This window comes from Mytilus californianus, unplaced genomic scaffold (assembly GCF_021869535.1).
Source record: "Mytilus californianus isolate M0D057914Y unplaced genomic scaffold, xbMytCali1.0.p SCAF_9, whole genome shotgun sequence".
Classification (NCBI taxonomy): Eukaryota; Metazoa; Mollusca; class Bivalvia; order Mytilida; family Mytilidae; genus Mytilus; species Mytilus californianus.
Window position 1 is genome coordinate 48,126,923 of NW_026262745.1, and position 56,440 is coordinate 48,183,362.

A 56,440-nucleotide genomic window follows, 5' to 3' on the forward strand; every position below is an offset into this window, starting at 1 on the left:
CCAAGATAGAGATTGCAAACAATATTCTAAATGCATGAATAATAATTCAGGTCAAAATCATTCTAATCATGTTTGCTTCTGTCTAAGTTATGAACAATTTATACTGCATTTTATCTCAAAGATCTTTTTTACCAGGACAGCAATCGTTGCTGATAAGCCAAAATAAAATTTCATACTTGAATCTAAATACATTTAGGAATATTCCGGTTAGGTTAATTAAAGTTATTTCAGTAGTAATAAAGACATATAGATTTTTAGATAGAAAATTGGCAAACTATTGATGTGTTAGGTAATATAATAGAAAAACAAAGGATATGGGTTATCCATCCATGACACTAAATCAATACATGCACAGCAAAAACACACAAAAAGTAAAGGAACAGCGCTTTTATTGCTAATAATTCATATAAAGACTTTTTGATCGATTTTGTCCTTGAAGTCCGCAATTAGCGATGATGACACTGGCACAGTAGTTGAAATGTTTACCTTCATGTATCATATTGATTATAATAATCACGACACGTGAAAACAAAAAAATAAGCATGATTCGTCTTTCATATAGTGCTAATGAACTGACAATTTTTATACGACCATACATTTTGATATTTATTTTTCTTATTTTTAGCTATTTCTTTAAAAATAATAATATACTGCTTCCGTTTTTTAATTTTTTTTAACACGATAATGCATAATAACTTGTTGGTTATAACTTCCTTGATATTCGTAAAATGTGAGCGCATATTGCATCATTTTACTGGACCCTAAAAGGATGAACACGCAGGTATCAAGTATAACAAACTATCTCAGTGTAACTGGATATCTGTGAGGCTCACAAATGTGATCATTGTTGTTTATCTGTTCCATCTTTTCTACATGTAATCATGCTCTGTTTGAAAATGTGCATTTCGTTGGCCTTCCCCTTTGGTTTGTAGCGGATAAAAATAATCATACACATACGGTTGTTGTTGCCTGAAATCACATAAATATTTTTTTTTAAATAAATGGCATGATTGGTAATGAGACAACTATCCAAATGACGCGGATGTACGTAATTAAGGGTCACCTTACGGCCTTTAACAATGAGCCAAATCAATACAGTTTAGTCAGGTACAAAAGGCATGGAATGACAAATTGTGAAACAATGCAATGAGAAGACCTTCGACCTAACTTATGACAAAATAATAAACGTAAAACGATTATGACCGACAACATCCAACAATAACCACTGAATTTCAAGCTCCTAAATTTGAACAAGTTTGTATGCTAGAATTAATATTTAGAATTTTCGAGTCAATTTTATTATTGAACAAGTCCTTAAACTGATTATTTCTGTAAAGCAAATACGGATAATTCATCATAGGCTAACTTTAGAATTTACCAAACTATTTGTAACAATGTTAGGGTAGGTCTCAATGATCGCAGATTCCTCTTATTCACATCCCAATCTTCAAGTCTTGATTTTGCACAAGAAAACGTGCTGTTTTAAAGTTACGCAATAGAAAAATATTTAAAATTAATAATATCAACGGACAATTATTCAACTAAGATATATAAGTATTAGATATTTGTTAACTAGTTACCTTGGTCGTAGTTTCTTCCTCAGACACACAAATACCACTATTAAGAAAACAACTGAAATAGGTACACCAATATAAATTGCTAGATACTTTGATTTTGAATCTTTTGACGATGTAGGCTCTGAAATAACAGTTGAGAAAATCCTATTTAAGCATAAAGGTAAATTTGAATTTCTTCTTATTTCGTAAACTTAACCAATAAATTATTTTCCCTAAAGTATTTGCATTCTTTCTACAAAATATTGATTAATTGATTGTAAATAAATTACAGGTTTATTTATAACAAACATGGGCGAATTGCATTTGCGCTAATTTTAGAAAAATGGAGTAATTCATTTGCACTACAATGTTGTATTTCTTTTGTTGCAAACATGAATACTCATTTGCGCCAATTTTTTTAGATAGCATAAATGAGTATACAAGTGCATTCATGTTCATTTCTCATATACGTTTGAAAGTAACTTAGGTATAAAATAGTATAGATTGAGGCGAAAGTATTTTACCAATGTTAAAATTTCGTAAATCGATAAAGAATAGACAAATCAAGGTAACAGACAAACACTGAGGGAATCGCATAAACTCCAGAATGGAGCGCGACAGGGTGTATTGACAGGATAAGCGTCTCCTGCTCTGCACGCATCACCGGTCATGCAAATCCACACTCAGTAAAAATGTTACAATCGAGAATTTGAAAAAGACTCAATCAGTAAAGTTACAGAACAGACGCCTATACTGGTATCGAAAGATCTGATACCGCAAAATAAAGATAGTGTTCACATGTAGGAGTTGACAAGATAGAGAGAACTTAAACTGGAATAAACAGAGGAAACAAGTGTTAAAACGTTTGAGTTCGAAAAGCACGTGGTGACATTTCTGAAAGACCAAAGCTTTCCTGGAACCACAAATTTGTTTTTGTAAGATGATTTGGCCGGTTCTATCCAAAAAATAAGAAACTATCACAAGGGATTGGGGCAAAGAACAATCATAAACTACAAAATGCGTATACCTCGCGCAAAAATTCGTATTTGTGGATAGAAAAATGGAATTGTAGATACGACAAATTGACACGGATTCAATAATGGGTCAACGTAAAAGGGTATTTTTCACATTGCCTGAATAAATTACTTCCCAAAAGGTTTCATTTTCATATGTATACATTCAAATTGCACAATTTCAAATCCTGCGATTTGTTTTTCAAGTTACGAATAGCCTCGGGTCAATTTGCGTTCTGATTATATCAAATTGTTTTGATGTCAGTGTGAGGAATTAAAATAAAATTTGATAACCAATTATTCAAAAAATTTGTTGTTTGAAAACATAAAATTATAATATTATAGTTTAATATGGTAAAAAATACATCGACATGGTATCAATGCGGACAAAGAGAAAAACCTTAAAGCCATGAGCCTTTCTTTTTGTCAAACGTACTTCCTTCGCTTTTTTTTTCAGATCATAATTGAGCCGGACTTTGTGTATAACATTGTACATACAGTTTATCATTGAGATATATAAAGCACTTTGTGATTACATTACTTGACATTAACAAAAAAAATTCCAATCACCAACATGGGACTCCGACTCCAAAAAAATAGATGCAGAAGAAAGAACAAAAAGAAGATCCCTTTCTTGTACGTTTTGGTCCCACTCAGCCAGACTTTCAACGCGCGTGTTCATAATGTAATAGTCAGCAGGTATACATTTTACTCTGTCCGGACGCAATATTTAAATGTAGTATTTCCTCTTACTTCTCATACTACATACAGGGTGTTAAGCGTAGATGAAAATAGTGGCAAGTCTTTTCTTGAACCCATGCCCTTCTGCACGCAATGAAAATACGCTACAGCATTACGAAAATAATATTGTTTATTTCTTGATATGGTTTTGTATAGGAGAAGCTATCAAATGGAATTTGATATAATGTTTGAATGTGTTCTTCAAATCGTTCTAGATATACGAGACAAATAAAACTAAAATATCGTTTGTGGAGATAAATCATTCGGCACAACCAATCTTAAGAATTGTAGATTTTGCAATTTTGTGAAGCATCATCATTTCGAGGCGATCTGATTAAGGTTTGGTTGTTGTTTTTTTCTTAAAATCTACAGGTTTGTAAAACTTACCTTCTTGTTTTCGTGGACATGTATCCTACAAAACGTTTACTTTATATAGATGATAATTACAAATTTATATGATACTGTACACATATATTGTTTACGTGACTTCATCCAAATAGATTGTATGTTACCACCAATATTGTGTTAGTATTTTGCACTTTTGTTGTAAATTTAATTTGAATATGCATTTTTGAGTTTGTCGTTCTACAAACTGTATACGTGTAGTGAGAAATACTATTGGAGATATAAATTGTTTAACTGTCATGATATCAATACTTATTCTTTCTGATGATTAAACAGGACATCGTGTTTGGTTCAGTAGAAGTTTCTTGATGTATATTGTGGCGTTTGTTTTACAGTAGGTAGTGTCTAATAAACCGGTGCAGTTTCACGCATTAAAATTCCCTTTATTGCGGAATGTGTATTGTAGATCATTACTAAAGAGCATTTAGCAATACTTTAAATGCAGATTTTCCAATTATATTAAAAGAACAATACGTGTACAGTGTTAATGACTATGTTTATTTCCTAACACACTTTACATTTTTCATTATTATAATAGTACGAATATTTTTGATTCAATTCCTTGCACTTGTTGTATTCATGAAATGTCTTGAAAATAAACCCTCGATCTATATATTTTTTTTTTTTTGCAAATCTATAATTTATCTAAAGAAAGATAATTCCAGAAATTTCATGAATTTAACATGTTCCGAAGTTGTGGTACTGAAAAAAAAACACGCAACCTGTGCATGGCATCCTCATTTTCCAAACCTCTACTATGATAAGAGAAAACGTTAGATTATACGTACATATAAAACAGACGATAAGGAAGTGTAATAAAATAGTGTCATCATATTGTCGATTTATTAACTTGTCAAAACCGACACAGGACGAGTCCAGCATATTTTAAGAAAACCAAAGAAGATGGGACAAAAAATGTGTCAATTATGAGGTTTTTTTGTTTAAATCTGATTCTTAAAGATTTAAGCAGTACCGCATTCATTAGATGATCGTTAAATATTACATGTATGTGCTTCTTATTTTTTATTTTATTTATTTACACGTATAACCATTATTTGATCCAAGATCTTTGGTCTCTCGTGGGAAGTTTTCTCATTTGTAGTATACCACATCTTCTTATATTTATAGCCTATAACAAAATTACATCTACTTACCAATTCATTACACAGCAACTCGGTTAAATTGCATTTGAAACATAAGGAATCAAAAATTATAACCGTAAGAGGTTCGGTGAAGACTTGTCCATTGTTTGATATTGAAATATCATATCCTTCTACAACTTTGCTATCATCTGCAGACCGTCTACGTCGAGTTTCTGGCAATTCACAATTCATGAAAAAAGAACTTCGAAATTTTCCAGGATATACAAATATGTCTTCCAACACAACTGTGCTTGATGAACTATTCGTCATTATCTGATAACATTATATATATATATATATATATTCATGAATTATAAAGTAACAAAATTTTCATATGCAGGTCTCTCATTTAGAAACGTATCAGTAAATTTAACTGAGACTACAAATTAAAGATCTCTCGTCAACACAAAATTCGTTAGGGACAAACATATCACAGATATTAACACGACAAGCCACAAACTAGTTTCCGGATTTTTACCAAACGGGGTACCATACAGATCATGTTTCCCTTTCAAATATGAATTGGACATGCAGAATAAATTTTATGAATGATATTTTGTATGTAAAAAACATAATTATCAAACCCCACCATCTACGTATTTGAATTAAAAAATTAAAAAGAATTTAAACAAAGCAAGCACTGGTGAAAAGTGTACCCGCTAGCGAAAGGTATCACATACAGATAAAGCATGAACCTACATATATGACATAAATTGTTCCGGAAAACGTATTTCTGAAATAACTAGGTAGACTATGTACCAAATGTTTTGAAATTTAAATGCATAAATAATTTAAAATCATTAGTCTTAAAAAGTAATTATCAATTGTATACCAAACAAAATACAAAAAATAATCCTAATAACTTGTCATTCCAATTAGGACAAACAAATAGTTACGTTTTGGAATCAGTGTACGATAATAATTATAATATGCAACAGACTTACTCTAAAAACCGAAAATTGACATGTCAGGTTACTGTCATCAATGAAATTACTGCCAGGAATTATAAATTTCTTGCATGGTTTTTTAGTGGTATCACATACTCCTTGAAATGCGTTTCTTATTATAAGAGGTGGTTGTGAAGCATCAAACGAACAAGACGATCCAAAATACCCAGCGGAACAATTACATACACCTAGAAATATATACAAACGTGTTTTATTTTTCTTATTGCAAATCTTCAAAAACGCATTAAAACATAAAAGTTTGTATATGATTGTTGTATGTACATTATATGAGAAAACAATTAATCATAGCCGTGTTATTTGTTGTAAGCATGAGAAGATACACACAAGTTTTTACGGTATGTGTAATGGATTACGTTTATATTGTGTTATAGAAAAACAAAGGATATGTAGCAGATATATATATATATATATATATTTAGTTTTAGTTTTCTATTTGATTACATCTGGTGATCAATTTATTTGGCAATCGCCAATGGCAGTCAGCAGGGTTTAAGAACATCAGTTGTTCGACCTGTTAGTCAAATGCGTTTTGTTAAAATATACTTTTCACTTTTTGGTCTTTTGGAAAATGTTGTTTGTGCTGTATTTTGACCCCTCTACCATGAAGTTTGTTTTACATGCACACGTATAAAAATTACGGTTTTTATCCAACGCAATCATAGGTTTGAACGTTGTTTTCAATTTAGACTTGTTTATATATATATATATATATATATATATATATATAAATAAATATTTACAAAAGCCAAAATAAATTTTTGAACCTGTGATTCATAGGATATAACAAATATTGATTTAGATATTGCCTTCGCTTAGAAAAATATATTACATACGCATAACATTTGTTCCGGTCTTAATATCTTAAATTGGTCAAATTTTTATCCTCTATTAATTTTTTGGGCTAGTTGTATGTGGATGTCTTACAACAAACAATACACTGTTACAACTTATTTGTCGTCCAATCAGTCGATGTTTGACCACACGTTAGCATTTTTTGAAATGCTATCTTTTAAGCTCTGAACACAGTAGAATAATAATATTTTCCAATAATATCCTTTTCCATGATGTTATCATTTATTAAAGTCATAACAAATGTTAGGTATTTACAAAATGAAAGTTTTGATATCAAATTTCATTACTAAATTTGACATTATTAGACACAATTTGAACGTCTTACCGTCCACACATTGTCCATGCCCGGAACAGTTGTCTGCACATGTTGATTCCGATATTAGAGCTAAAATAGATTTCCCTTCCCCAGAAGATGTTGTATCATTTGTTTTTGTCAAATTTTCTAATTTCTGTGCTTTTTCTAAACAAACATCGGCAAAACCTTCCAATGTCGACTTGATCCAAGTTGAGTTTCCTTCATACTGTAAAAGATATATTGTGATTATTGAATTCAAATCTAGAAAACATGCATTATGTTTGGTAAACCTTTTGCATCAGAAAATGCCTTTTATTTAATTTCGTCCTCTTTTTTGACGAAATGTGCTTAAACACAGTAGTATATACCATACTTATGCAGACAAAGGGTTAATTTCACGAAGGGTCAATCTTGGTCCAATAATTCTTCGGAATTTAATTCAGAAATTTATATTAACATTAAAAGTAGTTTATATCATGGAGATTACATTTGACATCACGTATATAATATGAAGTTTTCATCAGTAATGTAGTACTAGCATCACGTACAGCAATATTCACATCATATAATAAAGAATTCGCATTATGTCCATGTTTCATGTTCACATCATGTAATGAAATGTTCTCATCAGGTAATGAAACAACTACATCGCATCGTAGGTCTACATATAAAGGGCATTCCATCAGAATCCATCTGTCTCTACAGAACTATAACATTTTATACGATTAGAAAAACGTGTCTACCAAAACTAAATGAAACGCATCTAGCTCGGAAAAAAAATCGTCATGATTTGTGACAAGATATTCCTAGACAACGATAAATAATGGAAACAGTATCAGTGGATGAATTAAAAGCCTCAATGAACTGAATTGATATTTATGATTTAAGCAATTGTCGTAATTCTCTAATTCAAAACACTAAATAAGGGTTGAAAATGAAGATTTTACAGGGGTGAAATTCACTTTAAGCAAATGTGGTCTGCTGAGAGGCTCAATAAATGATACATTAGAGAATAAAACATAGAAACGACAAAAGAAACGACTATTTGATAGTAGAAAAATTTCTAATCATGAGAATTTAAAGCACAGTTGTTTATAATTTTTCAATTTACATTTTACAGTGTAAATACTCTGCATATGAGTTATTATGTATTATGCATTATGCAGAAATATTGACGATAAACATTGATAAACAGTGAACTGGGTTTTTTTCGATTAAAAATGTTTAAAAAAGTATGTGTATCACATGAACCTGCTACAACATGCATGAAATATCAACTCTAAAGTTCATCCTTACCAATTTCCATGCTAACATACTTTTGTGGAATAGTTTAAATGATTTACTAACAAAAATCATCAGTAACAAAGTTTAAAAAATGCAATTAATTGAATTCTAATTTTGAAGTTATAATGTTATTATTCTGAATTTAGTATTTACATGGGCTGACCTAACTTTTTCAACAAGATGTAGGCAATCGCTTGTGAAGTGAGTGTATATTCTATATAATTAATTAATTCTGGGCTAACTGACAACGAGAAAATAGTGTTTATTAGTATAAATAAAGGCAACAGTAGTATTCCGGTGTTCAAAAGTTATAAAACGATTGAGAGGGAACAAAGCCGGGCTACAAACTAAAACCGAGGGAAACACATCAACTATAAGAGGAAAGCAAAGTAACAACAGGAACACTGAAGTGCAACAAAAAAAACGCCAACATACATAGAAACGAACTATTTGATAACAACTGCATATTCCTGACTTGGTACAGGACATTTTAAGAAAAAATGGTGGGTAGAACCTGGTTTAATGGCTAGCCAAACCTCCCGCTTTATGACAATGTTAAAAATATCTCTAAAATGACAAAACTACGCGACAGAAATATAGCACAAACACATAATATAGTAATCGACACGACATGCAAACCGCAGAACAACCAGAGTCCAAATAACGTGTATTTAAGCAACTTTTTGTCCTTCAACAATTAGCAAAACGTAAAGTGTATATAAAAGGCCCCGATATAATAAAATGTGAAACAATTCCAACGAAAAAACCATCAACAAGTTTATAAAAAAAATTATCTTATAAAATTACACCCTGTTATGATGAGTATTGTTTAATACATTGGGTGTGCAGGTTTGAATGAATGTACTATATGTATGAATTTAGTAGTTTCTCAAATTTTAACAAATATATAGTGTTACATGGACGACATGAAACTGTCATCTATTAGTAAATGTGATCACAACACAGGCTTAATGCGAAACGTTAATCGAAAAGAAAAAAGTGCAAACTCTATCTCTCAGTCATCATTAAACACCTGAGATCACCACCCCCCCCCCCCCCAACCACCCCCCCCCCCCCCCCCAGTTTTTGGTGGGGTTCGTGTTGCTTAGTCTTTAGTTTTCTATGTTGTGTCTCGTGTACTATTATTTGTTTGTTTGTCTTTTTATTTTTTAGCCATAGCGTTATCAGTTTATTTTCGATCTATGAGTATGACTGTCCCTCGGGTATCTTTCGCCCCACTTTTTTAAACACTGATGTACCAAAATTCAGCTCCAGGTATGAAAACATTACCAATTGGAGTCTGGACAAGTTGTAATGATGTTTGTATTATTCCGAGGACTATAATTCTGCAAAATGACAGCTAATCGGAGCCGAAAAGGCAAAGTTAACTCGATATTTTCATTATAACACACTAAGTTGCAAGCATCAGATCAATATCAGAAGGCATACAAAAAGTTCAGGTAACTGTTTGAGTCCATATAGACGGCAAATGGAAGCGGATAACCTATTTTGCCCACACCAGTAAGTCCTTGGAGGAGGGGAAGTAAATAATAGAAAACCATAGCATGGTGAAAAATGTTTGGATATTTCCTTAGAAGTCAAAATGTACCAAAAAAAAACCTCACAGTGCATCTATCTCAATCACCCAATTCATGTATTTACAAGCAAAAGAAAGTGACAGCATTTTTATTTAAAACAGAAAATAGAATAAACACAAGTGCATGCCTAGCCATGACTGGAAAACAAACTTAAAACTATGTTTAAACTTCATATACAGCATTTTAATAAAAATAGTAAAAGCGTACCACCATAAGCAAACTGAATTCTCTAGGAAGAAATGTTAAAGAATAAATAACATTAAGGGATGCGCATTTTGACAATAAATGTTTCATCAGTGATGCTCGAAACCCAAAAAATCGAAAACTTATTCAAAATTGAAAAGCTGATAAAACCTAAAAGGTCAAAATGTATACTCAAAGCCGGTCAAGGGTTCAGAACTTTGAATGAGGGAGATAATTTATATCCCTTAATTCAACATCATAAATGCAGATATCAATAACACTATATCGGTATTTTCATGCCAGTACCTATGTTCTGGCTACTGGGCTGATGATACCCAAGGGGACTAACAGTCCACCAGCGACAAAATAGACGAACGAATCAATCAAGTTGATCAGCAATACGTTTGTTTGTGTGTGTACATATACAAATGTTTTTTTTTTCATTCTTATTGTAAAAAATGTACAATGATATTAAATGTATTACAGTCAGTTCTATATTAAATCAAGTATTTATTTTGCTATTTGATTTGATATAGAACTGACCGTATTACATTTAATATCAAGAACCACACAGATGTGATACCTATCGAATACACACATAATTAGAACTTTAAACTAGAGGCTCTCAAGAGCCTGTGTTGCTCACGTGATTCTACTTTGGTTTTGGAAATCATATAAAAATAGATTAAAATCATAACAGATACCCTAATAATAAGTGAGGCCAAATTTGGTTTAATATTGGCCCTGTAATCTAATAAAAAAATCCTGGTGGCCATCTTGAACAGAATATCAGCAACAAAGTAGTAACACTTCATCAGCACCTCACAAGAAACATTCATGCCATGTTTGGTTTCATTCCATTAAGTGCACCTCTAGAAGAAGCATTTGTATGTATTTCCCATAGGGTCTTATGTTAAAGGAAGTCCCCCCGCTGGGGTCCATCGTGGATAAAGGATCAGCTTCAAAGTAACAACACACTAAGTCAGCACCTCACAAGGAACTTTCATGCCATGTTTGGTTTCAATCCATTCAGTGGTTCTCTAAAAGAAGACATTTGTATGTATTGTCCATAGGGTCCTTTGTTTAACATTGTCCCCCACTGGCGGCCATCTTAGATGATGGATCGGCTTCAAAGTAACAACACCTGGTTAGCACTTCATAAGGAGCATTCATGCAATGTTTGGTTTCATTCCATTTAGTGGTTCTCTATAAGAAGACATTTGTATGTACTTCCCATAGGGTCCTTTGCTAAACTAAGTCCCCCACTGGCGGCCATCTTGGATTATGGATCGGCTTCAAAGTAACAACACTTTGTCAGCACCTCATAAGGAACATTCATCCATGTTTTGTTTCAATCCATTCAGTGGTTCTCTAAAAGAAGACATTTGTATGTATTGTCTATAGGGTCCTTTGTTAAACATTGTCTCCCGCTGGCAGCCATCTTGGATGATGGATCGGCTTCAAAGTAGCAACAGTTGGTCGGCACTTCATAAGGAACATTCATGCCATGTTTGGTTTCATTCCATTCAGTGGTTCTCTAAAAGAAGACATTTGTATGTATTTCCCATAGGGTCCTATGTTAAACTAAGTCCCCAGCAGGCGGCCATCTTGGATTATGGATCGGCTTCAAAGTAACAACACTTGGTCAGCACCTCATAAGGAACATTCATGCCATGTTTGGTTTCATTCCATTCAGTGGTTCTCTAAAAGAAGACATTTGTATGTATTTCCCATAGGGTCCTATGTTAAACGAAGTCCCCCCCTGGCGGCCATCTTGGATGATGGATCGGCTAAAAAGTAACAACACTTGGTCAGCACCTCATAAGGAACATTCATGTCATGTTTGGTTTCATTCCATTCAGTGGTTCTCTAGAAGAAGTTCAAAATGTAAAAAGTTAACGACGACGACGACGGACGACGACGGACGACGGACGCCAAGTGATGAGAAAAGCTCAATTGGCCCTTTGGGCCAGGTGAGCTAAAAAGGAAAACCTGTTGGTGATGTATAATGTTGTTACTTAAATAGTATAAACTAAATATAAAGTACTAATTTAATAAAACAAACAAAAAGAAAGAACCCCAACTCCAAAAAGACTGTATTTTATTTTAAAGGTAGAAAGTTCGCTTAAAAAAGTTAGTGTCTACCTTAACAGGATTTTCTCAAAGTCTCGTCCTTCAATTCAAAAAGTTCATCGGAAAGTATCAAGACCTAGTAGATAAATATCCAGTGTCTACTTCACAAATGATACATGATGGTTTTCAGTTATTGATTCTAGGTGCTGATGTTGAGTATCATTTTATTTACTTTACAGTTTTCACTTTATTTGTCTCTGTACTATCCTGTCTCTTTTGGTCGTATGAATCTTGACGTTGCTAGTTATTTGTACATCCCGCTTTCGGGTTTTTGGCTTAGGGCGTTCCTGGTGCAGGATTGTCATGACGTGCGATTCCGACATATGACGTTTTAATAGTGTTATTTTCATTTTATTTACCCTTGTATTTATATTTTACTTGATTTGTACTTTATCGTGAAATTATGTTTTAATTTACGATATGTACTATCATCTACCAAAATATTTTTGTTTTTGTATGTACTATCAACTACAATAAATACTTTTTTACCATCTTTGTCAAATATATTTCTATGTTTGTTTGAACTTTTTAGTCAGTTGTGATGTATGTCTGTGATTTATGATTACATAGTTTTGGCTGATGAATCCCAATCATTATAATATTAACCAATTATGTCTTTTTGGGTTGCTCACCAAATTTTATCAGCATAACGGAACTATAAACAAATGTCATACAAGTGGAAGGTTCAGATAGCTATAAAACCAGTTTAACTCACCATTCTCTTCGGAAAATGACTGTTTCAAAGTCAGGAATATCACAGTTGTTTTTCATTTGTTCCGTTGGTTGATATAGTCTAACGTTTGATTTTGTCAGATTTTATGGACTTGCCCCTTTTTGAATTTACCTTGGAATTCGGTATTTTTTAAGACAAACCTTGATATCTAATATGCAGTTTTCTATGTACGCTTCTGGGTTCATAAATGGGACATATTGGGAACAAGGACCAAATGCAGGTGCGTTATAAATACTGGCAGTACATGATTCTCGTGCAGTATCGTGAGTCCAACCATTCGACCACTCAGCTACAAGCTTCAATTAAAAATAGTAATAACAAATATGGTTGATGTTTTATTGACAACACATTTGATACGTTTGAGGCCGTTTGTTCAACAAACAATGAACATCTGTATGCAATTGTGACATCACCGAAAAGTTTTTTTTCTATGAGCAACACAACGAGTGCCACTAGCTGTAGTAAAAGATCTCCTTACCCTTCCGTAGTACCTGACATCATCCCCAGTTTTTATTGGGTTTTGTTTCTCATTCTTTCTAGTGGTGTTTTGTTAACTTGTTTTTCTTTTCGTCGTCTTTTGATTTTTGACTTGGTGTTGTCAGTTTCTCTCGAGTATATGGACGCAATCACGAGTTTGTTGTCTGTTTTCTGAGACACAGATGACCACGGAAATGTTCTTATTGTGGTAACAATAACCCGTTCTCTTTTCCTCAATTATGACATCACAAAACGACATTCATCCCCGAACTTGCACTTACAATGAGCAGCACAACGGGTGCCACTTGTGGAATATGATCTGCTTAACCTTTTCGAAGCACCTAATATCAGCCCACGTTTGGTGTGGGGTTTGTGTTGGTCAGTCTTTCGTTTTCGATGTAGTGTTTTGTGAACTTGTTTTTATTTTCATAGACCTTTCTTTTTGGCCATGGCGTTGTCAGTTACTCTCGACTATTGCGTGTTGCATATCCCCTTTGTATCTTCCGCCTCTTTTTGCACTTTTCTGTAATTTTTTAGGTGTTCATTGTAATACTGTATAATGAATTGTTAATTTCACTTGAAATTAATGTTTAATTCATACGGTGAATTGTCCTAATTATCTTTTTTGTTTAGGTGTTCAAAATTAAACACAGAATAATATGTTCGGTATGTTTTATCTTTCCGTGTACGTTCATAAAAATCCGACCAAAATTGTGGCATAAAAACTGAACAAAATATTTTCCTGTCCATGTAGACCTTTCTTTGTATTTTCTGACTTGCCATTTATATTTTGTGAACAAGAGTTCAAATGAAGCATACCTGATTGTGATTTTCAAACTTACACTTTCATCTACACTTGATTCGGACGTCATTGGATAAACTGTTGGTTTGTCATCATCTTCCTCGGATTCTTTTGTTGTTTCTACGATGGCCCGTTTAACTGATCTCTCAGAAAAGAATACTCTGTTTTTACAGGATGCTGTGTATACACTTGTAGTTGTTTTCAGACTTCTACATGTCTTCATTGCAGCGGATAAATTACAGCTGAAGTCAGAACTTGTATGCGGGTATTGATGATCAGGTAGTTTACATGTACAATACTCTGGTACAGAATATTCAGTTTGCTTTAATTTTCCTTCTGAGTCAAATAACAAGTCCTGAATTTCTTTTTCGACCCTAAGAAGAAATTTTGAAAAAACGCCTTATATCATTGTATCACTCCAGCCTCCCAAAAATTAGAAAAAGGATAGAACATGAGACGTCAAGATTGCAATATCGAGTACTGATATTTTTGAATAAAATTTTTAAAAAAGGGGCAATATATCCTGTAAAGAGTCGATTGACGATCTTCGTATTGACTTATTTGTAAATCTTATCTTGCTCGACATTTTTACTATTAATAATAGTTTCTCTCTATCAACTATTATTCCACAGACCAAAAAATGGGTACAAATTGTTATTCAAGGGTGACTCTTATAAAAGAGAGGCGAAAGATACCAAAGGGACTCATGAGTCAAAGAAAAATAAATTAACAACGCCATAACTAAAAGAGAGAAAGAAAAACTGACAAACAATAGTACACGAAACACGTCATAAAAAACTAAAGGCTGAGCAACACGAACCACACCAAAAACTAGAGGTGATCTCAGGTGCTCCGAACATGCACGTTGTACTCCGAACGTTATAAGATGTCAAACGACAAAGTTTGCCGTGTTAACTTATGTTGAGATATAATTGTTTTCTTGTAATTTTGCAATGTACATGTTCTCTCTATCTACTGTAGTTCTGCCAAAAATAAAACACAAAAAATTGATAAAATTATTATTTTTCAAGTCCAATAACTTACTTGTATATCTTAGGTGGGCGATCACTTTCACCATTTTTTCATATTCTCCCTGGCCCTGAGCGTCATGAAACGTCAACTTAGGAAATATTTCAGAGCTGTCTGAAGAGCGTTTGTCTTCTCAAATTAGCTTAATGTTTGCTTTAGGGAAGGTGCGTGACAAAGGTTCTTTACCCCATGTCGCGAATTATTATGAACATTAACGAGACAAACAGTTCTAGTACAAACAAAAATGAACGTAATGGAGGAAAATTGGAAACGCAATTTATTTTTATTTATTTATTACTTCTACTTCAAAAAACTATGACAGGCGGTCAAAAGATTAAAAAAATTTAATCCTATTTCAAAAACAGAAATGAAGGATAAAAAGTGCTTTTTAAAGGTAATATTTCATATTAGCAGTCAGCTGATGATTTTGGCAATTCAAACTAATATGTAAACTAAGGCTACAGTAGTGTATCATTCAAATCTCGTAAATCAATTAAAATAAGACAAATCAAGGTAACAAACAAAAACTGAGGGAATCGAATGAATTCGAAAAGAAGCGAGGCCGGTTGAGTGGACAGGATAATCGTCTCCTTCTTTGCAAACATAAACCGCCACGATAATTTATATTCAGTCAAAATACCACAAACGGGAATAGAATTAAATAACAGAACAGATAACTATCTGGTACCTTAAAATTTAAGACCGTGGAAACATGTCGCTAGTATCGGTCAAACAATTCGTGATGATGACAGTAAAACTTATGTAGTGTCGATTTCAGTTATTCTTCCTCATAATTCTATTGAATCAGTTTATTTTTGTGTAAGGAGCACACATTTGTAAATTTGTAAACGAAGTCAGTATAGTGTGGACATGCCCGAGGGTAACGTATTGACTTTGCTTTATATTGACAGTATCTCAGTACATATATATGTATACATATTGTTATTGTTAAGACTTACTTCCAGGATTTTGCAAATGTGACTTCATCAGTAGGCAAAAATGCATCCCTTGGAATTAAACTATCATCAGTCTTGCCAGTATAAACATCACACAAACCAGAGGTCATTTCAAGATCTAAAGACGATGGAAATATGGATATTTGTTGAATAGTATGTTTACCATCATTCGACGTTGTATGGGAAAAGATTATTTTTGTACCAGATGGAAGAATTATCTATAACAAAAAGAATAATTGAACTAAACAAATAGGTATATTAACAGTATGATGATCAGAAATAACATTAATTAGTTTGAAAGTTACTTCATGACTTGTTAGAATCAGGGTATTCCGGTAATAAATGCATATTTTCATATACTCACTTTTACTCCGGAGTATATAATTTTTCGACAGGTTACCTACCCTGTGATAAGACAATTTAGTACTTGATCCAGTAAGAGCAACTAAAAGAAGTAAACCCGAGTCTACAAACGGTGCAATTTGGGGCGGAAATCAACTGTTTTATGTTTACTTTACACGAAAAACAGTTGCCTTTCCCCAAATTGTGCACCAATTGTAAGCTTGAATTTAATTCTTTTAGTACGAGAATGTCCCAAGACAGAGGTTGGTCGAAAAATTTATACTTCGCAGTCAAAAGTCGATTATATGAAAAAAGTTTATTGTTGAAAGCCGTACAATGCTCGATGGTTGCATACGTCTGCGTTCTTTTGAATATGGTGGATATTTGTCACAATGGCAATCATATCCCATCTCCTCAGTTTTAAACAAATAGAACAGTAAAGCGTGATGAAAAGTTTTTCATAACATTACAATGGAACATCACATATATGATCATTTGATATTCTCTAAGATTTAAAGTAACAATTTTGCACACAAATTAAGTCTTTTTTTATATTGTTACATATACAGTTAAGTCTATAAAAGAATCAACAAAACAATGCGCCATATATAGTTATAAAAAACATAATTTTTAGTTGAATGGAATGTAGATTTGATTTCATAATTTTTTTTTGACCGTTATTTCATAATAACAACCTTAAATTTATCGCCAGTTTCTTCTATAATTAGGTTCTGGTCGTCACATAACCTCTGTATTATATAATTGTTAGTTCTTCTTTCACCATTCTTTAATTCTGTTTTGCAAAAGTTGGTTACAAATAAGCTGTCACCACTTCTGGCTGCTACTCCACAATTACACAATGCAGTGCTTCTACTGTTGCATCGTTTAAAGAATGCGTTTACCTGCATAACAAATTTAAATTTTGCAATCTACTTAGTTTTGAATAAACTCTTTTAATTTGTATCCATTGTCAGTCGTGAAATAAACCCCGAAAAAAAATTAAGGAATCAAACGGTCTTGTTGAATAAATTGTTTATAATGGTATTTCTAATATATGCACAAATAAAATCAGAAACAAGAGGTTTAAAAGAACCAGAATCGATTGCCTGTAAAAAAATGGAAATAAAAGGCAAAAGCTAAAACAATAGTAAAAAAATCATCTTTCAAGGGCAATAACTACGATAAGAGGTCAGCCAATAGTTCTGTTGATATGGTATTCATATAGATCTTGTATACCGATCTTTTTTTATATTCACAGTTTCTACCTATGCTATATATTATATTTTTTCAAAGTTAAGGGCAAATACTCGAAAATTAGTAAAGCATCGTCTATTTATGTCAATAACTAATGTAAGGAGTCATCAGATAGCTACGGTCTAATGCAGTTCATGAGTCGATAGACAAAAACATGACAAATAGCCAAAAAACGTCATTCAAGGACAATAACTCCTTCAGGAGTCATCTAATAATTTTGAGGCAGACATGACATTCGTAGATCTTTATCATTTATGTCCCGTCAGATTTTCTCTATCTTTTATTGTTTTTGATGTGAGACAATCAATGCATTTAACCCTTATGTTCTATGTTTAGCAATGAAGGCTATGTTTGTTGACTGTCGGAAAACAAAAACACACAACCTTTACAAGATATCCTGAGGATTATTTACCCAAAGATTGGGTGAAATTGTTTAGTAGTTTCAGGGAAGAAGATCTTGTAAAAAGTTAACGACGACGACGCACGCCAGGTGATGGCAATAGCTCACCTGGCGCTTTTAGTCGGGTTGGAAACAATGGAAAACAATCTACCGCGAAAGGTGCTGAGCCTTTTTACATGTGGAAACTTTCTGTGAAGGTTCAAGGGTTTGTTTTGAAAACTCTTTAAAGAGATAAATAATCAAAAGTGGTAATGCATTTTCAGATAAAGCTGAAATAGAATAATTCAAAAAATGGACGAAAACTTTGCATGTCATTTGGTAATAAGTACACAGCTTCAGTGTTTAGCACTATTACTAAAAAGATTGAAGGATTTTAGAAGGAGTTAACTATACAATATTGATATTATAAAATACAACTTTATTTGATGACAAGATCTCGAAATGAGGCTATTGGCAGTTTTGAAAATCTAAAACCCAAAAGGCAAATCAGTTAGCCAAACTCAAATATACAAAAAAGTAAAATCCCAAAAATACTGAACTCCGAGGAAAATTCAAAAAGGAAAGTCCCTAATCAAATGGCAAAATCAAAAGCTCAAACACATCAAACGAATGGATAACAACTGTCATATTCTTGACTTGGTACAGGCATTTTCTTATGTAGAAAATGGTGGATTAAACCTGGTTTTAAAGTTAGCTAAACCTCTTACTTGTATGACAGCCGCCTCAAATTCCATTATATTGACAACGATGTGTGAACAAAACATACAGACCCAATAGGTAAACATGTCACAAATAGGGGTACAACAGCAACACGAACCCCACTAAAAACTGGGAGTGATCTCAAGTGCTGCGGAAGGGTAAGCAGATCCTGCTCCACATGTGGCATCCGTCGTGTTACAAATGGTAATTTCTGACAAAAGAATATTTTTTGGAATATGTAGAGGATGGTTTTTTTTTATGAATTTTTAATACTTTTTTTATTTTCAAGTTCAAACTGACAAAGGAGCTTTATCATACCTTCTTTTTTCATAACCAAGATTGGCTTGTTTGACTTTAAAATGTGACTTTGTGTTTGAATCAATAATTTTTGCACATCATTTAAGTCGGCAGACGTCATTTTGTACGTGTTTAATTATCAATATTTATTTCCATTGAAAAGAAATATTATGGATATTTTTTAAACACTTTTTCAAAACAATATTCCGACTATTACTGAATGTCCATGAACATGATAAAGGGAAGCGATGTTTAGCAGGAATCAAACCGAAGCCGTGTCACAGCAGTTTTACATATTTCTATACACATCTGTTATATATTTTTATCAACTTCCGAGGCGTGGATGTCGGCTATTCGTACTTTTTTTAAGTTCTGCGTTTTATTGCTCAATTTCACGAGCACTGATCATTGATTGGAAGTTGATATGAAATTGCTGAGTGTCAAGGTTAATTCAATTTTGAAATGAATTCATCATCCACCAGGATATTTGTATCATGTATAACGACCGGTTAGTCCCCAAATATTTACGATCACAAATATTCGGTAAACAAGATGTGGATAGGTGTTTATTGAATGCCTAGACACAAAAATGATCTGGATCGGGGTTGCAGCCAAAATTATCGATATTGAACTATGTTATAAATTTTGAAATGTGTTATTTAGGAGCCACAATTTCATAATCTATAATGTAATATGCCAAAAAAGATTATTTAGTATTAATTGTTTTATTTAATAAGATATATGTCTATTACATTTAGAGTATTTTGACCGATAATACAAACAATCAATATCTTTGGGCTTTCTTAAGGTTTTTTTTTTCGTTATCTCGATTAATTTATCCGTTTTCTTGATTAAGTACTCCATTTTCTCTATTTTGTTCGTTATTTCGGTTTGTCTGTACCTTTATTCGATTTGTTTGTCTGTAATATCGATTTGGTTGTATGTTATCAATTGAATGCATCCATGGCTGATTCAACAATAACAAAAAGGGACAAAATGATAATAACTAAAATATTCAGTTTAATATACACGGAAATGATTACAAAAAATGGTCCAGGGTGTCAGGAGGAAAACGTTTTATTTCTCCTGTTTTAAAGCTTTCACCATTTGTGCAAGGACGGACTTATATTGATCATGTATCGATACTGATGTTAAATGGTTCAACGCTGTCAAAATAGGAGTGTGTTTCGATATACATGTAGGATGATATTCGGGGTACAATATAGGCGCATGGATATTTTCTGTTCGTTGATATTGGCAACGCTCGTTAAAAGCTTTGCCGTAGGAGCTTTATCGTGGGTGACAAATTCCAATGAACCAACATGTTAGAGGATTTTGATCCCACGATGTGAGAAAACTACGAATTTACCCAGCTGAATAACTGATCATGAATTGCTCTGGTCTCCTTAGTCAATATCACTTATACTTTTTAAAAGTTTTGTCAAAAGAACTCTTCAATAGGGTGGTGCGTTTTTGGTCGTTTAATTTTTTGATAGTTTGATTCCCCTCATTTTATTTCAGTGGTTGTTGTTGGTTGCTGTCTATCATATTTATTTTTGGTTAAACTTTTGAAATTTTCCTAGTATAATGTTTAAAAGTTAACCATATCCTTGTTTGGCCCTTGACTATATCCTTTAAAAGCAAAACTCTGTTTGCACACATGTAACAAATTGTAAAACTTCAAGAACATTGGACTAGTAATTAATATGTTTTGTTTTCAAAATTTGTTTTGGCGACTAAACTACCGTTAACTTGGGAAACTGAATTTTCAATTACATATGTATTATAGTGACGCATAATTCGACGCTCACTTGTGACCTGTCTTTATCCTGCTGATGTAAGATGTGATAACTTTTGCTTATTTGAAACCATTCAGGCGTCTGCCAAGATGAAGAACAAAAATAAATGCGCTTTAAGTTGGAAAAACCGTTAATTTCAAGTTTCCCAATACTTTTTGTATCTTGTATACCCTTAAGTTTTTTGAATCCTTCTTATAGCAATTTTGTCTTGAATGGATTATGCACGGATTTAATTATGAGCAAATCTTTGCTAAGAAACGTCTGCTTCTCTAGTGAGTAATATCATTTATCATAATCAAAATTAGAAATGCCTATCAATTAATAAAGGGAAAGAGGGTTTCGCATTAATAAGAAAACAGCCAAGCAACACAACAAAACATGAAGACATCGCATTTTATATACATCTACTCACAGAGGTATTTTTCATATAGAAAATTAATGTCCACGCTTTGTATGAGTACGAGAAGTGGGGATTGCCTATTTAATTTATCATCTATGCAAATTGCTTGTCTCTCCGGAAATAAGTCGAATTAAGTCACCCTCAACTATATAAAGGTATATACAAAGAGATATTAAGACGTGTCGCTGGAATGTGTTGGCTTTTTGCTCGCAAATATATGGATGTGTTTGGTTAGAAATTTTTCCACTCTAGTATATGAAAGCGTGGTCATTACAAGCTATAAATGTCGATGGGTCTACAAATCTAGGTTCTCAACAGCAAAGGTATATTCCAAACTATTTGCTGAATATTATATACATGTATATGAATAGGTTACCAAAAACATCACATAATATGAATGGGTATCGTTATCGTACAATGAATATATGAATGTGTAGGGAAGCTTAAGCGGAATTGACATGCTTCGATTTATGGTTTCTGATTGCACCCCTGACCAATTATATTCTCTTCTGTGTTTATTATAACATAAAAGGTGCACTAAATTTTTAATATATTTTGAATTAAAAGTGATCAACAAACTCGTTAATGTTCAAAGTTGTAGAGATCCAGGATCTGATTATAGCTACATGTACAAAGGACAAAAAAGTTATTTTTCAACCTACCTGTAATGGAAGCCTTGCATGCTTATACATTATGTATTCCCCTGCAGTTAACCCATTCAAATTCTGGAGCTCATATCTTCTAAAAATTAGATACATCATACCATTGAAAATTAATATGCATAGTTCAGACAAAATGTTATACTTTACGTTTTCCAAATACTTTGTGTGTTATAAAACTGCAAAGATCCAAAAGATGGTTTATTCAAAAGAAAATTAAATGATGTGTATTGATTTTTCATGCAATGAATTTCTCTCTTGCTACTATAAATACAATTATACCAATCGTGCAATCTATTCACATACCTTTGACCAAATGTCCTCATATGAGGATCATTTAGCGCATAACATTCTTTTCCTAATGTGGCTTCATCTGTGTCACGAGTTATTACCTGTAAAAAGTACAATAACTTTTCCACGTGGAAACTAATTTGACAATATTATACCAATATTGTTCCGAATCAGGAATATGACAGTTGTTATCCATTCGTTTGATGTGTTTGAGCTTTTGTTTTTGCCATTTGCTTAGGGACTTTCCGTTTAAAATTTTCCTCCGAGTTCGGTATTTTTGTTATTTTTTCTTTTTTATAATAATTAACTACGCTAAAAAAACCTCTGAAGATTTATTGTAGTACTAAGCCTAATAAAAAAATTGGAATAACAATGGAAAACTTAAAAGACAGTTTGATTAAACAAAATGGATTATGTAGTTCTTTTAATAGGGATATATATACTGCTGAATTTGCATTTAAGGCTAACAATAGAGACGCCCAAGTCCAAATGTGTGTCAATTTGCATTTGTATTCAGGGTGTATATTATAGAGTTCTCAAGCATCTCATTACTAACGATTCAATAAAAAATTTGAAAGACTAAAAACTAGTAAAAATCAATCATTGTTTCAAATTTAGGAACCATGAAAGTAAATATCTTATGTCACATCATAATGTTTTGTTATTTTGAAGGAGTTAGTGTGAAAAGCAATAAACTCGATTGATATTAAAATAAACTCCAACTTAAGACATGTATATGAACATAAGGGAAGGCTAAACGAGGTTCTTAACCTTAGTCAGTATTATATCCAAACTACAATAACAATGCAATACATGTGCACTTACATCTATAATTACGTAACATGGATAACGAAAACACAACAAAAGAATTCATAATTAAACAACTCGCGTCAGGTATCAAAAAATAGCTTGCGGGTTACACATAGCTACCTCAGCTTGTTAAACTGCTGATATGAATAGTCCTATTATGGGTTCAGTACTTTTTAGGGTCTATACAAAAATGTCGAAAACAAAACAAATATACATTTTTTCATAAAAAAGGGTAAATCAGGGCGGCTGGCAACACCAACAGTTTCTTTTTCTTTTATTTACACCATGGAATAAGTTGGGGTATATCTATCTGTCAAAGTCTTTTTGAAAATCACCGTGAAAATATGTTTAGGATATAATGCATAATATTATGACCAGTTTTCGGGCGACAGTAGTTTATCGATGTTCATGTCTCATAAATTGATCAAAAAGAGACAAATCAAGGTAACGGAAAAAACCTGAGGGAACCACATGAACCCAAAAAGGAGCGTGACCGGAAGTGTCGACAGGGTACGCGACTTCTGCTATGAATGCATCAAACCATTCAAAACACTAGTAGGTTTTGAAGATGTTATCGATCGAATTCTGCAACTATTCAAATGTTTTGTAAAAACTTATTTTGAAGGTTAATCTTACAACTTTTTATTATATTATAGCTGGAATATAAATTTATGGAACAAAACTATTTAACATGTCGAAAAACATTTTGGTTTGTTTTAACTATATAATGGAAACAAATAAATGCTTAATAATCTAGTTACTAACATTCACGTACTTTGGTATTCGGAGGATTGTTGTCTCATTGGCAATCGTACCACATCACCTTATTTTTAAATATGTCGAAAATATTTGCTATCACACATTCAATTTTTCAAACACTGCCCTCATTTAATGCTTGATAGAATAGTTCTGGTCTTAACACATACATGCTTAATCAGTATTTCGATAACTGTCCAAATGTTTATGAGACATTAGTCTGACAAAAATCATCATTCATATTTTTGAAAGTTGACTTACATATTTGACAGAAGGCTTCAAACTTCATGAATGATGTGTCAAATTGCAAAAACTGCCAAAATTACCACATATTTAGATTTTGTTATTAATATTTAGATATTAGCAAAGGCTTTACCAAATAGTATCTTTTGCTACATAATGAATTAATATATGTAAAATATCTTTTTGGGTGAAGCCTTGCCTCATATCGTTTTCCTCAAAACTAAATTGCAATTTTTAGTCAATTTTATCCTATTTATGACGTTAAAATGACATCACAAGTAACCTGTTTACACTTTAGTGTCTAGAATATATTTATCTGGTCATTTATTGATAAAATAAACATAATTTTGAAAGTCTTGAATAATTTAACTATAATTTTTACAATTTCAGGTGCCATAAATGGTCCTCTTCCTGGAAATGTCATCTAATCTAGTGCGTACCTTTATATCTATGAGGTGTATGCCAGTCCATACTTTCAGAGAATTTTTCGGTTCTACACGAATTGGGTCATTGAATAAACGCAAGAAAATAATATTGTCCTCGATGTTGATCTGACCATCAGAAGCTCCCGTTACATTGACATACTGGGTTTCTTTCCAATTGGGATAGGTGAATACAATGCCACACTTCTCTGACCGGAATACCAAACCCTCAGCTGATATTCCGTTTTTACAATATGAGCCATCAGTTTGATATGTAGGCACTCCATTTAGTAAATTAAGTATACACAGACTTTCTTTAATATAGTCAATTTTATTTTGGTCACTGAAACAAATTTGAAAAAGAAATTTAGACTATTTATACATGTAAACGATATATAAGATCTACACTAGTTTGTTGTGGTACTAAATTAACAGAAAAAAAATTGTAAAGCAACTTTCAATTCGAAGATCATAAAGCATTATAATTGAAAATGAATCGAAAGCTCACCAAAAACCGGGAGTGATCTCAGGTTCTCCGGAAGTGTGTACAGATCTTGCTCCACATGTGACACCCGTCGTGGTGCTCATATGAACAAAATGCGGTGACAAGTCAAATTCAGTTAAGTCACATGTGAGAAAAGGAAGACAGGATTGTGGTTATAACAATTGCAACATGTTCGTCGTCATCTACTTAGCCGATATTACATAACAATCATGGAGCTCGCGATTGCGTCTGTTAACTTTCAGAAGGAATGACTTCAACTTCACCAATTGAAACACTTGATTTAATAGTCTTCCTGTTAGCAGCAACCCACTGCTGAGAAAATCATAATAGGAAACGCAAGTTCTATAATATCGTATCAGTTTGCAATGGAGATATGTATTCCATATGCATAGTTCATCTTTTATGAGTTGTCCATTAGTCGCCGTTTGTATCACCGCATAAGTAGCTAAGTTGGTACTGGCATGAAAGTGTTGGCATTGGTTTATTAAAGCTCATTGTTTATGAATGCATCTCCTAAATGCATATAGCTCTAGTGATTCTTTGTCCGTATTTGGCTATAATTGAGACCATCAATGTCATTGAAAAATACATTGTAGTATTCAAAATTATTTCCCATTGCTACACGTGAGCGGAAATATGTCGTAACAATTACTTTGATCGAACAACTACTTGAATACATATGAACATTTGCATTCACTTTTTTGGTCTTTTGGTAAATGATGTTTGTGCTGTATTTATACCACTCTACCAAGAAATTTGTTTTGCATGCACACGTATAAAAATTGCGGTTTTTATCCAACGCAATCATAGGTTTGAACGTTGTTTTCAATTTAGACTTGTTTGTATATATATTAGGGATGTCAACAAGTAATCGAGTACTCGAGTATCGCTCGGTAGTACCGAGTATCGATTAACAAAATAATACTCGACTAATCGGTTTCCTGTTAGAATGTTGTTGCTTTCTTGCTTTCCTAAGCTAAAACAACAACAAAAAATTTTTGAGAGCGCCTCCCGGGAAATTAATATTAATCAAAATTAATAAAACTTAAAATTCGATCCGAATGATTGTGTTTAAATGTCATTTAAAATTCCTCCAATGAGAGGTAGGATATATGAACAAGAGCATGTTTCCAAGGCTTACACCTTTGGCTGATCTTAATTATTCCTCCACCTCTGTACCGTCAGAGTATATATTTTCTTCAGCAGGACTGTTAGTTACCTAACAAAGATGAGAAATCGCTACGTTCCAGAAAAAGTATACAAGATGATATTTTTCAATAAGAACAAATTCGTTGCACACTGTGTTGACCCTCAGAAAAGGATTAAGTTCTAATCATCATCTCTTTGGTGATCATTAAATGTGTTTTTTACGGTTACTGTTTGTTTGAATAATCATCTTATACATATTAATTAATTACTTGATTAGATTATTGTCAGCTTACATAATTAGTTCATGTAGTAAATGAACTATTAATTATGATATAAAATTCCTTGGATTATTATCTAGTCCTAAGTAATAATGTTGAGGATTTGACGTTTATAATGCAACGACCCACAATACATAAAATGGATATAATTTTGTGTTTCCATTTGTAAATATAAAATGCTTGACCGAACGAGTACTAGAGTATAGCTTGGTAAATCCTACGAGTACTCGATTAGTTTATCTTCACCGAGTTGACATCCCTAATATATATATATATGTATATATATATATATATATATAGTCTATAAGAATCTACCAACCAGTAATATATATATAATGTATGTTTGCACTGATATACTAAACATTTTGGGTCATAGAAAATACAGTTCATATACTTACGATTTACTTGGCCAGGAACAAGAGAGCGGCATTGTTAATTCTACTGGAATCGATAGCTCTTCATTTTCGTTTATAATATATTCAGTTTGGTTAATCTTTTTAAAAAATGTAAAAAGTTAAATAAAAATCAAATAACACATGTTTTCGAGTTCGGGTGCCGTTATTTTGTTGCCGCAGAGTCAAACCAAATACTTAAAAATTATTAGTTGCTGCTTCTCCGTTCTGTACGAGGAATAAGAGCAAAGATTGCTCGGCTCGGACTTAAGATAATATGGCCTGGTAAGGTGACAGGTCTTCCTGTGGACTGTTATTTTGTGAACTAACAAGGCTCAATCCGGCCCAGTGTGTCGGTTTATTGCTAGTGCAAAGCAAGGTTCATATTCATATTACATTAACATGTTCTCGTCCTGCATATGTATTCAATATGCTGCAGAACGTTGAACAACCATCCATTATAATAATCATTCTAATTTCTATGATTTTTTGATTTTTTTCTGAGCATTTATTGTCCAACAAACACCTGAATCAACCACATATTGATTTTATTTAACATGTTTTCATTCAAAATAGGTACTGGATGTTCGAAGGTATTTGATAAAATAATGTGAACCGAAAATAAGTCAATTATGTTTGTACTTCTTATGTTTTAAGCTGATTACAACGTATTTTACTTTAGACAGATATGCTTGAGTACCTTAATGCCAGCAAAGAAAGGTTGAGAGTGCTGTTCTGGACCAGGAGCTTTATAACCAGTTCCTCGGACTTTAATTGAACACTTCACAATAAAGTTTGGGCTGAATAACAATGTCCATTGTTCTTCCAACATTTTCCCGTATCCATTTTCAACTTCACTTTTAGACAAGTTATTAGATTTGGCTGCGACAATTTCGAATTCGCTAATATACCACCTTATTTCATATGCATAATCGTCAAGTAGGTCATCTGCATGACACTGGAATGTCACCCTGCTAAACGTATAGTCCTTTCCATTCAAGTATCCCTGCGTTTCTTCAAGTTGTGTTGTGACATAAGGAGAGACTTCAAGTTCAGGATAAGCTGAAAAAAAAACAATTATTTAGTTAAGAATAACAAATCGCTTCTTAGAAAAGGTAAAAAAAAAACTATAATCACTTAAATAGCAACCCTTTGACACATGATTAAACTAATACGAATTTATACATTTACGAACTGTCATTAGTCCAGGGTATGATTAAATCCCAATACCCTCAAGATTAATGAACAAGAACTCTATAAAAACAAACGGGGGTAAACTTTCAGTTCCTTAGGAAGAGTATATCTAAAAATAGCTCTTATGCCATCAAATGATTGTTAAACTTGGTCATCAAAGCTTGGCTAATGTTCGCAATTTCTGAGAGACAGACTTTGTAAGTTACAAAACATGCGCTTAGTTAAAGAATCACACAGTATCTAATTATCGAATAATTTACTGAGCAAAATTGTTCCAAAATTCATGTTCACATATGCCATAGTATAAAAGCCGGATGCAGCCAATATCGCTTTTCGCGTTTTGCGTTGTCGCCTTTGTATTCTCAGAGGTGAAATAGCGAAATCGCGAAAACGCAAGATCAGAATTCATTTCGCTTTTTCGCGTTTTCGCTTTCGCGTTTTCGCTTTCTCGTTTTCGCGATTTCTAGATTTCGATTTTTTTGCGTTTTTTGCAATTTTTAATTTCGCGATTTCGCATTTTCGTGATTTTGATTTTGTCAATTAATGCCAAATTCTCTCAATTCTCTCGAATCTTTGATCTGATTGGATAATGATTAATAATTTGAAGATAACCTGACTGGTTAATATTATTTTCATGTATTATTAATTTTCATAACGAGTCTATAAACTAATCGGTAATGATAACGGTTAGCACTTGCCGTTTGCAGGTGGGATTAACGAAATTCCAACGCAAAATGAGTTATACGATAAAGATTTAGTAAAACTAATTTCATTTTCGATTTATAATACCTTTAATAAATTTTACAGGGACGATTAATGATCATGAATTGCTTAAAATGTTTACTATTCTATTAAATTGTTCCTGTGTTTTGTTTTCCATAGACAGTTGAGTAGGGACTTGTGATGCAAATATTATTTACATTGCTTATTCAAAGATTAGTTTATCAAGTTGAATAATAAAAAGAATAAGATAAGTATAAATAATATGTGCACTTTTAGTAACATAGAATCGAGCGCACCTATTGTGTAAACAAACATTCATGTTCAGTCAATTACAAATACACATACTGAAGTATGTTTAGTTAGCGGTACAGGTGTAGGGCATTTAAAAGAAAGGGTAAACTCGTGGAAAGAGATAGGTGCGACAGAGTTCGGGGTATTATTTAATAGAAAACGGGTATAAGATACCATTTTGGACAGTACCACGAGAAACAGAATTAGAAAACAATAAAACTATAACGGGTAAATTTAGAGATGTAAGCAAATACACTGTATTGAATTTGACACATTGGTATATAATACATTACATATGTTTGATATATGTAAAGTTTGTACTGCTGGACATTATTTGGGAAACAATTAAATACAGCGTCTCTATCACGTTCGACGGGCTGTCGGCAATTTTACATTTGTTTTTAAGTTATACTAAGCCATGGAGTATAGGTAAAACTTTTTTTTCTCGTCAACAGTTCTAAAAACGTTAAAGATCAACTAACTTGTAAAATGACATACTGGCACACGAGCATGATGTTTAAAAAATATATGTACCTGTGCTTATAAAATCTTTACGAAACTTGTTCATTGAAATGAGTACTTACGTCCGCAGCCTGGGGTAAACCCAGTTTCTGATGATTCCCCGTTAGGGCATGGAAGCTGGTCTCCTTAAAAATAAACATCGTGTATGAATCCAGTTTATACAAATTTGATTGCTATTTGTAACAATCGTTCGCAACTAAGTTAATAAATATATTTTTCAACTATCAGTAAACTTAGAACACTTAAAAACAACCTTTCTTCCTTTTGAAGCCGAAGTTCAAAATTATAATAGTTTCTCGTCTGATAAAGAGGTTTTAATTCCAGTAGATATTTTGGTAAATCCATAATTCTTCATCAAATGACATTGTCAACCGAATGAACATGTTGAAACAATAATTCCCTATGCAACTGTACATCAATGGTTGGAAAACGATAATTACAAGTTCTTTTTATTTTTTAAAAGTTCCTCAGATAACAAAGCACATATTTAGTTAAGTCTTTGATCTTATAAGCCTTGTATCTTTAGTGAGTTTTTAGATCATATGCCAAATATCATCGATCTGCAATAATTCTGGGCTTTTTTATGTTCCTGACTTTGACATTTTTTATTAGATGTGGCTTCGCAATCGAACGAGGTCGATTACTGCAAAGCAGAAGGTGTAAGCCAATGGACGCAACTACTCATCATACGTCTGGACTTCATGCGATTTTAAAAAACAATTGTTCTGATTATAATACCTGAACTTTCTATAATTTCCCGTTCTTTGGTACACTATTGTTCACTGGTCAACCAAATTAATAAATTAAGTATTTTCTACATACAACAATACCTTAAGATGGTTTACATCAAGTGTACCGCGATAACTTAAAATATACGGTTTATCTCTTTTATAAAATAAACCAATTAAATGAAAGAGACATCTGGATTTTTTCCACTTATATCACGTGATACTTTACTATTGCATTGATCTAGTCACCATTGTAGATTATCTGAAAGTTTCAAAAACCTTTCCGCACCCTGTTAATCTATCAACAATTTACATTTTCTACTGCTGTTTTATTAATCTTTTCGGGCCGACAAGAAAAGAATTATTTTGTTGCTAATTGTAGTGGGTTACATGTACAATTTTTTTTTTTTTTTTTTTTTAAACAAAATGCATTATAAGAGAGATTGAATGTTGTACATACCAAAACAATATGAAGTATAACATCCCCCTGTTGGTACTAAATAATACACGTAATAACCGTCGCAGTTTTTTATCGAGATATTATATTCTGTGACATTGCAACCCTCATAGCTGGCTTTAAATGCTTTTCTTTTTACTGTCTTTCCGATGGCTGGATAAATGTCTTCACCATCAGGTACAATGTCTGTCAATAAAACTAAACATTTTAGATAACAAAACTATTGAAATAAAAAGATTGGTGTAATATGTTCATTGTGTCTGTTACTTCTTTTTATAAAAGGTTGGGAGCGGTTTCTTTGTAAATTTTAAACGATCGCAATTAGGTTTTCATACTGGACATTCATACATACAAAATTCAAGGTCACACAAGCACACACACATATATACACAAACACATACACACATACACACCCACACACATACACTAACACACACACACACACACTCAAATATCTCATGTTCAGCTATGTTAACTTCTTTGCTGATTCTCTCTATCTAAAAAATAGTATCTGCAAAAAAGCAAGAATTAGTGAAAATCGTCTTTCAGGGGCAGTAACTCCCATTATTGTCGATTTTGGACTTAGCATAGATGTATAAACCCATAGATAAAGCTCAACACTGACTTCAAAGGTTCTATGTGCGTTGTAATGGCTTTCACACTTATCTGATAATGACATGAACCAGTTGGTCATTGAGATGCCGATTGACAATCTAGACAAATTCAATAGAAAACTGACAATCAAAAGCTACTTAGCAGTTAAACATGCTAAAAATCAGAAAGAAATAAAATCAAAATATATATTTTAGAATGACTTGGGCATGAAAAAATAATGTTCTTGTAGGTAAAACAATATTACAAATTATTCTCAAAACGAAATTAATAAATGCGGATATCTTTTTTTTTAGCCAGGACTAATGTTTTCATCATATTTACATATTTACATTTTTAGATTTTATATCTTTTATCACAATTTAACTTTATTTAAACAATGTATGTTAACTATTATAAACAAGTCTATTGAAAATATAATTAATAGAAAAACATGGAAAAAGTTGAATATATGCTCCATAATATTTATTTACCATGCTTTACATGGAATGTTTTGGTAATACACTAAAACTCTTTACTTAAACTAATTTAATAAACATCACGAATGAAATTATTATAATTTAGCCATAGGTGTATAAAATACATATACATCTATGATTTAGTAACTAACTTATTCGTAAAAATATAAAAATGATTTAAAAAGACAATTTCTCTTCTAAAAATATAGAAAAAACTGATGAAATAAAGAAAAGTATGTACTTTCTTATTAATTTTTTCCCAAATTCGACGCAGTTCGACACCTTAATGAAGCATATCAAAGAGAAGGTGTATTTTAGAAGTTCAACAACGTGCTATTCCCATTTTCAGGAACTTACAGGAACATAGTTTTTATAAAATATAAAGATACAAGCCTTAAAAAAACATTTTTGAATTTAGTTCAATATTTCCCTTGTAAAATGCGCAATTTCTGACCGATTTCATCCATTTTTTCACCATTTTATGTGTCTGTCCAGTGCGCTAAAAATAGACATACTCTCACAACAGAAGGGACATAACTCAAGAAGACAATTAAGAAAATCTAATCTGCTGTACTGGTCAATATAGATCAACAGATAAGAGATGTAGCTAGAGTTACTTGATTGAGGACAACACACATGAAACATCAAAGACAGTCAATTTGGTCATGGTTCTTTTTATCTAACAAAACAGAACAGTAGGGAACTTTTGACGAGCTTTATCTATGGGTTAATACATCTATGGTCTTAGTGACTTATTTACAGATCTTATTTTTCTTAAGATTTTCTCTTTCTGCATAGAATGGCAAAACATTCTTCAAGGGCAGTAAGTCCTAACTCAGAGGTGAAATGACAGTGTTGACTTTTTGTTGACCTTATTTTTTCTTTCTGCAAGGTCATTTTTACCATTTAAAGTTAATCTGTATCTGCTATAGTTTCCACCACACAATTTTAAAATATGGGTAAAAATCATCTTTCAAGGCCGATAACTCCTATAATGGGTCAATTAAAGATTTCGACAATGTTGACTTATTTGTTGATCTAATTGTTCAGGTTATTTTTACCATTTCATTTTCTTATTCGTGTCAGTTTTAACTGCTTTAGTGTTTGAGATGTAAGCAAATAACTGCTGTTGTATCTCCTATGTTATATTTTTAGTAACAGCGAACATGTTTGTTGATGGATCAAATCCCCAGATATAATTTCTTGAGTTGATTCCCTAAGGAACATTCAAGTAAATTTGAATATGGAGTTTTAGGAGAAAAGATATCTGTTTGAAAGTTTACGACGACAACGAACATCAGGTGATGTCAGTACATGTATCTCGTATGGCCTTTTTAGTCAGATGAGCTAACAATTATCAAATAAATACAAACACGAATGTGTTCTTCTCAGATTGCCTTATCATTAGTTTGCACAACTGTTATAAACTTTCGTTATCAAGGACATCAACAATATTATTGATTTGACTTTCCAGTTGTTTTCTTTTGAGGACAATTGATGATTCTAATAAAAACGAAAGTTAACGCTCTTCGTGTGTACTAAATTATTAGCCTGGATCAATTGATGAGTTATTCGAACTTTTATGAAAGGACTGGTTCAGTTCAAATTTCATGTACATGTGTAAGTACGGCTGAAGGATACTCATGAAATATATGATTTCTAAAACATATATTTTTTTTCAAATTACAATAATCACTAATATTGTTCAAATACTTAAATGCATGCTGCTAATTGGTCAAAGGACAAGTGTTATGATAAAATGATAAAATTCAAGCATCAACTGATTAGTCAGCAACAAATGAAAAGCTTCAAACATTTTCATGATAGATAAAAACTTGCTTCACTGTTAAACACCAGGAAAATAATCAGGAACAGCATTAGTAATTGCTACTTAGGGAAACATGAGCATTGTATCTTGACTAAAACATCTACATACATGTACTATGGTTTGGTCATATATGTGCACAAAATCATTATATGTAATTAAATGAATTAATATGCGTTAAGTTTTTTTTTCGAATGCAGAAGATTCTGTTTAGAAAGTTTTAACTTATACACTAACCATTTGATAACCATATTGGCCCTGAAGTTCCACAGGCAAAAAATGTATCTGGACACACGGTGGGCATTTTTTTCCCAGCACCACTTAAAACTCTATACCAGTCCTCGATCAGTGTGTTATCACAGAGGTTATGGTTATTTGTCTCTGATACAGACCTTCTCCAATCATTCAAAAAGTTCGTGGTATCGCATGGGTCTATAATTATGAATAGTTGAATTAGAAACAAGAATATTTGTTCTTGCAGGCAAAACAAAACAAAAGATGAATGGTCGGTTCTTTAGTAGTCGACAAACACTGTCTACATTTTTACAATTGTTTACATTGTTATGGTATTGTAAGTATTATATTTTTTATCTTGGCCTAATTTGTTTTGTGTGGCCTTATAACATGTATAATATGTTTACATAATACTTATAGTTGTTCACAAAATAATGTTATAACTGTGCAGTTTAAAAATCACTGGAACAATCATAGATACTGATGGAATGATTAGAACTTTATATTTGACTTACATAATAATTCAGGAATTATCATAATCTACGATGTGTAATTTAAACTTCTACCGTTTTCTAGACGTTTCCCTTCTTAGTTTTCTAGGAGCTTCCCTTCTACAGTGTTCTAGAGATTTCCGTGACAACTATATATATAGACACTAAAGTTAGACTACATATTAGACATTAATTATACTTGGATTCTCAGGAGTTTTATGGAGATGTTACATTGACACTTTTATTTACGTTAACTACATCATACTAGATTGTGAACTTATTGGACATATTCGGTTACAGTTAGAGAAGAATTCCGGATAAAGAAAAGAAAAAGGATCGGACTTATATTTTGACAGTTAAGTTGACATTTCAATTTGTATAATATTTCTTGTTAACTTGTGTATAATAGATCTTATTAAATTTTATTATTGATTTTTGTCTTTTGTTGGCTACAATTTAAAGGTGATTTCTGTCCGTAACAACATAAATAAGACGATTTCCCTTCATGTGTTGGTTACACTACAAACCAGTAAAAGTCTGAAATGGCCCATATCTGTACTCGACTGTATTGATTTTTACTCGACCAGTCTGAATTGGTCTGAATTTTACTCGACATTACTCGACCCCAGTCTTAACCATACTCGACTGTACTGATTTGTACTTGACCCTTATCTTTGCCATTGAAAATAGTCTGAACTATTACTCGACCAGTCTGAAACAGTCTTAACCCATTCTCGACCTGTACTCGACCTATTTTTTTCAGTCTAAACCATACTCGACCAAAGGTCTGAAGAATACTCAACCATTCTGAACCATACTTGACCAAATAACCTCTACTTTTTCTAAATTTTAACTGTTAAAATAAATTTTGACATGACAACAGCCACAATAAAATAAAGATATATTATAAAAACAGATTTTTACATTCTTACATGATTCTCAGATTTATCGAATAGAGATAGTTAAATCAAATTATCTTTAATAATTTAATTATATTAATTTTAAAGTTTTAGAGTTTTGTTAAAAAAAGATTTTCTTTTACCTAAAAACCACACCTATACTGAGAGTAATTAAACCTTATTAAGGTGCTTCTTGTTTGGCATGTGTTTTTTTTTTTAATTAATTTTCCTAAATTCCTAAATAAAAACTACATAGGTTTCATGGTTACATACAAAAAATGTACAATAGTTATATAATTATCTTTTTAATGAGGTAACAACAGCCAACAAAATCACTGAAATTGTTAAACCTTATTTTAGAAATATATCTATTATTATAATTTGGGATATATTATATACAATATAAATCAAAAAGGGATAAAAATTAAAGAAATTAATAAAATTGTTCTTCTGATTAGTGGTGAAGTACATGTATAAAGTAATACCTCCTGATTGGGGCAAACTCATGAAAAAGATCACACCTGGTCAGAGAGTATTAAATTCTAAATAACATTCATTCAAAATTGCAACATCCTGTGAAACTTAAATCGCAAGACCTTTTGAATTCACTAGATAAGTAATACACGAGTTTAGGAAAAATAGGGCTTTCTTTTTACCTGTAAAACACACATGTACTGAGGTAATTAAACCTTATTAAAGTGTTTCTTGTATGCCATGTCTTTAATTTTGACAAAAATTATTTAAATTTAATTGAAATAAATTTTTACTGTAACTTTGGAACACATTTCCTTTTTTAAAAGTTTATCACAGGACTACTATGGAAGTTGTATTATCATGATTATATTAAATTCTTGGTTTAACAAAACAAAGGTGTCATTTTTTAAATTTATTAAGTTGCTTTATAAACTATTTTATATATATTTTAATAAAAAAAATGTTCACTGCATTATTAACTAAACTCAAGTGACAAAATAAATCTATACGAGGCTTAAGTTAATGGTGAAAATTGTCCAGTAACCATAAAATATATCTGAAACATTCAAAAAATTTTGTATAACATTAAAAATATTAGTCACAATTCAGTTTTGAGATTATTTGATCAGCTTGTTTAATTTTTATTTTAAAGGTGATATATATGTATGTATATAAGATTAGTGTTGATGAATATGGTGATGAAGTTATATTATGTTTATTGTGAAATTTTGGTTTCAATGCTATATTGAATACATTTTTAATTTCAAATTATTGTTCAAATTTCAAGCCAGGGGAAATAGCTGTTGTTAAAAACAGTTCCTAAATTGATGGAATACAATAGATAGATACAAAAAATAGGTCTAGGTTGGTTAAGACTTGGTCGAGTATGGTTCAGACTAGGTCGAGTATGGTTCAGACTAGGTCGAGTATGGTTCAGACTAGGTCGAGCATGGTTCAGACGCGTATGAAATGGTTAAGTACTAGTCGAGTAAGGGTCGAGTACAAGTTCAGACTGTTAAGTATGGTTCAGACTACAGTGGAGTATTATCAAGTAAATTTCAGACCAATTCAGACTGGTCGAGTAAAAATCAGTACAGTCGAGTACAGATATAGGCCATTTCAGACTTTTACTGGTTTGTAGTGTTAACTTTAATTTTTACAAATCAAAGATTATATAGTTCCAGTGCCATCATATTGGCTACTATGGTAATATCTGCGCTTATTTGACCTGATATAAGTAACACAAATATGAAACAATGTATATCACATGAGTCGCCCAAAATAAATTTCGTATTTAAATAGATAACCAAAAATACACTTCATGAGAGAAAGTCTCTTTGTTGAAAATTGTGCTCTGCATTATTGCTTAACATTTAATAGGCAATAAGTCAAAATTTTATGTAATTTCGCTATGTTATTCAATACACCTGTCATTCTGTAGCTCTATAACCCGTGAAAAAGGTATATTTCAAACAAGACCTGCAATGTTTTATTTATAAAAATTCAAGCATTCACTACATGTATTTGAATTCGCAAATTGGGGATAGTTTTAAATACATTTAATTTTACAATGACAGAGACAATTCAAATATTACATGTAATATATATTTAGTTAACAATTATGTGGACTGATTATCAAGTAAATATAAAATACCAATTTTGGTATAATTATAGATTATCGTTGGTCATCTCAACATAGGTGAATCCAGGGGGCCTGGGGTTTTTTGATTGATTATATAGGGAATCACTGAAGCATGACTGGAGCGGCCCCCCTTAGGTCAGTCAGCGCCCCCCCCCCCCCCCTTTATGAAAAGTTCTGGATCTGCCACTGCTCAACGAGATTGATTTTCTCGCTTGAGCCGGCACGGCGAAAGTGAGAAAAGCAATCGAGTTGAGATGACCAATGATAACCTGTTTATTGCTATTTTACCTATGACGACGTTGTTAATTTTATAGACAACGGGCTCGTGCGTCCTTAGTTTCTAGCGATAATCAAAGGAAAATTTCGTAAAATAGCGATAATCAGACCTATCTGTCGACTGAATAATCTTTATCTAGTCTAAAACCCGCACAGTTATTTTGCCCGGTTGTTGCATATAGAGTTTGTATATCAAGTTTACCTGGCCATGCAAAGCCTAAGAAAATGTATACCTAAAACTAACTTTTTTTAACATAAAAGTTTGTTTTTCTAATCAGGAACAGTGCTTTTAGTGCTATTTTTATCGACATGTTACAAATGAATTCATATCAGATTTAAAGAATCACTCTTCCTTAATAAATTAATTTTTGAGTTTTTTTTTACAAAAGACGAATTTTTGTGTAAATCTTGGGCATACTCACTACGATTTTTTCTTTGCTCTTTTTACAATTTACATATACATGTCAAACTTCAAGAAAAACAATTTAGGAAACGATAAAATAATTCAAAGTTGAACCTTCTAACAGGTAACCTGTACAATAAAATTATACACACATTATTCAATAGTTATAACCTTTCTTTTTAGTAACCTTACAGGGACCTAGAGTTGCTTAAACAAATGTTAAATCTACGTTTTTTTGGTTTTTTTTTTTTTTTTTTTTTTTTTTTATCTCTGATAGATCAAATTTGTCTCATTGGAAATCATTTCACATTTTCTTATTTTTATATTAACAGTAAAAGTTACATTGCCTATAACGAGGTATGATTTGAGAACTTTATTGTATTTGTTAAAACTATGTAAATTGACATTCTTGCTTAGGGTATACGTACCTGTGGATCCCGTAACAAACACACAAAACAATCCTATGATACAAAGTATTATTAATTCCATCTTTTTGCGTAATGATCATGCAAATAAAAATCAAGAAAATAAAGTCCTCTTAAATAAATTAGCATATGTGCTCTATGGTTACGGATAAGTTTATAAAATCAAATCTCTTTTGTCATCTCAATATTTAGTGACAACTCATAAAAGACATATGAACCACGTTAATTTTGGGAACTTTAAATAACGATTTATCCAACCTTTGTTATGATAAACAAATACTTTATACCTAGGACAGCGCAATTCAAAGTTGCATTTTATCAAATCGAATGCCTATAGATCCTATAAAGAATTCAACATCGACGAAGTATAAAATTTAAACTAAGATGTTTGCCAGAGATACTACAAAGTACAAAATGCACATGTATGCATAGGTTTTTAAAGATTTACAACATTTTTGCGTTTTGCTTACATTTCATTTACATTTTTTGGCACTGTATGAAGAAATCCTGGGACAGGTAATTTTTATAAGGCTATTGAGGAATACAATAATGGTTTTTGTTTTAACTTAACTGCAATATACAATATCTACACAGGAAATTCTTTTCTATTCGTTTTTTTTTTTGTGGATGGGTGCAGCTACTGTGGTAAATTCAAAAGATTTGATTGTAACCATCACAAATTTAATGACCGACATAGTACTTGTGTTACAATTAAATTTAACCTTATTCCTTGTTGGTATATGTATCCAATACTGCAAAAAATCACCATCGCTTTCATATAAATTTATTTTTCAGAGTTTCAATATCTCTCAATGGTGTGCTTTCCATTCTTGCTCAATTTCACTCATTGACCATAATAAGTAATATGACAAACATGCAAAGCGAAACAGGATATGCTGACCCTTTCAAAGTACCTGACATCACCATTGATTTCAATGGGGCTTTATAAGATCAGAAGCTCTTATATTTAAATATACGTGAGCATCTTTTGTTGTTTTTCCGTAAATGTATGTAATTTAAGTGTTCTCCTCTGAAGTTTGCTTCTTGGTTATATCCTTATCCTTTTATAAGTTTTTTTTTATTTACAGTAAATTCCATATTTTGTTTCAATTATGTTTTACGGTATTGGTCTTTGATATGGAAAAAAAGAGTGCAAAGTTTAATATTACAAATGTATTTTGCTCAATATGTGTTACTTGGGGAACAGGAACTGCTGACACTTACGGAATTCAAACCCAAGTTGGTTTTTTTGTGATTTTCATTTTTCTCAATTTTTGGTTTTTGGGTATGCTTAGCGGAGTATTGTTTTTTATGCATAATGATTAACATTAATTTGTCACACATTTTGACTATATTTGTTTCTACGTACATGTAGATATAACAAATCATAAAAGATACATCTTCCATTTTAAAGCTAAAATTAAAGGAAATGTTGTCTGGTCATAATTGGAAAATACATGTCTTAATGTTGCAATCGGGTATATTTTTAGTTCTATATAGTATTCTTTTCCGTCTTAGTTGTTCTGTAACTACATACATATAAAAAGGCAGTTTCGAACTTTTCTTTTTTTCGAAAAATTTTACTTCCAACTGCAGTCCATCGGCCATACTTCACTATATAAGGAGGTTAATCATTATATATTATAAAGCAATATCATTTTATGTTTATCACACATAGGATTTCATTTATGTGGTGTTTTTTATTTTATTTGTAGGTATACTTTCATTTGTCATTAGCGTCGGTGAGTTGAAGCTTTATACATGCTTTTTAAACATAAACATAAGAAGATGTGACATGATTGCCAATTAGACAACTCTCCACCAGAGACCAAAATGACATAGAAGTTAACAACTATACATGTAGGTCACCGCACGGCCTTCAACAATCATCAAAATACCATACCGCATAGTAAGCTATAAAAGGCCCCGAAAGGACAAATGTTACGCATAAAAATAGGACAAAGGTTGGGTAACCACTGAATCACTGGCTCCTGACTTGGGACAGGCACATGGAGATTGTGATGGGGTTAATCATGTTTGCTAGCTCCAAACCCTCCCCTAAACCTGGGACAGCGGTGAAACAATACAACGTAAGAACAAACTATAAAAATCAGTTGAAATGGGCCGTTCTTTTAAATGCGAAGCATTCGTCTTCGCCCTGGTGTTGTTTTGTTCTTTTTTCTTCAATAGTCATCTTTATTTAGAAATACAAATTGAAATAATAAAGATAAATTTGAAATTCGTTAAACAATTTTCCATGCAACATTTGATTTGTTTCATTTTAAGTGCTGTTATTCAGTTATGTCAGCTTAAAAAAAAGTTCAAAGAATGAAAATATTCTTTAGAAGGAACGCCATGTTACCTGGCAACAAATATTCAGTAACATCATAAATATTTGCTTCAAAAAAGAATCGTGTAACAAAAATGTAAACAGTATAATATTAAGAATACTTCCTCAATTAGTTAAAGCACACGGTTCTATGTAATCTTTGATTATCTTTTGGCAAAAAGTCCATTTTCAAATACATAAAGCATAACGCCAATATCAAGATCATAATTCATCATATTACAAACAACTTCATACCTGCGAAATCACTGACGATCTAACCTTGCACTCGTGAGTTCAAATTACTTTGTCATAAAAAACTACATATTTATATATCTTTTGGAGATTTAACGACGCTTTGTTTTTTGTCACGATTTGTTTTATCATCACAAGTTTAAATTAACGGCATGTCTGCATAATTTATAAATATTCATTCTAAATAAGAATTAAAAATACCTAAATTGCATTTTTTAAGCCCCTCACTATTGCATAAAGCTCAAATTCAATGGCAGCATGATAAAAGTTCTAAACCCGCTGATCTAGAATTAATGCAATCTAATAATGGTAGCTGTAGTTATTATTTTGATTTCATTTATTCACTTCGTGAACACTGTTAATTATAATCAACCAAATATTAAGTCTTTGATAATATTTTTTGAATATACAAATAGTTTTGGATTACGCGTTTGGTTATTTTTATCTTTTTTCTGTTTGTGTGTAGATTTTGTGGGTTTTTTTTTTTTTTTTTTTTTTTGATTGGCTGAAAGTTTTTTTGTCTATCAGCTCATAGACATAATTTTGTCATATGACCGTGACGTCATCAACGTTTTTTCATGTTTTATTTCTCTTTAAGTTGTTTTTATCCTCGTTCTTTCGACATCCATGTCATTTGGTTTCTGGAGAATCATAGTTGTCTCATTGGAAAAAATACCACATCTTTTTTTATTTTTACAATTTGTTATTCTAGTGCCTTTCAGAGTTGTCCAACTATTGGTTTCGCTCATTGTTGAAGGCCGTATCACAATTTAAAATTATTCACAACGCGCGATATGCTATGGTCTTTAATTGATAGTTGTCTCATAAGCAATCATCACACCCTTTATTATATATATATATGTATATATTCCATCAACTTGGCATGTGATATCAAATTTTGAGAAATATAGAAATCATTGTTATAATAAACCAAATCTTTTGAATTCAGAAAGTTGTATAGTATAAGTATACATAGAAGCTTTTAATTTCTATTTTATAAAAAGATCGGCGAAAGATACCAAAGGGACATTCAAACTCATAAGTCGAAAATATACTGATAACGCCATGGCAGAAAAAGACAAACAAACAAACAAACAAACAATAGTACACAAAACACAACATAGAAAACTAAAGACTGAGCAACACGAACTTGGCCCACCAAAAACTTGGGGTGATCTCAGGTGCTCCGGAAGGGTAAGCAGATCCTGCTCCACATGTGGCATCCGTCGTGTTGCTCATGTTAGTATAAAGAAAATTTAGGCACATATGATGATAAATGGGCTACATTGGAGATTGTTTGTTCGACAAGAAAGCGATATGCTTATCCGCAACAAGCTCAAAATGTGTAAATCCGAACAAATAAAAACAGACTATTAGACATACCTCAAAATAACTTTGATTTAGAATTTTTTGGAATTCAGTGTCTTGGGCTACTTACGGTATAACTGCATTTTATATGCCGAATATCATTTCTTTCTGCATTTTAACCCCAAAAAATAACATTTATGCATTTCAACAAACAACAGACGCAGATCCAAATGGAGATCGGTATCTGCAGTGATGGTAAAATAAAAGGAATTTTTTTAAACTTTTTTATTTTTTATCTAATGTATTATCCAATATTAAAATATTTTACAGTTGAAATTTAAATCAGGATTTGATTTGAAACTACACATCAAGCAGCTTGATATTAAAACTCGCTCAAAATTCATAGAAGCAACACAATTGTGAACCCTTAATAGGTTTTGGTGAAATGGGCACAATTGCAACCATTATTAAATGTAATAAAAAAAGGAAAAATATGATTAAACGGTAACCGGTTCTTTTTTTAACATTTATTCAGCCAATTACACCTACAGGAAAAAGACACGTCTTTTTTCGCCAAGAGTTCTGAGCAATATTTTTATTTATGGCCCGCATACGAAATTGTAGAGGCATTATGTTGTCCTGTCTGCCTCGCGTTTGTCAGTCCGTCAGCCTCGTATCATGTTAAATTTTTATTGTAAGGCAGTTTAAGGTCCCATCAAAATAATCATTATAAAGTGAACTATCTAAAATCGATTCCAAATTCTGGTTTTGATCCTATTATTAAAGCTCACTAAATATACAAATGTGATATAGCGATCAGGGTATAATGTTATATGCACACATATTCTGGCTTTGAATATGATTGTGTACATTAACAAACAAAAAAGATAAGTCTCAAGGTGGTTGATGTTTTTAATTTCAGCAGCAAAAATCCTTAGTAATACCTTACATGGATACTAACCATTGGTATTACTAACTGTATATTAGAATTATATACTAGCATTAATGTTTACACTTGTAAATGAAATAACACAAAATTAAAATGATGCGTGTTCAAACGGATAATAATTTCAGAAAAAAAACAACATTTAAGTAATAAGTTAATGTCAACTAATCACTTGTTTTGAACATTCAAAATACCCTAAAAGGTGTCTGACATAAGCTTTTACATGTTTTTTTTTTCGAAAATAAAAATCGAAACGTGCAGTCTGTATTGATCTATTTCATCCTATTCCATCTTTGTACTTTGGGGTGGTCTAGCTTCGATGTAGTTTGGTCTGGACCTAATTGCGTTCGGTAGAATCCCACCAACAGAGTCAAACTGGCCAAGGTTATTCATCCTTTCATTATATATGTATCTGTTCTTCTCGTTCTGTATTGTTTCTTCATATGCATGTGGCGCTGATGGGTTTGCGGCATATTTAATCTTTGTTTTCTCTGGAACAGAATCTACAGATCGCTCTAGTTTGGTGTTTTTCTTGCATGCCCTGTTAAATATAAAAATTAACACGTATTTCAAAATACAAACGAGATAATTTTTTTCAAAAAATGTAAATTTGCTGTTTTCATTTTATTTTTATTTACGCCCACAAAACTATATTTACATACGTCTATCGCTGACATTTTACGTTTTATAACATAAATAAGACGATGTGGTACGAGTGCCAATGAGACAACTCTCCATCCAAGTCACAATGTATTAAAAGTTAACAATTATAGGTCAAAGTACGGTCTCCAACACGGATCCTTGGCTCACACCGAACAGCAAGCTATAAAGGGCCCCAAAATGACAAGCGTAAAACAATTCAAACAGGAAAACCAACGGTCTAATCTATATAAAAAAGAAATACGAGAAACACATATGAACCACACCAACAAACGAAAACCATAGTTCTATAACATAAGCCTTCGTAGGTTCATATCGTTTGCTTTCGACGTTTTTTATCGGATATTTTTTTTTTTTGCTATCAATGCCGAACCACGTTTACGAAGGCTTATGTTATAGGACTAACGAAAACCACTGAACAACAGGCTCCTGAAGACTACAAAATCGTACTTGATAGTATACGATTCTGTCTTCCCTGTGCACGTAAAATGTCGTTTCATACGAGCAAAATTAGCTGTTACAGAACTCAGATGCGGGTATAGTTACTTGAAACTATCACTGACCTGAAATCTCCAAATCAAAAATATAATCTCATCAACATCAAGTTTTCTTTTACTTAAAGGATATGAAAAAGCACACGTTCAAATCAAGTCCTTCATTCAGTGGCTTCCGTTGGTTGGTGTCTGCCATATATATATATTTGATGTTCTTTATTGTGATATTGTTTTAGCATAATTCAAGCCGTTGGTTTTCTCTTTTCAAATTGTTTCCCATTGTGTCATGCTGAAGCCTTTTAAAGCTTACTTTACGGTATGTATTTTGCTTATTGTTGAAGGATTTACGGCAGGGGCGGATCCAGCCATTTTTAAAAAGGGGAGGGGGGGTCCCAACCCAGGATAAAAGGGGGGTCCAACTATATGTCCCCATTCAAATGCATTGATCGTCAAAAAAAGAGGGGAACACCCCCCCCCCCCCCCCCCCCCCCCGGATCCGCCACTGATTTACGGTGACCTATTATAGCTGTTTACATTCTAGTCCTTTGGACCAGGTCATTGTCATACCCCAAATCATACCCCGTCGATAGTTGCCTCATTAACAATCACATCCCTTCTTTTTTTAATAGTCAAGAAATATGCAAATAATAATAAGCAGGATACTTTCCTATTATGCAGTAATAAGCTATTTATGATAATGATTAATATTATTTGTTCATATTACGGTATTGATGGGGAGTATAGAATAGAGCATATGATTGACAAAATGAGAAGAATAAAGGATAAAAAATAAAGAATAGAGAAAAGCTAACCAAAACATAAAGAATAGAGAACAATGGGGTGCTAAAATATAAAGAATAGAAAATCATGGGCCAAAAATATAAAGAATAGAGAAAGATTGACCAAAAAATTAAAGAATACAGAAATGAAGAGCCCCCTCCCCCCCTTTCCAACACCCTCATATATGAATAAAAGATGTACCAGTTCTTATTGTTCTTAAGATATTGTTGGAGGGTTTTCCCTCATTGATAATAAGTTAAAACTAAGGCAAGCGGTAGTGTTTGTATCAGATAGGTGGTAAAACATGTTTCTTTTAATTTGATTCTCTCTCTTCCTCATTTTTTTTTTATATGGACTATAGATTACATTCTTTTGAAACCAATAATGACTAATAAGTTGATAATTCATGTTTTGGGATGTCTTATCAACTGTCGAGTAGTATACCTTGTAATCTGATATAAAACACGAGAAAATTTTCTGAACTTGACTTTTAGACTTACTGAAGTACGACGATAACCAACAGTATCACTGACAATACAGCTAAAATACCAACAACGGCCCATATAGAACTGTTTGATCTTTTCCCGTCATCTAAAATAAACAAGTAGATTTTAAATAATTTAAGTTGATCTTTTAAAGAAAATTGAGGTGGAGCTCGGCACTGCCACTATATTTCGTATAACATATACGCAAGCATAATCTTGTATATAAATGACTGCAAACAGCTAGGGGAGAGCCTATTAAAGTGTAACCACGAGAATGAAAGTGAAATAATGAAATAACAATTCTGGGTTTAGCAGCCAGATTGGTTCAATTTTGTCATATAAAAGCTATGAAGCATCGCTTGCAAGTGAATAATTCGGCATCATTGAATCCGTATTTATGTGACCTTCAATGTTAACACTTAGATGGAGATGGGTTACGCATGTATTCAGCTATTAAAAGGAAAAGAATGTCAACATTGAAAGTGAAACAAGGATGAACCATTTGGTTGACTGATTCGATCCACAAAAAAAATCATTTTTATATAGGTAAAAACGATGATAAACATACTTTTTGACCTACAATATGAAATCAAACAGACCTAGAAAATCCAATTGCACGTGGTCGCTATCTATTTATAGTTATATTAATGTTTATATCGGGTTATAAGACTGCGGCAGTCTTCGGAGGTCATCTCGGTAATTAATAAAAAGACATCTAGACAAAAATACACACGAAATGCAGATATATATGTTCGAGTCCATGCATTGTTAATTGTTCATTTTAGACTTTTTGTAATTTGGTAATTTTAGTATGTTTTAAATCAAATAAGAGAATTTGAGTCAAATCGGTGAACATGAATTTGACACCTAATGCCCCTTTATCTGAATTTGACACATAATGCCCCTTTAACTGAAAATAAAACTTTGAGTAATATGTTCTAATGTATTTTTGTTTGCCTCGAACTTCAATCAGTTATCACAAAAGAGGGACGAAAGATACCAGAGGGACAGTCAAACTCATAGATCGAAAACAAACTGACAACGTCATGGCCAAAAATAAAAAGACAAACAGACAAATAATAGTACAGATGACACAACATAGAAAACTAAAGACTAAGCAACACGAACCCCACCAAAAACTGGGGGTGATCTCAGGTGCTCCGGAAGGGTAAGCAGATCCTGCTCCACATGTGGCACCCGTCGTGTTGCTTATGTTTTTACAAATCCGGTAAATAGTCTAAAGCGTGGTTTTGATGCGGTATTGCTACATTTACCTTTTAAGTATGACAGCTACATTTCAGGATTTAAATGGTCCGTAAAACACCATTAAAAGTGAGAAGACTTAAGATTTTCTCATGATTAATCCGAGGCATATGAAAATTGCATGCTTAGAAATTAAATTTAACATGTAACAACAAAGCATCACTTTTCCCATGCAAAGTTTTAATTTTTACTCAAATTTGAGTGATAGATTACAAATCGATTCCGGCATGTATTTGAATAATATGATAAGCCTACATATGATGTCGAACTTTATATATTTTATTGTGTATGTTGTTACAATGTGGTTTAAATTTTAAACAAACAAAACTAAATGCGTAACTATGCTTTTTGGGTGAAAAATTGCTTTATTTTCCCCTCTTATGGCGTTTTAGTTTATTCAGTAAAAAATAAAACATACCTTTTTTTGTGGATATATCATGTGGTTTCAAAGTAGAAGGTGGGTCAGGTACTGGTAAGGTGCCTTTTAATTTAGAAAAAACTTTTTGTTTATAAAACACAATATTTTGTAGTAAAACAAACCCATTATCAACAAATATTCTAATTGGTTAAGGAAACTTTAAATAGCCATTGAATAGTATTTTTGAATTATCTTGAAGAAGTAAAAAATAATTAAGTATACTCTAAATGATCAACAGAATGTCCATCAGTGAAAAAAGATCTCTGCACTTCAGATATGTAATAACCAAAGATTGATTTGTTCTGTTTTGTCAATACTTGGTTTATTAAGTTTTGGCTGTTACTGATATTGACATTTCCCTTTTTTCGATTCTGCGTAATGGTAAGTTTTGAATTCCACCATCTGGCACAAGTCGATAACAGAAAGGTTACATTTCTAGAACAGATATTTCAATAAAAAAGGATGAATTAATAATAAATTTGCGTACGCTTGAAAAAGGACTTTTATATTTACACAAAATGAAGCTCGATTTCCACTTCAAGAGAAAAGCGTTTTCGTATTGGTCATTTCACTGATCCCCTGTTGCTTATTTCTTATATCACTATCTTTAAGTAATAACACTAACACAAGTGAAAAAAGATTAATCTTACCAAAGCAATAACCAGACTTATCCACATTTAACTGTTGTAAAAAGTATGTCCGGTAGTTGCCACAGTTTCGTACTTTAATATCATACTTAGCTTCACACATGCTACTCAGTCCAGACTTGCAAACCTTCCTATCAACAGTTTTGTCACCAACGTCTGGGATATTCCCTGTGAAATTCAGAAATACGTTTTTCAACAACTGTCTTGTTTTTTTAGTGGAAATTTTCCACAAGTAGATTTTATTTTTACTAAATGCAATGATACAGCATCACATACTATACAAGTTGTTAAATGTTGTGTCTACCCTGAAAGACTTTCAATTTCTAAAAAAAGAGTTCATGTAAATTCTCTAAACCTTATAACATAACCGACAATAAAAGTTTGTAATAAAAATTGATTTTCTGCACATAGGAAAGACTAGATGGTTACCGATATGTGAGAAAAAACTAGCCAAAATTCAACGCAGAAAAGAGAAATGTAACTCGATTTTCATTGAAAGCACTTGTGGAAGCAGTTTCAGTTCTACTAGTAGAACCCATTCCAATTAATGCTTAACAAAATCATAATTGATTCCGAAAAAGGTTCGAAGATATAACTTCATTTTGTTAGTCTATGGCAAGCCGTTTTACTATTTATTCTAAGTTCAAAATATCTAATACACTTTATAAGATATCTTATAAATAAAATGAGATAGCTTATAAAATATATGAGCTATCTTATAAACTATATAAGATATCTTATAAAATATATGAGATATATCTAATAAAGTATATAAGATATCTTATACAAAAAATATTTATAAGATATCTGATCAACTTCATAAGACATCTTATAAACTTTAGAAGATATCTTATAAAGTATATAAGATACATGTATATTATAAAGTTTATAAGATATCTTAAAAAAATAGATTATATAAGATATCTTATATATTATATGAGATATCTTGAATTTTGAATAAATGGTATAAACAGCTTGCCATAACAGTCTCTTGCAGTGATTGACAAATCAAGTGTTTCTTCATAATATTCATCGACAGTGAGCTTACATAGACATTAATTTTTTGAAACATAACACTAACCTTGCATCCATAGCGGGTATAATGTACCACATTGCATCATAGAAACACTTTGATTGACTATGTCATTTCCGGTGACGCTGTCAACTCTGTACCATCCGGTTCTCAGTCGACTGTCTTCTATAGCAGCATCACCCTCATTAAGACTATAATTTGCTGACCTCTTCACCTCCTTTCGCAATACTTTGTAGTTTACACTTTGACAAGGATCAACTATAGATAGAAAAAATACAGGGATTGAATGGACAATTCTAGAATGTAAGCCCGACGTCGTTTATTCCTCTTCTGTAATAACACTTAAAACAAATTATCCCCGTAGAAGTCAAGAGTTAATTATATGCATATTTAAACTCGCGGGCTAATTGTTTTATTTATGTCGATGGGATGTTATAATCTTACGATAGGATTTTTTTTTATCTATCTGGAAAGATATTGAAGAAAAATCTCTGGCTGGAAAAACGGTGTAGAGAGGAGGGCTTAAAAGGGCAAATTTGTATATGTATTTTCCTGAAGGCTGATGATAAGAAAATGTTTCAACTGATTGTTATAGTTTGTTCTTGTGTTGTACTGTTTCACCACTGTCAAAGAAAGGTTAGAGGAAACATGTTTAACCCCGCCACATTCTGATTGTGCCTGTCCCAAGTCAGGAGCCTGTAATCTCGAGTGGTTGTCGTTTGTTGTTGTATATCATATTTGTTTTTCTTTTATTGTTTTGTACATAAGTTAGTTTGTTAGTTTTCTTGTTTTTACATTTGTCATTTCGGGTCCTTTTATAGCTTGCTATGCGGTATGGGTTTAGCCATAGATGTATATACATCTATGGTTTAGCTAATTGTTGAAGGCCGTACTATGACCTCTAGTTGCTAACCTTTTACGTCATTTGGTCTTAGGTGAAGAGTTGTCTCATTGGCAATCATACTACATCCCTAATTTTATATAACAATATGATATATAATGATTCCTACACTTTATTGTTATAAACAAAATTTAGACTTTTTAAGTGCGATTTATTCAATAAAAAATCAAATTTAAATAGCTATCTGGAAATCTTTTCACAAAAAAAACTTACAATGAAAATTTATCGTAAGATATACTGAAATGTTTATGACACCATTTACAAGTATTTGTTTAAAAAGACCAGGACAAAGAGCAACTAAAAAAACCTTAAGTGATGAGCCTTCAACAGGAACAATACTTATCTTGGTATTGGATTTTGGTGTGATCCAGGAAAATCCTATAAGGCTCAAAATGTTTATATTTATTTTGGAATCAGCAAAGATTTCATCAAAATCATTTTCTAGTTTAAATAAATTCCTCAGAAGAGAGGATGTCTGCACTTACATTCACACTCTGGGGTAAATCCATCATTATCTGAAGTCTCCCCTTTTGGACATTTTGTTTCTGTTCCTGAAGAAAAAGATTAGAGTTAAAGGATAATTTTAAATTTGTAAAATTGATATGTATAACTACAGTAGTTCATATTCCCATAGGATTTTATACGAAAAAGAAAAACAGTCTCAAAGGCCTATAAGTCATAATGTCTACGTCATTTAGTCTCTGATTGATAGTTGTCTCATTGGCAATCATACCACATCTCCTTATTTTGAAATAATGAGAAATAAAAATGAAAACATCTTTGTACTAATTTCAAGTTAGTGTTGTTGAAAACACTGATCATGGAAAAAATGAAAACATAACTATGATAAAAAATGTAGGATTTTATCTTACATGCAATCATGGAAGGGATCTATAGAATTTTCCTATCAAGATCCATTCGTTAACTTGATCCATCCAAAGTTAGTCTTTATTTACATTTTTTTTTTATGAAACTGTAAAATTACGGCCACACTTAAAGTTTGCAGAGTAAAATTTACAAATATCTTCTCAGTTAACCGCCGAACACCGCAAACTAGGAGGGTCTGGATTGGGGGTCCTTAATTTCTGTATTCTTTAATGTTTTAGGTCATTTTTCTGTGTTTTTTATATTTCAGCACCCCGTTATTCTCTATTCCTTAATTAATTTATTTTTTCCTTTTATTCTGCACATTTTGCCCATTATTCTCTACTCTGTAAACCCCATCCGGACCCTCAACTATGCAGTTTATGTGCAATGTATATGCACAATATATGTTGAAATATCAGACCACTTTTACGCGTGAAAAATACTAACCAAAGCAGTAAGCCTCATAGCATCCTTTTGTGTGCCTAAGATTATAAACATAGTAGTCTCCACAGTTCTTAACCTGAATATCATATGAGCTGATACAACATCCTCCGTTGTAATTACTTGCACAGGCAGTCACATTAGAAAGCTCGCCGACAGAGGGATACGATCCTATTAATTAAGAAGAAAAAAAATATACAATATGTCTACATAATTTCACTGAATTTTGAATTCTCTTTTTAAAGGTTTTTTAAAGTCTTTGTAGACGAAAATACGAAGCAAAAAGTAGTCCTTCTTATAGTAAATCGCTAAGTATAAAGTTCATTAACAGTCTTAACTTATTTTGAAAAGCAGAGGATGTATAAAAATAGTTATTTGGAACTACGAACAAAAAACAAAACAAAAACGGAATACATAAGTAGACAAGCGAAAATGGTTGCTTGTAGCTGAATCCTTATATTTTATGACGGTTCAGATGGTAAAAAAGCATATACATGCATGTATTAATTTTATATATAACACGTATCATAATTCAACGGGAAAGTAAGTGGCAGTGCTAAGAATATTTACTTCTCCAGTACAATCAAAATATCTAACAAGAAGCCAATTTATCATAAAGTATTTGTTTGAATAGAGTTGCTTCATATGAAGTTACCTTAGGCACCCAGAAGGTGTTAACATTGTAACATACCATTCATCCATAACGGGGAGGTGGTGCCACATCTAAAACCGCCTTGTATACACTCTGTTGGCATCGTATTGCCTGCCAAGCTTATTGGACGGTACCATCCCGAAGGTAAAAAATTATCACAAATTTCATTACGGAGGTCATTCGCAACGGATCTTTCCCACTGATTTAGTTCTTTGTAGTTTCCTTCTAAGCAAGGATCATCTATAATATATAATATATTAAAGTACCTCATTTTGGAAAAATTGATTATGACTTTAAATGAGTTTATGTTCTTAATTAAAATTCAAAACATGCGATATGAGAAACATGTTCATGTTGAAATCCGAGGCTAAATAATTAAAAATGTTAAGGATGTTTGCTCCTCATGTTTTTGAATTTTTGCCAGATATTCGGAATCCTCTGGTTTTATCCATGTAGTGCCATTAAAAAAATTTGCCAATTAACCCCTACTTTTCTTTCCATTATTTGATTAAATATAGTTTAAAATATCTTCTTTGAAAATCTTATAAAATCCTTGTTATTTTTTCATCGGTTTTGAAAGAAAAAAGGTGTCAATGTTAAATATATGAAAAGTCTAGAGAGAACTATTTCCCGCCAAATTTTCAATGGCTTATATCTCGAAAACGAGCACACTGACCCATATTTTTTTGTTGCTTTTTTTGTTTCTTTATTTTCATACTATCAATATATAATAGTCTTTTTAAAAGCTTGTTATTTTGAAACAGAGTAGCGAACATCCTAAATAAGAGAAGGCCACTGAAACACAAAGGAAGTTTATGAATAATAAATCTATGGTATTCATCACAAAGGGAATAATGTTATCTGACATAAAATATAAATAATAGCAGACACATAAAAGTGTGTGCTAAGAGGACTTAGAAGATAAAAGATGAAAGTTTCAGGGCTTTGTAATTTTCCAAGTTGAAAAGAGGCATAACTATAGAAAGGTAAATGACTCACAACCAAAGTTCGAACTCTGTCTACGTGTTGTGGTTCTTGGTATTGTGTATGATTTTCATAAAATTTGGATAAGACTTAAGTTAGAGTCCGGAAAAGAAAAAAATCGTTTTTCTCAGTTATAAATGGGCATAACTCTAGAACGATAAATGTTTTGTCCTTTTAGAAGTGCACTACAATTTTGAAGTGTTTGTATGCATACAATGATATGAAAACGTTTAGAGGCACAAAATGCAAATATTTGGCAATTTCAGGAAAACAGCTCTCCGGGAAAGGGATTTTCGTCTACTTAATGACATTATTCTTTCCATGAAAAATCATTGTATACTGCCATGAAATTATTGAGGTCAAAGTTATTACTGATTCAAACTTTTTATTCAGAAGAAATCTTATTGGTTTAAGTACAATCTGTTTCTCGGGTCTCAGTCACGTTGAAACCTGTCATCATTAATAGAAATTTTACGTATTCAAGCATTAAAAAAAAGAAAGAAATATCTGCCATGATTGTCAGTTGGTTTCTTTTTTGTAACTCACGTCTAACAGAGAGTAAAGTAAAGATTGTTTGCTCAAAAAATGCCATCATACAACATTTTGTTATGAATAAACCGTTTATTTAAATTTAAGTAAAGAATGTTTTTGAATTTTATCAGATTTTTTTTTAATAGAGTATTGATAGTTTTGTTATAATTCAATTAGTTTTATACGGAATTACGGCTGAAAAAATATGATAAATCCAATTTATTGGTATTGTACATTCGTCGGAAAAGACTGCCACATCTGCATCGGTTTAAGCCAAAAGTTGAAGTATAGATAACAACATTTCTATACCCAGTCAAGTGAACCATTGGGTTGTATTATTTAGTATCCTATATATAGCTGGTTCAAAATAAGAAAAGAGCTATTGTACTTTATATCTTACCTTGTGTAATAACAACTGTAAATACATTAAAAAACAAAAAGAATACAAGTGTTGTAATCCTCATTTTTATGGATTCATTTTTTAACAAATTTCCAACAAATTATATTAATTATGGTAAGGTGAACAAACGATCCGACATTTTGTTTTGTTCTATCTTCCTCCTTTCTCAATTGGATCGTTAAATTCAAAACAATTGTTGCTTTAAACAATATCGATAAGAATCAATATTTTTAAATGACGAACGCATGCGTAGTTGTTGGTGCAAATGCAATTTAAAAATATGTATTGTTATGTCTTCACGGGTGATGAACGTGAATGCCAAGATATGAATATGAATTTTATAAAGACAAAACGTTTGGCACACTTGGTATAACTAGTTTACAGGAGATATATAACATGATAAAAACGTAAAGCTGCGATATTTTTTTCAAATGGTATTCGTACCAGCGTTTCTAAAAAATAGTTGTTACATGTCTAGATGTCTTCTCAATGATGATGCTATATACTAAAATGAAATGAAAAAGGAATATAAACCATATGTTGCCTATAGATGTTGCAGATTTTTATCAAAAATATATACTAAAGAAGCACACAGGTGTCAGGATTACATTCCGTTCTATGTAATGGTCACACATCTTGTTATGCTCATTTGCTATTCGTGTAGCATTAGATGAAACATTGTTGTTAATTAAATGTTTTTAATTTATATTTGATATGCGTGAAGTTTGCAAAGAGAGCTTCAGTGCTTGGTATAAGCTTAAAGGAACAAATTGGGTTTCTATCTTCATTTTTTTCTAATTGTTCAGTGTCACACCACACATGTGATCTTTCATGTTTTTTTAAAAATTATTTTACTATTATAAATGCTTATAAAAAATATGTAATTTTGATTTATTTTGAAAAGAGTAGGATAAAAAGGCCTATATCTATACCCAAAAAATTAACTGTGTCTTATCCCGTCTCGGCTAAAGACAAATATTAGAAATATAAAATATGCAAATCGAATAAGACAAACATGTCCTGCTCATTTACATAAATTAGTAGCTTCAAAAATATGCCATTGTGCCAGTTTTTATCCAAATTTACTGATAATATGCATTTCAAAGGTCTATTCCTGCAAGAAAACATTTGCCATTTTGCACACCCTTTGATCAAAACCAATTTGTTATAGAAAGATGTATTTGGTTGAGAAACCCATTACAACACAATATTTGCAGGTCCATGCATGTGGTCAATATCATCTGTAGCAAAAACAACCTAATTTAAGGCAAAAGGTGGTAATTATGTGAGTTTTATCATTAAAATGCATCTTGATCCGACGAGTTAATAAGCCCTTTCAACTGATTTTTATAGTTTGTTCTTATTTTGTGCTGTTAATTACACCACTGTCCTATGTTAGGGGGAGGGTTTGGCGCCAGCAAATTAGTTAAACCCCGCCACATTCTGTGCGTGCCTGTCCCAAGTCAGGATCCTGTAGTTTAGTGGTTGTCGGTCATATTTGTTTTTCTCAATTGAATTGTTTCATATTTTCATGTCGGGGCCTTTTGTAGGCAACTGTACGATATTGAGTTTTCCTCATTGTTGAAGGCCGTAGGTTGCCTATAATTGCTTACATCCACTTCATTGAACTTTGGCGGACAGTTGTCTCATTGGCAATCAAACCACATCTCCTTATTTTTATATATGTACAATTGTGACGTCACAGTGACATCATTCCTGATAGAATGTGTTAAAGCTTGACGATTTTGAATTCAACTCAACCATTCAATCCCATCTCATGAAGCAGTAACGTTTACATGCATTTGAATAAGAAGATGGTTTACATATAAACATTAAATGTTGCCTGCATTTTTTGCCTATACCAAAAATGGGATTTTCTTGCAAGATGTCCGCTACTATATATACAATACAAAATAAAACCATTTAAATCATTGATGCCATCTTAAAAAAGAAATATAAAAACATAAAAATATGGGAAGATAAGGACATTTCTATGTGGTTGCTTTAAATATAAAAATAGTTTGAAAAACTTTTTTTGGTTGGAAAAAGAGGAATATGTTTTTGTACAAATGAAAGGGAGGAATTAAATGTTCAAGTATTTTTTCAAGGAGAAAGAAAGTTAATTTACCCCCCCCCCCCCCACACACACACACACACACACACACAAAATGTGTCTCAGCAAACAATGTTGACAAAAACATAATAAAAGTGTTCCTTTATTTTCTTAAGGGTGTGACTCTTTGCCACAATTTATCAAACAGATTCAGAACAATTTGCGGATTGTATAGCAATCTTATTTGAACGACAACTGTTCATATTTTTATGAAAAAAGCTGCCTTAAAACAGCTTCTGTACAACGTGGTCCCAGCTATTAATCCCGACGATTTTCTGGTTAAAAGTAAACTTAAGAGGAAATTTAAACCTAAAACATTTGATAATTTTGAAAATGCCAAATATAGTGACTTTAGTGAAGAACAATACGAAGGCACTAGACACTATTCCATACAACACGGATCCATATAAGAACTCTTT

At 32.1% G+C, this 56,440-nt stretch overlaps 1 protein-coding gene across 1 annotated transcript; it reads right to left on the reverse strand.

The window, feature by feature from the left end:
- Nucleotides 1-372: 372 nt before the first annotated feature.
- LOC127715937 (von Willebrand factor D and EGF domain-containing protein-like) lies at nt 373-54,332 on the reverse strand. The gene is made up of 22 exons (XM_052222044.1): nt 53,909-54,332; nt 52,033-52,233; nt 51,348-51,512; nt 50,519-50,584; nt 49,181-49,390; nt 48,103-48,267; nt 29,656-29,718; nt 27,564-27,925; nt 26,870-26,964; nt 24,558-24,882; nt 22,324-22,409; nt 22,021-22,099; nt 17,205-17,411; nt 16,171-16,385; nt 14,016-14,556; nt 13,044-13,205; nt 7,003-7,198; nt 5,802-5,992; nt 4,870-5,130; nt 3,698-3,722; nt 1,581-1,698; nt 373-969 (listed from the first exon to the last, which is right to left on the reverse strand). The coding sequence occupies exons 1-22, from the start codon at nt 53,970-53,972 to the stop codon at nt 870-872; spliced, it is 3,897 nt and encodes a 1,298-aa protein (XP_052078004.1). The 5' UTR covers nt 53,973-54,332; the 3' UTR covers nt 373-869.
- Nucleotides 54,333-56,440: the final 2,108 nt, after the last annotated feature.

What these genes read in the sequence shown, in the direction of transcription:
- LOC127715937 (XM_052222044.1), bottom strand. Translation starts at nt 53,972, where the DNA reads ATGAGGATTACAACACTTGTATTCTTTTTGTTTTTTAATGTATTTACA. An exon ending in TTCTGTGTTTAATTTTGAAC is followed by an intron (nt 13,206 to 14,015) that starts ACCTAAACAAAA and finishes TACTATTTTTAA; the next exon opens with TTGAAGCTTGTAGCTGAGTG. An exon ending in ACTGCATATTAGATATCAAG is followed by an intron (nt 7,199 to 13,043) that starts GTTTGTCTTAAA and finishes TATCTTTTACAG; the next exon opens with TATGAAGGAAACTCAACTTG.